General features: G+C 32.8%; 6 protein-coding genes across 8 annotated transcripts; all 6 read left to right on the forward strand.

Moving 5' to 3' along the window:
• Positions 1-9,781: 9,781 nt before the first annotated feature.
• LOC123921289 (ethylene-responsive transcription factor 3-like) lies at positions 9,782-11,074 on the forward strand. The gene has a single exon (XM_045973774.1). It carries the CDS (start codon positions 10,035-10,037, stop codon positions 10,755-10,757), a length of 723 nt encoding a protein of 240 aa, XP_045829730.1. The 5' UTR covers positions 9,782-10,034; the 3' UTR covers positions 10,758-11,074.
• A 5,746-nt stretch (positions 11,075-16,820) lies between these two features.
• Positions 16,821-18,012, forward strand: LOC123921290 (probable E3 ubiquitin-protein ligase RHY1A). Its single transcript, XM_045973775.1, has 3 exons — positions 16,821-17,134; positions 17,377-17,495; positions 17,631-18,012. Exons 1-3 carry the CDS (start codon positions 16,961-16,963, stop codon positions 17,920-17,922), a joined length of 585 nt encoding a protein of 194 aa, XP_045829731.1. The 5' UTR covers positions 16,821-16,960; the 3' UTR covers positions 17,923-18,012.
• A 2,014-nt stretch (positions 18,013-20,026) lies between these two features.
• On the forward strand, positions 20,027-37,534 carry LOC123921291 (E3 ubiquitin-protein ligase BRE1-like 2). Of its 3 annotated transcripts, none has more exons than XM_045973777.1 (20): positions 20,027-20,238; positions 20,367-20,484; positions 21,452-21,613; positions 21,808-21,895; positions 21,972-22,202; positions 22,357-22,524; positions 28,745-28,938; positions 29,021-29,104; positions 29,217-29,336; positions 29,423-29,609; positions 29,693-29,853; positions 30,517-30,588; positions 30,762-30,838; positions 31,678-31,869; positions 34,108-34,180; positions 34,292-34,378; positions 35,209-35,346; positions 35,443-35,645; positions 36,335-36,497; positions 36,925-37,534. In XM_045973777.1, the coding sequence occupies exons 2-20, from the start codon at positions 20,374-20,376 to the stop codon at positions 37,054-37,056; spliced, it is 2,643 nt and encodes an 880-aa protein (XP_045829733.1). In that variant the 5' UTR covers positions 20,027-20,238; positions 20,367-20,373; the 3' UTR covers positions 37,057-37,534. The 3 variants fall into 3 exon arrangements, with proteins under 3 accessions (XP_045829733.1, XP_045829734.1, XP_045829732.1); XM_045973778.1 differs by having other exon boundaries at positions 20,053-20,214; XM_045973776.1 differs by having other exon boundaries at positions 20,125-20,197; positions 20,364-20,484.
• A 1,458-nt stretch (positions 37,535-38,992) lies between these two features.
• LOC123921292 lies at positions 38,993-43,047 on the forward strand. Its single transcript, XM_045973779.1, has 4 exons — positions 38,993-39,270; positions 39,361-39,425; positions 39,970-40,082; positions 42,533-43,047. The coding sequence occupies exons 1-4, from the start codon at positions 39,084-39,086 to the stop codon at positions 42,768-42,770; spliced, it is 603 nt and encodes a 200-aa protein (XP_045829735.1). The 5' UTR covers positions 38,993-39,083; the 3' UTR covers positions 42,771-43,047.
• A 5,352-nt stretch (positions 43,048-48,399) lies between these two features.
• On the forward strand, positions 48,400-51,811 carry LOC123921293 (triacylglycerol lipase 2-like). The gene is made up of 9 exons (XM_045973781.1): positions 48,400-48,639; positions 48,758-48,862; positions 49,189-49,329; positions 49,710-49,820; positions 49,915-50,058; positions 50,171-50,211; positions 50,549-50,628; positions 50,725-50,820; positions 51,335-51,811. The coding sequence occupies exons 1-9, from the start codon at positions 48,466-48,468 to the stop codon at positions 51,652-51,654; spliced, it is 1,212 nt and encodes a 403-aa protein (XP_045829737.1). The 5' UTR covers positions 48,400-48,465; the 3' UTR covers positions 51,655-51,811.
• Positions 51,812-53,647: 1,836 nt separating this feature from the next.
• LOC123921294 (protein disulfide isomerase-like 2-3) lies at positions 53,648-58,841 on the forward strand. Its single transcript, XM_045973782.1, has 9 exons — positions 53,648-53,824; positions 54,953-55,111; positions 56,285-56,398; positions 56,603-56,766; positions 56,897-56,996; positions 57,365-57,541; positions 57,629-57,774; positions 58,120-58,266; positions 58,357-58,841. The coding sequence occupies exons 1-9, from the start codon at positions 53,696-53,698 to the stop codon at positions 58,529-58,531; spliced, it is 1,311 nt and encodes a 436-aa protein (XP_045829738.1). The 5' UTR covers positions 53,648-53,695; the 3' UTR covers positions 58,532-58,841.
• The last annotated feature ends 2,100 nt before the right edge of the window (positions 58,842-60,941 follow it).

The raw sequence follows: 60,941 nt of genomic DNA on the forward strand, positions 1-60,941 counted from the left end.
TAAGGTCAACTGTAATGTTTCAAAAATGAGCGATATTTAGGTTGTTGTACACATATTAAAGGCATGACACTTTTTTACTAAACTAACCTTATTAACTTTTGGTGTCTATCTCATCTCTCATTTTAAATGCAAAGTAGAATATAATATAATATTTTGAGAGTAATAACCTACTTGAGTTGGTCAGGTAGCAGGGGCTTGAGACCTGAGAGTGTGTTCCTCCTTAAAATCTCAGATTCAATTCTCTTTGATACCAATTTGAGTAGGCTAATTTAGCTTCTTCAAAAAAATAACCAGAAGAAATCACCCCAAAATGCAAAGAGACTTTCGAGGCCAGATTCAAGTTGGTCCGAGGAGAGGCGGGCTAAGTGAAAGAAAAAAAAGGATATAAATATAAGAGTTTAATTGTTGTGCACCGTCGGTGTAAATCTTTTTTACACATACATTCAATGACGCGTTGCCACATCATTTAATGAATGTGACACATCATGTGTTTTTAATGACCATACATGATGTGTCGGTATATTATTGAACACATGTGCAAAATAACTTTACACTGACGATGCATATAAATTAAATTCTAAATATAAATGGAGCTATGTCGTCTTCATTCTCTCTCTAAAACGCATTCTACAATAGTCCTTCACCTTCTTACGTTCGTTTGTCTTTTTGAAGATGAAATCGGTCGTCTTCCTTCACTTGCTAATTTGGGTTTTGGAAAATGAATCCTGAATTTTGCACATATATGACACATCAATTTGTGTGATTCTTATCAAATGCACCACATTAGTAACCACATATACACAATTAATATTTTTTGATAAAATCTAATAGAATGGACCAATATGATAAACAAAAGTAATGTTAATAGACTAATTTGTAACGTTAATTAATTAGTGGATTAAATGAAAGTAATAAATAAGTTAAGAGATCAATGACCCGTTTGGTGCGCATGATAGGATAGTGACAGGATAAGATATACAACAGGATAATGATAGGATAAGATATCAGCAGGATAACAGTTATCATCAGTTATCATATCTTGTGTTTGGTGCACACAGGATAACAAACATGATAACTATTATATCATATTTTTAATACATACTTGCTCATAACAATATGATAAGATACATAACATATTTAAATGACAAAAATAGCCTTGTAAAACAATTGTTATTTTTTTAAAATTATATTGCAATACTTTGAATTTTATAAATAAAAATATAAATAAGTAATCAAATAACTTTATAAAATTTTAAATTTTTTTTTTTTTTGTGAACTAAGAGCATAATGACATCAAAAGATTCAGAAGAACTCCCAACTAGGTTAGTACTTCCTGTTGGCCTTCAACCTATCTCAAGTGCTCATAATAATATATATAAAAAAAGGAAAATGAGTAGCTACAAGATGGGGGCATAACCAAACCCATCAAAAGAAAACACACAAAAACAACAACAAAAATGGGAAAAATAAAATAAAAATCATGAGAAAATAAACAAATTAAATTTTTTATATGGATCATGATCAAATAAATAACTCTATTATACATGTTAGATAAGCTAAATAAATATATGATATATCTCATATGTAAATAATAAAATTACCATTGAAAAAGAATTATATTTAATTTGTTATAAAATTTAAATTAATATCCCTATTTTGCAATTTTTTAGTAATTATTTTATTAATTTTCAGTTTCTTATTTTAAAATATATTTTATAGAATAAATCAGAAAAAAAAAAATTTTATCCTATCTTGCTGATAACCCAACTTAAATTCAGGATAAGAATTTTAACTAGAGAGACATGATATGATAAGCTTCAGGATTAACTTATCATATCTTGTTGTGTCACCAAATACCGGATTGAGACAGGATATGATACAATTATCATATATCATGTCTCTTATCCTATGCACCAAACGGACCCCAAATATCAAATATAAGTTTATAAACTAATAAAAAAAGTTAATTGATTTGTAGCGTTAAATTAATAAATAGACTAAATAAAACTAATAAATAAGTTAATTGACTAAATGTATGTACACAAAAAAAGGTTAAGAGACCGGTGGTAGTGTGATTTGTATTGGCCAACAATCTACATTTAATCACTATCATATTTTCAAGGCAGATTGTACTTAATGAACTTCATAGTGACGAGACTATGATTCTTGGAAATATAAGCATTTGAGCATTATAAAGGAATCAAAATTTGAAATTCAAATTAAGAGAGAGAAAATGGTGGATTCCAACCTGGACTATTTTCAACAAAGACTATCTTTTGAAATGAAGCGAACTGTATTACATTTATTATTGACTAGCGGTCAGATGGGGCGCGTTTCGCATCTGTCTGTCTGTGTCTATTATGCAAACTTATGTAAAAAAAACATGTCTTATGTTATGTTGAGTTTGTTAATAAACGATTTTTGGTGCTAAAAAAAAAGACATGCCTTATGTGATTGTGAGTTTGTTAATAAAAGATTTTTGTTGCTAATCTAGGATATTGTTGGTATTATGAATAGTTCACAACAAATTTTTTTTTATACTCTTTATATATATGTATAGATGGCCAACAATCTACATTTAATCACTATCATATTTTCAAGGCAGATTGCACTTAATTACATGCTTATTTTCAAGGTAGACTATCTTTAAAATGAAATGAGGGTTATTGCATTTATCATTGATTACTAATACCAATTACCAAGAACTTCATAGTGACGAGACTATGATTCTTGGAAATATAAGCATTTGAGCATTATAAAGGAATCAAAATTTGAAATTCAAATTAAGAGAGAGAAAATGGTGGATTCCAACCTGGACTATTTTCAACAAAGACTATCTTTTGAAATGAAGCGAACTGTATTACATTTATTACTGACTAGCGGTCAGACGGGGTGCGTTTCGCATCTGTCTGTGTCTATTATGCAAACTTATGTAAAAAAAACATGTCTTATGTTATGTTGAGTTTGTTAATAAAAGATTTTTGGTGCTAAAAAAAAGACATGTCTTATGTGATTGTGAGTTTGTTAATAAAAGATTTTTGTTGTTAAAAAAAAATCTAGGATATTGTTGTTATTATGAAAAGTTCACACCAAATTTTTTTTTTTATCCTCTTTATATATATGTATAGATTACTAATGCCAATTACCAAGGGTTTCATAGTGACGGTTAGGGTTCTTGGAAATATATATGGAGAGCATTTAAAGAGCATTATCTAGGAATCAAATTTGACATTCAAGTTAGGACACAAAAAGGGTGAATTATATATATAGATATTATGGTTAAATAAGTTTTTGATCCCAGTAAATATCTCAAATTGGTTTTTATCCATATAAAAAATTTCAATAAATTTTTTGTCCTCAAATATTTTTTGCCACAACTTTTGTGTACTTTCACTTTTTTTATGGTTTTTTGTATTATAAGAACCTCTCTCATAAAAATTTAGAATTTTTAAACATAAGATTAATTATTTATGATAATTCTTTATTTTTTATATTTTTAAAAGGAAATAATTTGTTATATCAATAAATAAATAAATGATATATAAAATAAGAAATATTTCTTTATAGTTAAAAATTAAATACAATAGTAAAGTTTTTTTTTTTTTTTTTGGCTACAAGGTAAAATGAATTTGGCTTAAAATTGAACTAAATTCATTTTACATTTAGATTTAAGGCTCGAGAAATTATTAAATAATAATTCTTTAAACTCACTTGGGGTTGGTCTGGTGGTGTTGAATTTAGTCCTTGGAGTATGCTCCTCTCAAAGTTTCAGGTTCGATTCCCCCTGGTGCCAATTTCGGTGGGCTATAAGTTCATACAGAGCAAAAAAAAACTCTGACTTTAAATGGGGCCCCTTGAATTAATCACTCCTAAAATTAGATACCAAGTTTTAAAAAAACTAATAATTCATTGAACTATTTATCTACTGACCAATTATAAGAATACAGTTATTATAAAAGAAATAAAAATTATACGGATACAATGCCTAGAAGAAGTCATTATTTTCTCTATAAAAAATAAAGATAATACATGACAGGACAAAACTGTACCGGAGAAATATAAAATGATAATATTTTTATATTCGAAAATAAAATGGGTATTTTTGTATTTTTTTATAGTTGTACCGTGGACAAAAAATTGTATTGTGGTCCGGTGAAGGACAAAAATTCTTGTTTTTGTCATGTTCCTTGATGCTACCTCCATAACCAGTTTCAAATCAAATAAGGTACAACAAAAGTTGTCAGTCCAATTCTGTGTTTTTTAGCAGATCAAATGCACCCTATGTGCAGGAACCCGGGTTCGAACTCGGGACACTCCACTTATTCACCTTTAAGACGGATTTTCTAACTATTGTGCCATGCAATTGTGTAAAGAAAATTATACTTTACTGTACAACCAATCAAACAGAACAAAAATTTATGTTAAAGTATCTTAAATAAGTGTATAACAAGAAAATTTTATAGACTAATAATATAATATATACCTTATTTCTTTTATCATTAAAGTTTCATGACATGTCATAGAAGATATCACAATTGATGATACAATACTTTATTTAAAGTACCATATCATCAATTTGTCATTAAAAAAAATTCATGTTGAATCTTTGTAAATAAACTTTGCTCCGACAATACTTATCCATCTCTTAATCTTTTATTTTTATTAAAAATATAAATGCAAAGGACAATAATTTAAAAATGTAAATTCAGAATTTTAAATACCAATTATACCCTTCTCCTCACAATACATATATCTTAATCTTTGTTTTTATATAAAAACAGAGACAGACAAATAAGGTAAAAAAATTCATAATTATTAAATACTAATTATAACCTTTAAGACACGCAATACACATCTCTAATTTACTTAATTTATAAAAAATAAAAAAAAAAAAAAAAAAAAAAAGGAAAAACAGAAGTAAAAAAAAATCATAAATCTGAAATACCAAGCATACCCTTTCTCCGCTCCAAGTTGATGCTAGGCTATATAAGCCATATGGTGGATGCTGAAATCAATGAATCAAAACATCTGTTTGTAAAATAAGCTAGAGAAAGACCTAGAAAAGAGGAGAAAAAAATATATGTAAGTTGGTTTTTATATTTATATTTTGTTTGAAGGAGAAAGAGGAAGAAGAAGAAGAAATGAGATAAAAATCTCTATTTCTTGTTTGTTTTTTTTTTTTGCTTGAGAAGATTATTAATATTTTTCAATTCTCAAAAAGGCTAACCTTATATATATATATATATATATATATATATCTTTTTTTTTGTAGTAGCATCAATGGCTCGAGTGAGGACAACCCCACATCCGAGGTCGTTAGTTCCTCCAAAACGAACGGTACGAAAATCCGTTCGTCCTCTAAATAACAAAACTTGCACTCCACCAAAGAATGATATTTGCACTGCAGAGAGTTCAGGGAAGGAAATCCACTATCGCGGGGTTAGAAAGCGACCACGGGGCCGATTTGGTGCAGAAATCAGAGACCCATTAACTAAAAAACGTCTTTGGTTAGGTACGTTTAAAACGGCCGAAGAAGCGGCTCGTGCATATGACTTAAAAGCTATTTCATTCCATGGGGAAAGGGCTGTAACAAATTTCCCAGTTGTCGAAGACATCCTTGATAATGATGCTCAGATTCCTCCTGATGCTGTTTCTCCAACTCAGATTCTTCCATCTGTTGTTGTTCCTCTAGTCAACATGATAGAAGACTAGTGAATGTCATTCCTCATGTTATTAGAGAAGATTTTTTAGGAATAGACTTGCTCTTCCCTATTTTCAGATTTTGTTAATCTTTTTAAGATTTTATTAATCTTTTTTGGAGTTTTTGGTTTTGTTCACCCTCTTGTACTTGCACTCTTTTATTTATTGAAATTGGTGTTTGTCTTGTTTTAAAAAAATTATTCATCTATAAGTCATTTGCATATAGTCTAAATCTTATAGTAATTTATATAAATATATATATATAGGGATATGCTAGAATACACCCACCAACAATTGTGAAGGTGTATTCTAGCAAGGAGCACCTTTTTGTTTGGACCAAATAACCCATCCTTTGTAGAAAGCTGTTAAATATATAGGTTTAATTGTAATTTATAAATTATACTTTTTAATTCTTAATTTTTTTTATTACTTTCTCTCTTGCCGGTTCGGTTTCCATTTCTGCAACTAATTGCTTCTCCCTGCTCTCTTCGCGAGCAACCTCATCATTTTAGTCAAATGAAAACAAATTAAACAATCTCATGTTTTTTTTTTTAATTAAAAACTTATAAAAAGAAATATAAAGAAACAAACCAAAATAGGATAAAATTGTTAAGCTCATAAAGCCAATAGCTAGCTGCAACTTCACTTTTTTTTGCGTTGCCATAAGCGAGGAATTCTTACTTGGGCACAAACCCAAGAAAAAATCTTTTAGGCACACATACATGAGTAAAAAATTTTAAAGAAGAAATGACTAGATGATGTGACAATATTAATTTTGTTTTAACTTTATTATATTTGTGAGTGTGTGCCTTAGGTTTGTGCCCAAGTTAGAATTTCTCTGCCATAAGCTATCTAATTGGCCAATGTCAGTGATGGGCAGTCGTCTCTCATCACTTTGGTAATGGCGTAATGTAGGGGGGAGCTGAGAAAAAAAAAACTATAAAACTAATTAATTTTGAATTACGTAACTATCCTTCAACTTGGCTTGGTCCAAATAAAAAGGTGCTCGTTGCTATAGAATACACCTTCACAATTGTTGGTGGGTGTCTTCTAGCATATCCCTATATATATATATATATATATATATTCAATACTTCTGGTAATCTCACTTCTATGTATTCGGGTCATTCAATGACTGACTTTGATATTCTACAAGCTTTTAATGTACATAATCTCCTCCTAAAACCCCAATCATTACTGGAATATTTGGCAACTTCCACCTCTCAGTTGGATAAAGTATAACTTAGATGGTACTTCAAAGGGTAACTCTGACCCTTCTGCTTGTGGAGGTAATGATATAAGTTGCTTTGCTTTTGAAAAACAACATGGATTATCAACAATACCTCAACATTGAACAAAATAGAGGTAATGATATTGTTACACACTTTGTTTTACACAATACATACATAGGGATAATTTTGCCAACAAAAAATAGGACAATTTTGTCAAACCAAAAACTATTATCTTTCCCTATTATGTTTCTTTTACATCAGTCCACCACCACCTGTAACAACACCTCTAACCACCACCACCAAATCTACAAAAGAACCTCCAACCACCACAACATTGTGCATCCTTGTTCCTCCACCGACACCACCGCCAGATCTGTAACTCTGACCACCATAACATAGTTTTGTGGTAGTAATCTTGACCACCAGATCTGCAACAGCCGAAAAACACAATGTTGAGTTCACGAAAGAGATAAGGTGGTCGTGGTTAAGATGATGCAGTGGCGACGATTGATGTTTCGTCGGTTCTCATCGATGAATATTGAACGTAGGAGTTACATAGGACGATCAGAGACAGAGGTCCGATGAGTGAAACAGAAACGAAGGTCGGAGAAGAAATAGAGGGCGGCCAGAGAAGACATAGAGGTTGTCGGAGAAGAAATCCAATGTGTTATTTGTGCTTGTGAAGTGAAGAAAGTGAACCGACGACGAGTGTGACTTTAGTCCCTTCAGAGTGTGACTTTAGATTATTCGGCGGTTCAACAAGTACTTCTCATCAATTATTGGATAAGATCAAGTTGTTTTCCTATAGGTGGTTGAAAACGACGAGTGTGACTTTAGTCTTAAACTACCATAGCTGGTGGTCTGATCCTTTCCTTTGTTTGGGCCTTGTATGATTTTTTTATGGTTCTTTTCGTGACTCTTTGTAAATATTTTTAGTCGTTCTCAGTATACCTTGTACTGGGAAGACTGTTTATTAATATATATCTTATTTTAGCTTGTTCAAAAAATAAAATAACTCTGAAGTATGTGACTATGTGAGTAAACTATGTGTATGGAAATTTGTGTTATAATAATACAATTGTATCTTGAAAGGGTTCTCATAATTTTGAGGAACAACAACAACGACAAAATATCCAAATCTTCAAATCCCTAAATCTCAAATCTTTAAACCTAGATTCTTAACTTGAACAAAATAGAAGAAATATTTTTTTGGATTTGTTTAAAGATTTGAGTTTGGAAGATGAAGAAGAAGATTTAGGTTGAAGATATGAGTTTCATTTTAATTTTTTAGGTTGAAGTGTTTGAAGATATGATTTTTTGGGTTTGTTTGAAAGAGTTGATGAAGATTAAGATTAAGAAGAATGGAAGAAAGAAAATGAAGAAATGAGGAAAAAGTCTATTGGTGATAACTGATAATGCATTGTTAGATATGGTAGACGGACAAAATTTAATGTTTTTTTTTCTTTTCAAAAAGATCAAAGGATTAAAATTAAAAAATGTATTGAAGTATATGCTGGACCACCTACAATTTTGGTCCACCTAATTACAGTTGATCAATGTGACAAACATAAATATCTTTTAAGAGTCCAAAGCGGCTTGTTTATTGATTGAGGGACCAATATGAAGCCAATTTTTTGAGGGACCACCTACAATTATTTTGACAAGCAAACATGGTTGCTCATACGTTAGCTAGGGCGGCCATCTTTTGGTCTAGTTGTTATGTCTATGATGTATTACCTATTTGTATTACCTCATTATTGAATAATGAAATGATATAAGTTTTTGTTTGTAAAAAAAAAAAAACTAATTAAGCCTATTAAATAATATTGTTTAACTGTCCCGTGAGCTTAGCTTAGTTGACATGAACTTTGCATTATATATGCAGGGACCGAGGTTCGAACCTGGTCATTCTACTTATATATCCATTTTAACGATGGAATTTATAGTCCTTGGACTACTTGACAAAAAAAAAAAATAATACTGTATAAACCTATTTTAGAGTGTTAAATGCTTTTTTTGTTATTAATAATATTTCAAATGATATGTCCCCGTGAGCTTAGTTCAGTTGGTAGGGACATCACATTATATATGCGAGAGCTGGAGTTCGAACCCCGAACAATCCACTTATTCACCTTTAAGGTGAAATTTATAGCCACTAGACAATTAGACAAAAAAAATGATATTAAGTACCCAAAAAAATTCAAATGATACTCGCTTTTTCTTTTTTGATATAAAAATGATACTCACTTTAGTTTTAAATATAAGTAAAATGTATCTGACTGAAAATTAAACTAAATTCATTTGACATTTTATTTGTAATTAATGTTCTAGAAATTATTAAATTTATAATATATTAGACTTTCTAATATAATTTTTAAAGTTTTAAACTTATCTTTTAACTTTGTAACAAATTACTCCGTTACCCTTTTTTTTTTGAATGCTCCGTTACCCTTTTAATGTATAGTTATCTATCTCTTAATCTTTTATTTTTATTAAAAAATTTGACAAACAAATGAGATAAAAAAAATCATAAATATTAAATACCAATTATACCATTCCCCTCACAATACACATCTCTTAATGTTTTATTTTTATATAAAAAAAAGACAAACAAATAAGGTAAAAAAATAAATTAATAAATTGCAAAAAATAAATAAATAAATAAATTGAAAATATCAATTATACCCTTCTCCTCACAATATATATCTCTTAGTCTTTTATTGTATTAAAAAGAATATATAAAAAAGATAGAAAATAAGGTAAAAATATAATTACATAAATATTAAATACCAATCATACCCTTGATCAAGATTATATAAGTCCTTTGCCTTCATGTTGAAATCATATCAAACAAAATTATTGGGTCCCCAAAAAACAAACTCTCTGTAAAATAAGAGAAAGAAAAATAAACAAAGTAAGTTGTTTATTATTTTTATATTTCAGAGAGAGAGAGAGAGAGGATGAAAGAAACGCGATTATTAAAAATCTGTTTCTAGTCTTTTTTTCGTTGAGAAGTGATTAATCACTTTTTCAATTCTCCAAACAAAAAAACTTAACCATCATTTTTTTTTCTCTTTCAGATTTTTTGGTAACGGCATCTCGATGGCTCGCCAGAGGTTAACGCGAGAACCACGATTGCCACTGCCAAGACTGGTGCTTCGAGCACCGATTCCCGCTCCGGCGAACGTAAATCAAGCTCCGGAGGAGGAGAACGTTGTTCTCATTCCGCCGCACGTAAATCCAACTCCGGACACGGAAATCCGGTACAGAGGCGTTCGGAAGCGACCGTGGGGACGGTACGCTGCGGAAATCCGAGATCCCTCAAAAAAGGCCAGGGTCTGGTTAGGAACCTTTAACACCGCTTTAGAAGCGGCTAGAGCTTATGATGATAAAGCTATTATGTTCCGCGGAGCGAAGGCAAAGACCAATTTTCCAATTCCGGAACATATCTTGGCTGCTGCTGAGATTCCTGCTGCCGCTGCTCCTGCTGCTCATCGGGTTAATGATAGAATTGAGCTTTTGAATTTTGAGATTCCGGTGAATAGGCCGACTTCGAGCGGAATGAGCAGTACGGTTGAGTCATTCAGCGGACCTAGGGCTGTTGTTGTTGGTTCGTCGTCAACAACAGCTGTTTCTAGGGTCCCTGTTGGTCCGGATCATAGTGATTGTGATTCGTCTTCATCCGTTGTTGATGATGATGATGATGAAGATTGCGTTGTTGTTGCTTCTTCATCATCATCAGTCAAGAAGCCACTGGAGATCGATCTGAATTTCCCTGCGCCAATGAATGATGAAGAGATCCGTGCTACGGCCTTGCATCTTTGACTTGTTGTTGTTGTTGCTGCTGGTGCCGATGCTGCTGAATTATCTTTTTTATCTTTTAATTTTATGAATGTAGTTTTTGAGTCTTGGAAAAAAAGAGGGAAAAATAAGAATTTTACTTTGTTAGATTGTTATGAGTATGATGATTGTTGTAGAGTATTGAAATAGGACATGGCCATCCATCTATGTAATGTTATGTGATAAGTGAAGGTTTATTTCAACTTGGATGGTTATGTCTATGTTGTTGTAAGTTATTTGGATCCTGTCATGTAACATTGGAATGGCATTGGATATGAATTTCATTTCATCTTTTTAGAGTTCTTCTTTTGTTCTCTCTCAACTCTTTTTTTCTTGTGTATAAAAATAATGTTAATCAGATGATAGAATAAATCTACATTTTGCTTATACTTTGGTTGTTGATCTTACCATTTGTTCAATCTGCATAGCATTGTCATTGAGTGTTGCAATTCAATTATGATATCTTGTGGGATTTTGAGGTAAGATAGAGTAATGATTGGTAGTATCTTATGATGGATCGATACATGTTTAACCTCGATTTCGAACAAAACTGGATTCAATTGCTGTGAATTGTTGTGCGCGTTTTGGAAATGGATCACAAACTTGAATCTCGATTTTATTGCACTATGTATCATACGATTTATAATAAGATTGGATTTAAGATTTGGAGGATATGTCATCAATCATGTTTTGAATCTGGATTCGCGATCTACTTAGTCGATTAATCTTTTAGATTTGGTTATTTTCCTGCAAAATCTTTGATGTTGTATAAAGGGTTTGAACTTTGGAGCTTGATCACTTCTTAGTGGATACTTCTTAAGATATGATATTATATTTAAATCTAGTAAAGCTTTGTTTATTGTTAGTCTCGAATGACACAATTGCTGGCAACAGAGAAACTGGATTGAGGTTAGTTGAATAGGATTAGGGGACACTCTCCCTCAAGTCAAGTTATGAAGAAGAATTTTTCTTTTTAAAATTTAATGGTCTAATGGATGCTGAATATGTCATGTCCAAATACATTGACATTAGTTCTCATCTTTGGTAAAATATCGTGCAAATCCTTCATTTCCTTAACAATATTATTTTTTGGGAAAATTTTAACAATACAGGAAATATTAATATTTTTCTTTTTTTTTTTGACTAAATTAATATTTTTCATTTAAAAAACATGTGTTTGGTCAAAATATCTTCGTAACGGTAATAAAATGTGTAATACTTTGGGTTTGGGAGCTATTATCATGCTTCTTTTTTTTAAGGTAATTTTTCATGCTTCCTCTTCTCTTAATCAAAATGTAAAATGTATTTAGTTTAAATTTGTACTAAATACATTTGATTTTTTATTTATATTTAAGACTAAAATGAGTTTTCTCGTAAATAGAGAGTAGAAAGAGTAATTATTTATTTGCGTGAATTTTGCTCGGTTAGTAGGGACATCATAATATATGCAGAGTTGAAGATCATACTTCGAACTTCGAAGTGTAATTTTTAGTCACTAGGCTACATCACCAAAAACAAAAAAGAAAAGAAAGAGTAATTACTCCCTCCGGTCTTTTTTATAAGAAACAAAAGTAAAAAAAAATTGGTCTTTTATATAAGAAACTTTGACCAATATTTAAATGTATTAGATGCTAAATTTCATTTGTACCCTTATTTATCATGTGAGAGAATCTTAAAAGTAACTAAGTTTGTGGAATTAGAGTGATTAAATAGGGATATTCAAGGAATACATTTAAATTTATAAGAGTATTAAATGAAGATAACTATTTACAATGTATTTTTCTGGTCTGTGTAATTTTTTCAAAGTGTTCCTTATAAAAATGACCGGATGAGGTATTTCACATGAGGGAAACAAACCAACTAATTGGTTAGCTAATTTTAGTTTAACTTTGAACTCAAGATTTGTATATTTCAAGGATTCCTCCGAGAGATCTTTAAAATCTTCTTTTTGATGATATTTCCAGAGCTTGAATGCCACAAAATGTTCTCTTTGGTTTCTTTTTCTTTTTTGGGGCTCTGCGTTATTTTAATACAAAAAAAGCACTTATTGTCGAATTAAAAAAAAAAGCACTTATTCGTGAATATAGTTTAATTGGTATGAATATTATGCTATACAAGGATTGAGATTTAAACTTAGATTGTCCACTTATTCACCTTAATGGTGAAATTTTGGCCACTAGGTTAGTTGATAAAAAAGAGAGTAAGTTATACGTCCCTTAAATACGGATTAGGATTCTCTAAAGTCACAATTTCCTACATTTCCTACATTTAAGCAAAAGTTTAGAGTATTTTGGTCTTTACAACATACATAAATATGCCACGTTTTCTCTTTCTTAGTTAAAATTTGCTTGAATGCGGGTGAATTTAGGACATTTGAATTTAGAGAATCCAAATCCAATATTTAGAGAATCCAAATCCCTTAAATACAACTCAGCTGTTAGCTGCAACCTGCAGCAATGCTGCTTTGTATGGGTCTGGGATCGAATCCATGATTTTGTACTTCAAATTTATTGTGTGCAAGTTTACCATTAGACTACTTGATAACAAAAGAGTAATAAATACGATTGGTTTCAGTAAAAACTTTAGAGTGAGAGAATGATGTTGCAGGTTAAAGTAACGAAAATCTTAGAACTAAAAAATGACTAACAAAAGAATATATATTTGTCTCCTTCCAATACACTAACAAGTCATAAACCCAGAGTTTCCTAATCAAAGACTTGTCTATTTATTTACTACTACTACATCAAAGTCAAACCCTCAATGTTAAGACATATGTTTAGTTGCGACAAAAATGTAATCATCACCAAATAGGACGGATTTTGGGAGAATCCGGGTTCGATTCCTGGGTGGAACAATTTCTTGGCCAGATTTTACTTACCTCGCGACCGAACTCTGGACTACTAGGACCCCTTTCCCCTAGGAACCAGAGGATTATAAAAAAAAAAGTGATCATCACATGTTTTGAGACCCAACCTTTTCCACATGGTATACTAATTTACGTTTTAGATTCTGATATCTTCATAGTAACAACCTATTGATATGAGTAGGAATGACAATGTATATCAACGGATACACATAGTAGTATTTCTCTCTAAGCCACTTTTTCTTCATTGTCTGTTTTAACCATCAACTATAGTTGCAACAAGTGGCATGAAAGTAATTGGGTCGACGAAAGGTTCAATCCATACCTGGTGTTGAAAGTCTTTTTGATAATGGTGATCAAGTGGCATATTGCTTTGAGTGTTATAACAACAGTGCAAATGTATGTGGATAAACAAAAAATTGATTAACAAGGAGCATAATAAATAGAATTAACTCACATTTGAGGGGGATATTATTGTGTAGCAAGTGTAAGGTTGGAAGTTTCACATTTGAGCAACATATATGCGAAAGGGCCCATAAACTTATTACCTTAGGTTTTGGGTAATGTGGTGTCTAATTCACTTGTGTGGTTGCTGTTGTTCCAATGTGAATGATCTTTGAGACCCTTCTCATAACCCAACGGTGCTTGCTTGTCCTCAACAGAGCATCCATATACTTTCTTTTGTTTATGAGTGATAAAATGGATCCTAAGAAGTCTAGCAACTATATAAATTTAAGTCTAGGTTTTTCAGTAGTACAATAGAAAAAGGATCCTAAGAAGTCTAAAAGTACAGGTATAAGACTAGGCTATTGGACAATGGATCTACGCAAAAAGAAGGGGTTAATCAACAAGATATTTTCTCCAATGATAAAACATATTTCTATTAGGGTGCTATTAAGTTTTGTTGCTCATGGTGATTTTGAGCTAGAACTTCTTGATGTGAAGACAAGCTTCGTAAACGATGATTTGAACAAGGAAATCCTCCATATGTATCAAACTGATGATCAAACTGATGGATACAAGGTTGATGGTAAAGAGAGACAAATGTGTCGCTTGAGGAAATCACTTAAATGGATTGAACCAATTTGCTTGCTAGTGGTATAAGTGATTTAACTAATTTATGTTAAAGCAATATTTTTCTGAAAGTGATAACGATTGCTGTGTATATATTCGTAAGCTTCATGAAAGTGATTATATTTATCTTCTATTGTATGTGGAAGACATATTTATTGCTTCAGAAAGCAAGGTGAAGATTGAGGATAGATAAGTTAAAATGCAACTTGGTGAAGAGTTCTTCAAGACAAAAAGACTAGGGAGTTGCCAATAAAATACTAGGTATGTCGATCAGAAGAGAAAGATTAAATTAAAAGTGTTCTTGAGTCAAAAAGGCTACATTGAACATGTTATTGAAAGGTTTGGGATGAAAGGTGCTAAGTCAATAATGACTCTATTGAATCCACATTTTAAGCTCTATAGGCTATAGTGAACAATCTTCCACTACAATGAAAGATAAGACATGCATAAAATGTGTTCCTTATGCTAGTACATTTGGCAGTTCAATGTACGCAACGGTTTACAAGGGGTTAGTGTTGTTAGTAGATTCATGGCGAATCTGGGAAAGGAACACTAGCAAGCGGTGAAATGAGTTTTAAGGTACATAAAATGTACCATTGACACATGTTTGTGCTTTGGTGAAGATTCTGATTATTTTTGTATGGTTTAAATGGGTCAGATTATTTTTCCCCAATTTTTTTATAATATCTTTTATTTTTATTTTAATCTCTTCAGGGGTGTTCGACACTCCTTTTGCTTAAAAAAATAAAATAAAATTTGAGCTCTCCTCACAAAAATCATAAAATGGTGTGTTACTTGCATTTTATATGATGTCATTATTATCTCAAGATGCTTTTTAATAGTGATGCAATGTTGTACTCACAAATATAATTAAGTTAGTAGAGACATTGCATGTAATATATAGTGATTGAGGTTCATTTTTTTTTGGTTTATAACCCTCTGGTTCCTAGGGGAAATGGGCCGTAGTAGTCCAGAGTTCGGTCGCGAGAAAAAATAATAATGTGATGCAGTTTTGACAAATACTTCTTTTTGGTTTATAACCCTCTTATATGTATTTAGGGTAGACTGAAAATGAGTTTAGTCGAATCGGACTCAATTGAGCTCAACTCAATAAAAATAAATTCAGCTCAAAACTCGTCTCGAGTTCAATATAAACCTTTTTTCGAGTGTGAATTTCACTCATTTAAAATTAATGAACAACTCGACTAGCCTCATTAGGTTTAATTCTTTTGTTCAATTTTTTCAATTTTTATAAATGTCAAATTTTCAGATCTTTGACCGTTTAATTTTTATAAATGAACAATGTTCGTTTTCCGGAATGTGTTGAAGTTATTTTGATCATTCCAAGGGGTACGCGAGAAATAGTGGGGGCGAGAAAAGAAAAACTCTATAAAAAAATATATACATATATAATTGGACTTAAAAAATTATGCAAGAAAAAATCTTGCAAACCAACCCATGGTCCAATTTTGTCCACCGCCTCACTTATAAAGGGATAGTATTTTTTTTTTGTAAAAGATTACAAAGTAATTAAGCTAGGAGTATAACTCCCGCAACATCAGCTAAGAAAAGTAAACTAAGAGAAGTTGGACAAAACTCGTGATAAATCAAAGACTTCCCGATTTACATCCTATATTAACTAACTCATCAACACATTAGCTTCACGGTAGGAATGTTCAATCTTAATCTCTCATTCATGCTCCAGAAGCTGTCGAATTCGACGCACCAAGCTTCAACGAGACGAACTAGTTGTACCATCTTCTTGAATCATTTTTGAGAATCAATATGTAATTCCACAAATTTGAATCCAATATTTTAACCCTTCCAAAACACCTCGAAATTCCGCAACACAAATACCACAACTCTATACAAACTTGGAAAAACCTCCTAACAATTCACCATCACTGCCACAAATAAGACCACCACATGTCAAACTATTTTTACTCATAACCATTGGTATTCAATCTTACCCAATTCACCTGTGGAGGATGCCGACTAATAAGAGTGTCTGTCCTTGTAGTAATTTTTCGGTTTAGACAGAATCAACACAATCTACTTTCTATAATTAATTAATCCACCTAAATAATCACTTTTTATCTTTAAAAATTGTGGCAACGCACTAACATAGTAACTTTTCACCAAAGCACTTCTAAATCTAATCATTCACATGTTAGTCACCAAAACATTATCAAAAACAGGACAAAACATAAAAACACAAGATTTAATTGTGGTTTGTTGAAACATAGAAAAAATGGCAGGAATGCTTCCAGGAGTTGAATCTGCTAGAAGGAGACATGTCCATAAAGGAGGTGGATTTTCTGATTCACCATCTTTGACTTCTCATAACACCTCAAGACGCTCTGGTTTCTGTTTGTATGCAAGTAACCATGAATCTCGTCCTTCCTCTTTGTCTTCCTCTTCAATGGTTTGTTCTTTTCAACTTTCATTACACCTTAACAATTAGTCTCTCCTGTCTTTTTTATAAGAAACAACTAATTTTTTAGATTTATTAAATAATTAATGTATCTGGTGATCATCAGAGACATCATTTATTCAACGAACTTGTTTCTTATAAATTCGACATGAGGTAAAAACTAATTTGTTTACTTTTTGCTTCTATGCTTGAACTTGTTAATTAATTTTATTTATGGATTTTAATTTCAACAGCAAAGAAATACAATATTTTATCAGACACACCAAGATGAGAATATGGTTGGAGCAGCTAGAGAAGCCAAACAGAGATTAGATGACAAATTCAGATCACAAAGGGTATCAGAAAACACAAGGTATTTTTTATTGGTGTTCCACTATATACGACATCTTTGTTTTGTAGTTCCTCTTTTATCCGTCTCTATTCGTATTTGATTGATTATCTAAATTGAGGAATGATGTTAATTTTGGAAACTTGTTATTAATTACAGTACTAGGCAAAATAACATAAAGTGTGTGGAGGGTAGAAAAGAAAGCATAGAAGAGTTACAAATTGAGGTATGTGGATCAAGGAAAAGTGGTCCAAGGAAGTTCAGTTGGAGCAAATTGAGCTGGAAAACATCAGAAGAAGATGATTGTGCTGTGTGTTTGGAATCATTTAAGATTGGTGAGAAATTGATTCCTCTCCCTTGTGCACACAAATTCCATTCCAAATGTTTGAAACCTTGGTTACAAAATAATTCACACTGTCCATGCTGTAGAACTACCATTCTTTCCCTCTAGCTAGATTTTACTACTTTTTTTCTTATATATATTGTCTAAAATTTGTTGTACACTTGTTCAATTATTAATAAATTAAGGTATTTTGGACTATGATTTGAATTATTGTTGCTCTGTAATCGTAGACACATGCATAATTAACTGAATTTCATTAACGTTGTGGGTTCATTTGCTGCATTTATGGTTTCATTAACCTAATTATTGTTCCAACAAAAACCTATATGCTATATATGTTTCTGGTAAGTTGGTCCGGTGGTGATCAAAGTTGGACTTGGTACGAAACCACGGTTCGATATCCGCAACTGCAATCAAGAGATGGCTACGACCACTTGGTGCCAGAACTGACCCTCGAATCAGATTAGACTGTACATTGGGTCGGATATTGGTGGTAAATTTTTTTTTATGATTTTTCTAAATACTAGTTTAAAGACTCGTGCATTCGCAAGGTCAATTGATTTTTATTCGATATTTAATTTTGTCCTTCTTATGACATTTTATTATTAAGACTTTACAATATCATTTATTTTATTTTATTTTATTTATAAATTAAAAGTGTCTGAATCACCACCACGTAACGAAGTTGGTAACGACTCCAACCACTCCAAATTGTTATAAGCATGCTTGAGGTTAGCAATTTCATCGGCGCACGAATTATCCTCGTGATAAATGTGTGACCATTGCAAAGTAAGTTCAAAAGCTAAACAATTTAACCACCGAACTAACTTTTGTTAATTTATCTATAATTTCAAATTAAAGATTAAATTTGTTAGGCGTGTGGCTGACGACTTAGAGGAGGGTGAATAAGTCGTAGTTTCAACTTTGCAAGTTTTTCGGAAAATGAGTTATGTTGCGGAAGCACCAGAGTTCGAGATGTCTATCCCCGAACTTATTGGACAATAAGATAATGTGAGTAAATAAGAAATTATGAATTCGTTAACGAAAAGATAAGTTAAAGTGTTCAATTGATTAAATTTGAGGTAAAATTAATCAATTGATAGATCAATGAGTTAATCGAGTTATATAAGTGACGATAGTTTTCAACCAAGTGTAAATAAAATAGAGAAAACTAGTTTAGAAAATTTATCGAACACCTAGTGTATATGGTTCCTTAGTTTGCTAAGGGATACAAGGTTGATAGTAAAGAGAGTCGGGCATGTCCTACAAGAAATCACTTTATTGGAAGTAAATGTACACCATATTGTTTAAACGTCCAGCTATTTCACAAGTGGTTAGTACTTAGTGTTGTTTGTAGATTCATGGCGAATCGGGGAAAGAAATAATAAGTTTTTTTTTTTAAGAAAATAAATAGGAATTTGAATTATATGAACCGTCATAATAAAATAATTTTACACATGCATCTAATAATATACCAACACATCATATATGATATTTAAAAATATATGATGGGTCACATTTATTAAAGGAGGTGGCAACACATCATTGAATGCATGGGTAAAGAATCTGTACACCGATAGTGCACAACAATTAAACTAAAAATTTATATATAAGTGAAAACTAAAAGAATTTCTTAAAAAAAATGTTTAATGCATATGCACCGACAATATAAAATATTTGGCTTAAATGCACTTTTGGTCCCCCTATTTTTAAAAAAATGAAGTTTTGCTCCCCTATTTTAAAAATCAGTTTTTTAGTCCCCCTATTTTTTTTTATTTTTTTTTTAGTTTTGATCCCCATCCCATTTTGGGGTTAATTTTGTTGATGTAGTCTTGTAACTAATGATGTGGCAACATTCATGTGGACAAATTTAATATCCATGTCATTATTATATATTTTTAAATTCAATAATTTTAATAATTAAAATATTTTTTGATTGATTTCTATTTAAAAAATACTATAATTTTAATAATTAAAATATTTTATAAAATAAGTTTTATTGAATTAAAAATAAATAATGACATTGGATATTAAATCTGTCCACGTGGACGGTGATATGCATTAATGACAATGTCACATTAACAAAATTAGCCCTAAAATGAGATGGGGATCAAAACTCAAAAAAAGTTAAAATTGAGGGACTAAAAAATTGATTTTTAAAATAGGGGACCAAAACTTCATTCTTTTGAAAATAGACATCAAAAATACATTTAAGCCAAAATATATTTTTACACAATCATCCGATCCGATGAACAACAACTTGTTATTTTGTTATGTCATCTATAACATATCATTAAAGGGGGTAAACATTAAAGGGGGTAAACTAAAGTGATATGAATGAAAATCTGGTTAAAAAAAAACCGGAAAAAACAAGAGTGTTTATCACACGCTAAATTTAGAGTAAGATTTTTATTTTCTTTTCAAGTGAGTTTTTTTTTTTTTTTTTCCTGCAATTTTTCATTCTCCATTTTCGTTCTTAAGAATTCAAAAGAGTTGAACAATTTTTCATCTTCATAATGCTTCGTTTGGTTTCGTTTTCTTCAAAATTGCAGAATCGAAATGGAAAATTCAGACAACGACGAACCGGAGAAGAAGAGACTTCATCTTCTCACACCTGTTTCTTCCCGCGTTTCACGAAATTCAACAAACCATTCTCCTAATAGCAAAACTGTAATCTCTAACTTTTTTCTCTCTTTTTTTGTAATTAATTGTTGTTTAATCATGTTTATATATGGTATTTTTGTTTCTGCTATTGATAATGAATTTTGATCATTTATGTTATGTTGATAATGATGGTATTGTTTTGAATTTTGGTGTTTGAATTTAATTGAGTGTGTAATTGGATTCATAGAGATGGTTAGTATTGTGGAAATATACTGAATTTGAGTTTTTAGTTCATACGGAGTGGAATTTTGGGTAAAGTTTTGATTTTTAAAACAAGGGGGTGTGGTGTGGTAAATGTTTGATTTTGCTTAGTTATGTGAAGATTAGCAAGGATGTATTTCATGTTATGTGTTTCTTTTCTTTACGTGTTGGCCTTGTTTGGATAAAAAAATTAATTAAGTGCTTATAGCATAAGTGCTTGTTATTCTATAAGTTATTTGTATAAGAAAAGATAAAATATAGTTGAATTGTTTTTGTGTAAGTTAAGTTGTTTTCATAAGCTATTGAGGAGAGCTTGTGGAAATAAGCTAAAACAGCTTATGGATATGTCATAAGTTGTTTCTGTAAGCTTTCCTGAGAAGTCTCACAAGTGCTTATGATAGTAGTAAATAAACTTAAGTAAGTCGATCCAAAAAGGACCTATGTTATGTATGTTAGATTTGTGTGGTATAATTTTGGGGGTTAGAGCTTCTTGTTGTGTGCTTAATATTTTTGAAAGGGGGTGTTTTTTTTTCATGTTGTTGAGAATCCTTCATTTTGAAAAAGTGGTGTATGTTTTTTTTGAGATGGAAAAAAAGTATATACGAGTAAGGTTTTTTAGGGGCATTGAAGTGATTGGTATGAGTTCTAGAGGTTAAAGAAAATACTGTTTATTGTCACAAACAAACTTTCCATGTGTGTGGCTGGCAACAAGTTATAACAATGATTTGTTTATATGTTTTACTTGCGTAATAACTCAAGATGCTTCCTCCAGGCTGATGCGGGTGTCTTACAGCTCCAGAATCAGCAGCTTGTTCAGGAGACAGAAATCCAGAAACAGGCTTTACACGAAATTGAAGATAAAACTAGAGAATTGAAAGAAAGACAAAAGGCTTATGATGACATATTAATCACATTCAACCAACACTGGGATCAGGTTATTCTTTATTGTCATGTTCCAGTTTCTGTCACTTCTGCTCTCTATTCAGTTTATTATTTCCTCTTTCAAAAGTAACACTATCATAAGTAGCGCATGTTCTAGTTGCCTTGTTGGGTCATAGGTGGAAGGATAGGTACTTTTTTCATATTCTTGTTGGATGTGCCATTGGTTTAACTTATTTGCTTTTCTAGTTAGTTGATGATATGGCTCTTCTCGGGATACAAGCTGGGAGAGGCAAAGATTCTTTGCAAACTTTGGATTACCTTGATAATCCTCAAGGTACTTTCACACGCACATCAAGTTCTTTCATGAAATATTAAGAAAAACAAAGATACTGAATTTACTTTCTTTCTAGGTTCACTTCCTTCGTGTCCTCCGGATGATCTATTTCTCTGTAGATTAATCCAGAAAGATTGTATTGAAGGAAGAAGTAATAATGAGATAATTAATTATGTTGAGGAAGCCCTTGCTTTGCGTCGGTTATCTACTACGGAGTTGTTGAAACTCATCCAAGATACCGTTGATGATCAGATGGAAAGAATTGAGGATATAGGTCAGGTTTTACACGGAGATTTATCTACCGAAGGTATAATATATTTGATACTATGCAATGGTTGAACTGTATAGATTTTGTTAAAGATTTAATTGATAGTTGTCTGCCATATATCATTGATGCTGGATTGTTTAAGGAAATATGTATAATTGATCTTTTTTGGTTTTACTTATACTTGGGTTTGCAGATGCTGTCATCCAAATGTCTAAGATTGACAATATGACGAAAAAGGAGGTAGACAATTTTCATGAAGTGATTGATACTCTCCATGCAAAACACAAAGAGTATACTGTTGGTATTCAGAATTATATAGAAGAGTGCTTAAGAGATCAATCTGTCATAAAAAGCCTTACAGGTATTTGAAATGTTTTTTTTTTCCCCTTTATGTTATTATGAAGACTAGAACAACGAAGTATGAATTTAAATGATCTTGATTACCATATAATGTGGTTTTTAAATAGCTAGCAGCATGGTTTAATAAAAGGTCCCTGCAGTAACTTTTGTCAAAAATATCATTTGAGGACCAAATTTATGTAATAATCTTTTGAGGGACGGATTGAATCTTTTGAAAATCTTTCAAGTATCAAAGTGGGGTTTATCATAAATTTTACCAGGGTATCTCTGGCTGCTATAATTGTACACCTAATAGCTTTCGACAATTCCTTATATTTCATGGATTTTTTCTTCATTTAATCAGGACTGACAGTCCAGTTCAAGTATAAATAGGGATTAGTATTTTGTTTCTTGTAGTATCTCATATCAAATGAATATGAATTTTAGGGCATTTTGTCTCTATTATCTCCTTTTTTTCTTTGTTTGGATGAAGGAAGAGGGACAATTAGAGGGATTTGGATCCTGTCATTCTCTTTTGGTGCTGCCCTCTCTCCTTTTCCTCATCTAAGGGTGATGATTCATAAAGAAGGAAAAAATAATAGTTTAGTAGAGAGAGAAAAAATGAATGAATGGTTGAGATTAGTGCTGAATGGAAGCATGAGAGAAAGAGCATGAGAGGATCCAAATCCCAATTAGAGAAGCTAATTTGTTAGAATCTATTCAATTAGGATTTAGGGACCATTATAAAAAGTTAGTTGATTGGAAAGCATATCAATTAGATAAATTGGGGAAATAAGGATGGAAGAGTTCATTCAAGGAATTTGACTTTTGTGTAAAAGGGGAAACTTTTGGAGGAGAATTCTCTCCTTTTATGTTCAGATTTCATTTATTAATAATCAATCTATGTTGTCTAACTCAGATAGCGGCGCGTAGCGCTGAACCCCAAAAATGCTATAGCGGTATAGTGGGCGCGGGATGACTGCTATCGTGAAGAATAAAAAACCATGTAGAAAGGTGAACATAAATTCTGATCCTCTCCAGACATGGGATCTGGGTGATAGGCTGTAATGGGTTTTTGGTTTAGGACCGTTGGTGATTGTACCCCGTTGTGAAGGAGGGATTGATACTTGCTCACAGGGGCGGAGCCACATACCTTTGAGGGTATGCAAGTGCACCTCCTGAACCTTTAACATTTACACCAATTATCCTCTTTTATTACTATTTGAACCCCCTGAGTTTGTTGTGTTGCACCCAACTCAAAGATATTTTATCTCATTAACATGGCTCAATGTCATGAATTTGCTTACTTCGTTGTTTGACCCATTTCTATTTTACTTTTTCTCCACATATAATAATAAATATTAAAAATATTTATTACTAGTATTATTTAAATGGGCTCCTGCAAGTGGACGGTGAGATTGGTCCCCTTGAATTAGTCGGTCATAGGGCCGGATACCAAGTTTTAAAAAAAAAAAATTGTATTATTTAAAATTATTTTTACACTTCTACCAGAATTTTTTTTTTGCACCCCCTGTCCTAGGGTCCTGGCTCCACCACTGCTTGCTCACACCCCGACGATCAAGTCAATAGGCGCCAAAGGTGAGAGGTATTTAGGGCTAGATAAGACATATCTGACCTAGCCCATATAGAAGGTTTATATAGGAAGAGAATTAAGGTTTAGGGGAAATTATTTTGTTTGAATTCCTTTCTTTCTGTCTGAGTTCTTCTTTCTTGGTTCGTATTTGTTTTTGTTCTGCTTCTATTTGAGCAAATTATTTTGTTTACTTTTAGAACTTGATTTTGATGGAATGTTATTATGATTACATCTAGAACTTGATTGTGATGGGATGTCATTTTGATTACATTTAGAACTTATTTTGATGGGTAATGACAAAGTTGATTATAATTACTAAGTTTGATTGTCCCTTTGATTTTGATGGGATGTTATTATGATTACATCTATAGAATTTTTGAGGTTTGCCGCTACGCACCGCTATCGGAGATTGACATCATAACAAACATCACAAGAGTTTTCATCACTGCCATAAAAAAAGCAACACATGGAAGATTTAGAGGGATAGGATTTTCAATGAGCGGTTTTGTTCTTGGGAAAGGATGGTATAAAATTGCCTGATTTCATTGGATTAGATGTAGGTAAATAGAGAAACAAAACTAGAACCAGATTGGCCGTTGGAGAAGGTGTTGTAAAATCAAGAAACAAAATGAGAACCAAATGACACAACAAAAACAGAGGAAGCCATAGCAGACATGGAGACCGAGGTGGAACTTAATGGTTCATGCGCAATTTGGTCTTAGTATTTGGAATGATATTCATAGAGAATGAGATGGGACATTGCAAAGCTAAATGAGGTAGTCTTTTGACTAATGGGCCTAGCACATGTCTGTGAGAAACCAAACTGCCATTTAAAAATAGGGCATTATTTCTATTCAGTCGCTATAGCCTATGGATGTAATTCGTGGCTTGTGTCAGCTCCCAATGCGGCTCCGCAATCACCATGTTTGTCATGCCTCCAAGCAGAATAGGGCTGCAAAAAGGTTATTTAGGAGGATGTTATCTCTAGTTTATTTCAAATTTAAGACAAAGGTTGAGCAAATCATCCCATGTCATTTAACAACAAAAATTAAGACATCTTATAAAACTTGCACTTCAACCACTATACTATGTAAAAGTAACTATGCAAATAGGATGACAGACTCAAATTTGAGTCTGTGATGTTCTTTGCATATGTACTTCTACATAGTATAGTGGTTGGAAGTGCAAGTCTTATAAGCTGTCTAAATTTTTGTTGTTAAATGTCAAAGGATGATTCAATCAATTGCTAGCAGTTTTGGATTGTTTTAGATCCTAGGCAATCTTTTCAAGATTGTTTTCATATTTTCTTTACGTTTCATGATGATTTATTTTCTTACTTATTAGGTTTAAGAGTCTGATGTGTGTGAAAATATATTTTCTACTTCATGCACAATGTCACATACCCCATCAATTTAGCCAGCCAATGTTGTTGATTCTTGATTTTCACTCTCTGCTCCAAGAGAAACTTTAAGCTACATTGATCAGTACACATGGTAACTTTACTGCCAATTATGGCTTCCAATGTTGCATTGCCGATACTAATGTCAGTATGTAAGGGCTTTTCTAGAATAAGAAATTGATTGCCTCCCCTGACTTAACACAGCTCCTACTCCCTTCCCGAAGCATCACATTCAATGAAATGACTTTTCAAAATCCGGCGGAGCTAAAAGGGCTTCAGTTACTGCTTTTGCAGTTTCCATAAAGCTCTTTTAGCATCTGAGTTCCAAGAGAAAGACCTTATGTTAAGCAAATCTGTCAAAAGTTTGGCAATCTTCCCATAATCCTCGGAAAACCTTCAATAATAATGAATCCTCTTACTTGGAAATGCCAGTTCAGAATAAATACAACCTTGTGAGGGTGTGTGCATGGATACCCCTCCCCTGAAAATGATGTGTCCAAAGTAGTCAATTCTTCTCCTTCCAACACAACATTTTTTATTATCATAGTATCAGGGACTTTTGGGGTGCTAAGAACCAACTCAAAATATTAAGTGCTCTTGCCAAGTCTTTCTTTATCCCGAGTATGCCATAAAACATACCCAAGACAAACTTGTGAAGATAATAAAGCTGTAATGTTGAGTTCAATGCGCACTAAAAAGTAGCAGGGGCATTGCTTAGCCAAAGGGGATAATGATAAATTCATAGTAGCCTTGGTGAGTTTGAAAGTTGTCTTTGGAACATCAACATTGCACACTGAAATGTAGCAGGGTCATTGGTTAACCCAACCATAATATGACTACTTCAACCAGCTTATTGGATTGGGCATGCAAGAAATCAATTGCAATTTGGTCTGACTAAGCCAATTATTCTTGAAAAACTGGTGACCTGACTGTTCACAATGAGCGGTTAGGTCATACTTACAATGCTTTCTAATACATATCGAAAAAATGAAGCATAGATTCACTCGTACTGGTCTAAGTAACCCACAAATCGGTGAAAGCAACTTTGGGAAAGAGAATTATCTTGAACGGGAAAGAATGAAAACTTGTGAAAGAATGTGAAGTAGAAAGAAAGTGGGGGGCGAGGAGGAAATCGTGTCAAGTGAGAGAAGGTGGGGTCTTGTGTGAAAGGAGAAATTTTAAATGGGTAATAGGAAGAAGGGAGAGTGATGTGACATTGGGAAGTGTAAAGCCAACTGATTCTGCACATGGGTCAGTGTGAAAGGCTTCCCTGTGAGAGATTCCCATTCTGTTACGTATAAAATGGGAATAATGGGATTTAACCACAAGAGTTAGTTCATGTTAAAAAACACATGAACCACTATGCAATAAAGTTTTCTTAAGTACATTTTTGCAAGATTTATACCAGTTTTCATCACTCTTAATGAGTCGAGCACCCATCCGAGCTTGATAACACTGATTTTAGGATAGAATATTTCATTATTTTCTTTCTTCTGTACATATCACCGTAATAGTGTGTAATTATTACGATACATTTTACCTTCTTTTTTCCTAATTATAATTTTGATTAGGATGTCATTAATATCGAGGCCTAACTCATCCTTACAAAACCGGCTTGTAAGGTGAGGATTGTCTCCTCTTTATAAACTCTTCTCAAGAATCATATCTATCCGATGTGGGACTAAATCCCACCGAGTGTTGGCCGCTAACACACCCCCTCACGCTTCAGCCCGGCCCAATGGGCCTGAAGCGTGAACGATGTAGGAAGCCCAACGATAGACCCGATAGGCTCTGATACCATGTCATTAATATCGAGGCCTAACTCATCCTTATAAAACCGGCTTGTAAGGTGAGGATTGTCTCCTCTTTATAAACTCTTCTCAAGAATCCTATCTATCCGATGTGGGACTAAATCCCACTGAGTGTTGGCCGCTAATATAGGATTTGTGTACATTGGATTTGGTCTCTTATACTTTCAAATCATCAGAAACAATATTCAATTTTTCTCCATAGTTTTAACTTCCTTGTGTCCCCGTTGTTACAACCTAGTGGTTTGATTGTGGGAGATTTTATGTGGAATCCCGGGTTCGAACCTGGGTCACCAAATCTCTGCTCCCCGTGTGTGTTACCCACTAGGCCAATAGCAAAATAAATAAAAAATTTAAAATAAATTATATGTATTTATAATTTTATTTTTCATTTGGATATTTTGTGAATCAACTTCATTTGGAAAATTATGATATAGGAACTGACTCGATTTTAAAATCCTTTAGATTTTAGCTGTTTTTAAATAAAAGTCAACGCAAATTTGGTTGATTTGATTTTATCTTTAAATATTGGAATTGGGACTGATTATTCACCCTCAATTAGTTAAGTCATTTAGCCTATTCTAATTTTGACTTAAATAAATTACTAATTACTAATTAAAAATCAATTCAGTGTCTTCCTTCAAACATAAGATTTGATTTTTGAAATATTTTTTTTATGATGAGTTCCAAACATGACAATTAATTTTTGGACAAAATCATATTAATTACAATTTTAAATTATTCCAACCAAAACTTAGTAGTAATCTGAAAATTTAGACAAATGGGCTATTGCACAATCTAAATTCTTTCTATGATTTTTATCTCGTTTTTTATGAATGGAATCATAATGAAAGCTATTGTGAAATTTAAAATAATGCAAACGTAGCAATCGCCGCAGTATGCAGTTCTTCAGGCTTATGTCGAGTAGGGAGATAGTTGTAATTATGCTGCTGAAACTTTAAGTAATTAAGTGAATTATCATGAGGAATTACAGGGAGTAAAATTACTGTGGTTAATTAGGAATATCAATGTTTTAAAAACCAGACTGACCCGACCAGTTCAATCAATTGAACTGACAATCAGACAATTTGGTGGTTAGTTTGCTGTTTGATTGATCCGAGGTTGGTTCAACTAATTTTTTTTTCCTTTTCATCTTTTCATTTTGTATGTGCTTTATTAATTTTTTTAATTAATTTATTTATCATCCGGTTCAACTGTGGTAAACCGATTGAACCAAGTGAACCGTGACTTGGATATCTCATCGGTTCAATCTCCAGTCCGGTTTTTAAAACATTTGAATAGATATGACCAGAGTCAATGCACTGATATTTATGCAGATTTTTTTCTACGACTCAGGAGATCTTATTGGCTCTTATAAACTTTGCTGATGGCTTTAAAATAATTGTGTCTTGATTGTTTGTTTTTTTTTTAATACTTAAAGGAGAGCTTGACGAGATCGTGGCTGAACTTGAAGAGAGTAGAAGAAAACTAGTCAGTCTGAAAATGCAAAAAGATGCAGCCATGGGAATGAATTCCTCCAATGCAGATGCAGTGAATGGAAACTTGTCTCCGGAGAAGCCTGCAGACAGGGCTATGGGTTTGTCTGAGTTGAAGAATTCAATTGAGGAAGCCAAGGTTTTTGTTGTGAGATTTTCTTTCCTTCTGTCATTCATTTGTCTATTCTTTGTCTAAGATATATGCTTGGCTGATGTTATAGATAGTGGATGCTGATCGTCTTTCTGAGCTTCAAGATTCACGGGAAAGAAATCAAATCTTGACTAAGCAATTCCAAGAACTCCAGGTTTGTAAATTTGGGTTATCTGCAATGATTTTGTCATAATTTCTTGAGTAATTGAGATGCATTCACTCTAGGATTCCATTTAAAAGTTACTTTCATGTATGTTTATTTCCAGAATGAATTGAATGATGATAAGTATGTACGCTCTTCCCGAATATACTCTTTGGCAAATGATCAACTTCAACATTGGATTGCTGAATTGGATCGATATAAGTCATTGGCGGAGTCTCTGCAGGTTAACAATGCTTTATTTTTTTTCTTTTATAATTGATTTTTTTTGTTGCTTCTCCTTTGACATATTCGTTTTAAATACAATTTTAGGCTGGAAGGGCTAATGTCATAAAACGGGAGAAGGAACTGAAGCTGAAATTGGAGTCTACTGATAATGCAAGGCATATTCTTGACAGTTCTGACTCGGGGACTGATGAGCTCGAGCTTCAGTTGCAGAAATGTATTATTGAACGAAATGATCTGGAACTTACATTGGAAGAGGCCAAACAGGATACTGGTCTGCACATCACATTTTCTGTATTTATATTTGTAGTGTGTATGTTTGAATCTCTTAGTTTCTTACAATCTTTCATGTTTCAGGGAGAAAAGATATCAAAGTTGAGTTTCGTGTGATGGCCTCAGCTTTATCTAAAGAAATGGGGATGATGGAAGCGCAATTGAAGCGATGGAAGGATGTAGCTCTTGAAGCTGTATCATTGCGTGACAAAGCACATTCACTTAGAGCAACATTGAGTGGCAAGGTTATTCTCACAAAGTCCCTTTCATTTTCTTTCTCACCTACTTTGTGATAGGTCTTCAACCGAAATTTATCTTGATAATTTGAGTCTGTGATGGTCTCTGCTTAGTCAATTTTACGTAGTATAATGGTTGGAAGTGCAAGTCGTATAAGCCATCTTAATTTTGTTGTTAAATGTCATGGAATGATTCTCTCAAATGCTAGTGGTTGGGAAAAAGGCATGAGAATGACTGACTTAAAGTGTGGACAAAGTAGAACTACCCAAAGCTTTGTATCAAAGCCCATATAAGATCTGTTGGGGCCCTTACTATCAAGCCATTCTGGTCATGCTCCAGATGTCCCGTTGTGGGTGTGTAGAGAATCTCACATTGAATGAGATATGGTTTGAAACCATGTTTATAATTGGTGGGAAGTCATCACTCATCACCTTACAAGTCGGTATTGTAAGGGTTGAGTTAAGACCAACCCAAATTTTCAGAGTTACCATGTACCTACTAAACTGGGATATCTTTTGTTGACTCACATCTCTTTGAATTTAATGACTTCACAAATCATGTTAGTTGGAATATACTGCAAGATATTATAGGCGGGTTATTGTCCTTGAATTAATTCCATACAATACATACTTTCTAAGCATTAAGGGATTGATTCCTTTGTTTTGAAGCAGACAAGCGATCTCAAGAACCTTGCAAACAAATGTGCTGAGCAGGTTTTGGAAATTAAGTCTTCAAAAGCATTGGTAAGTCTACATTTGCTTTTACCTTAGTGTTTTTCTTTATCTGTAGGTATGCATCTGCAGCACCCAGATTTTCCATGATTCTCAAACATTATCTGCATTATGATTTTAGATTAGATGCCTTCAAGATTGTCTATAACTAATCTACAACAACGCATTAAAATGTTTTGTTATAGATTGGAAAGTTACAGCAGGAGAATCAGGAGTTAGAATTTGTTTTGGGTATGTATGGCTCGGAGGATTATCAGAAAAGGTATGTTGATCTAAGGTTGTTCAGTCTCGGCAGAGTTTTGTCTAATTAATGTAATTTTTTGACATGTTATTATATGTTGTGTTTGGGATGATAACCCGAATTAATTTGTTTGACAAAGTAATGGAAAGAAACCTGCATATGGCTGTTGTGCATGCCAATTTTTTTGTTAGATGTTAATAAAACACCTCTTTCTCTTTGCTACAAGATGTTAAGTTTTTCTTCTTATTAACAAAATGGAGATAATGCCATACTAGTTCCGGTCACCAGAATGTTTGTTTGATTTCCCTTTTTTTTTCCTTGCCCATGTTTAAAAGCTGCTGATTGTCCCTGACCTGTATTCAAGTTTAGGTGGATTCTCGGTGGAGGAACGTTCTTCGTTTATTATCTTCATTGCTTTGCCTTACTGTTTTATGTACTACTTGCTGATTTTAATGAAGTGCATGGGTTGGTTGCCTTACTGATTTTAAAATCGATTTATTTTTTGAAGAACTTTAATTATAGAAAACCTCAAATTTTGTCCACTAATGGTTCTAACACATTCACTTTCTTTTACAAATCTTTTTTTCAAATTCTAATCAATTCTCCCTTGGAAGATGGAAAATACTTGCTTGAAATAGTTTGATTCTTGAACAAGAAAAGTATCGAGGGAGAATTATTTCTCTGGATATTTTTATTCATGGTGCCCAACTTAAGATTTAACTATTAAATTGAACTTATGGTAAATGTTTTATTGCAATTGGTAATTGACTGGAGGTTTTGTTTCACATTCAAAACAAAATTTTGTTCCTTTCTGTCTACTTGGATGATTCATTCTGAATATGCTAAAAACTTGATTTCAGCTTGCCAGAAGTTAGAGAATCTGAAAGTAAAGCTCGCTCTCAAGCTGAAATGTTGAAAAATGCTTATGATGAACATGGTCTAGAGTTGAGAATAAGAGCTGCTAATGAAGCTGAAGCTGCCTGTGAACAAAGGCTTTCTGCTGCAGAAGCTGAAATAGAAGAGTTAAAGGCCCAGCTTGATAAAACGGAAAGGTTTGTGTTTATGCATACTACTACACTGATTATGGACAAACTGGTTGAGAACATGTACTTTATTTTCTTCCCTTTTAGTTCCATGTTTGTGGTTTTTTATTTGGGAGGGAAGTTTCTAGTGATGAGGAGTGAAAGGTAGATGAGTTAAAAGTTTAAGTAGAGTTCGAGGACTTTGTCCTTTGGCCGATATATTATGCTGATTTAGATAGTGTATGCCTTGGGATGTTGGTAAAAGCTGCATTTGTGTTTTTATCACTGAATGGCTTTGTCCTTCTGGGTCATTTGCCTGTCAAGAACCAATTATTTCTAATGCCTAAGTTATTAGATATTTATTGAGTATGTAAATTCTGTGTGTGTTAACTCATATCACACACTGTATTTTATAATGTAGAAACAATAAATACACGGAAGTTGGTAGTGACTAGGACTATTAACAACTAATCTAGGAAGATTTTAAAGTACATAGAATATCTACATATTTTCTTGATTCTAACACTCCTCCTTAAGCTGGAGCATACATGTCATATGCACCAAGCTTGTTACAAATAGATTCAACCCGAGGTCCTCTAAGGGACTCAGTAAATATGTCAGTTAATTGATCATTTGAACCAACAAAATCAGTTCAATTTCTCCTGAAAGAACTTTATCTCGCACAAAGTGACAATCGATCTCTATATGTTTAGTTCTTTCATGAAAAACCGGGTTGGAGGCAATATGTAGTGCAGTTTGGTTGTCACAAATTAACTTCATTGTTTTGACATCTCCTAATTTGAGTTGTTGGAATAATTGTCTTAGCCATGTAAGTTCACAAGCTGTTGCTGCCACATCACGATATTCTGCTTCTGCACTCAACCTTGCAACTATGTTTTGTTTCTTGCTCCGCCATGAGATCAGATTTCCTCCAATGAGGACACAATACCCTGAAGTGGATCTTCTATCTGCTGGTGAACCTGCCCAATCTGCATCATAATAGCCCACAACTTGGGTGTTGCCCTTGTTTTCATAAATAATCCCTTACCCGGTGCACTCTTTATATACTTGAGAATGCGAATCACAGCGTTCCAATGGTCATCACATGGAGCATTTAGAAATTGGTTAACCACACTGACAGCAAAAGTAATGTCCGGTTTTGTCACTGTGAGGTAATTAAGTTTCCCAACTAGACGTCGATATCTACCAGCATCTTTCAATGGCGCTCCCCCTGACCTGGTAGTAGCTTAACGTTGGGATCCATAGGAGTGCCACTAGGTCGGCAATCAAGCAATCCAGTTTCCTCCAGTATATCAAGAGCATATTCTCGCTGAGTAATAGCCACACCAGTTTTGGACTGAGCAACTTCAATCCCCAAAAAATATTTCAGCGGTCCCAAATCTTTAGTCTTAAAGTGTAAAGACAAATGTTGTTTCAACCGTTGGATGCCAACCTCATCATTACCGGTGATGATGATGTCGTCGACATAGACAAGCAGATAGAGGCAAGTGGTTTGGGGAAGAATGCAAGAAGAAGACAGAGTAATCAGCTTCACGTCTAGTCATGCCATACTCTTGGAGTACATTGCTAAACCTTCCAAACCAAGCTCGAGGAGATTGTTTCAAGCCATAAAGTGATCGACGAAGCCGACAAAAGCGGTGAGATGCACCACTAACAGTGAATCCCGGTGGTTGTGCCATGTACACCTCCTCTTGTAGTTCACCATGTAGGAAGGCATTTTTGATGTCCAATTGATGGGATTGCCCTTGATGCATAGCAGCTATGGCAAGAAAAAGGCGGACAGATGCAATCTTGACAACTGGAGAAAAAGTATCTCCATAGTCAAGGCCGATGGTTTGTGTCTATCGTTCGGACACGGGGCGAGCTTTTAAGCGGTCAATCTTTCCATTTGGCCCAACTTTAACTGTATAGACCCATCGACAACCCAATATTGAATGGTTTTATATCTTTAACATATACAGGCTTGTTGAAACTCAGAAAATTGATTCCGAAACATCGTGATTTGAATGACAAGAACGTCTTCACCATTCTTTTTATTTGTTTTCAACAGTTGTTTGATGCAGCGATCTCAGCACACTTGCTAATATTGCTTTGTCTGATAGAAGCAATGTTTTTCTGTTTTTAGCATTATGTTTCTTTTTTGAAATTGAATGTTTTTAAATGAATGGAATAGATGATTGTACTAACTGCCTCCGTTATCAATCTGTTGATGCATTCCTTGACCATGTTTTATCTGCCACTATTCAGAAACAAATTGGAGATGACTGAGGCTATTAAAGTTAAAGAGGCTGAGGCAGAGATCTATATCTCTGAAATTGAGGTTTCCTTTATGACTACACTTTTCTTCGTACTAGATCTAGATGAACCACAGTTAGTGATGGGTTTGCTCTAACTATCTTTTCTTGTATGACAATTAATTGGTTTCCTGTAGACTATTGGTCAAGCATATGAAGATATGCAGACACAGCACCAACATCTGTTGCAGCAGGTGGCTGAGAGGGATGACTTTAATCTTAAGGTATGTCTTCTTATCGCTAGTAATTGTAAACGCTACCTTGCTGGGGTCTCATTATTTTTCGGTGCACAACTCCTTGAATGTTTAGGTTATTGTCTAGGCTTTTGCTAACCCGGTTGATAAAAAAATTAATTCTTCATCTTTGTAAATTGTAACTAATATATTAATTTTTGCATTTGATTTCTTAGATAAGAAATATATTTCAATATTTAAAAACATATGTTAATATGTTAAAGAACTGTTTTTTTGTAAAATTATTATTAATAACGGTGGCACTAACTGGCCATTTTACAACTGTCCCAGGTGATATTTGAACTTTGTGATAACATTTTTTATTCGGGCCTATTTACTTTGCGAAAACATTTTTTATTTTCGTTTTCAATTACAAAATTGTTATCTTGTTTTTACTTTAATTTTTGTTTTCAAAGGTTTTTATAGGAAATTTTGAAAACAATAAAAAGTTATTTGCATGGTTTCCAATGCAAAACCTCAAAAACGGAGTACAAAGTGAGAATAAGGGAAATTTTAAATAGCTTATTAAAAAAAAGGTAAATATTAATGAACTGATGGCCAACATCTGCTAGAATCAAATTTGGACCAACCTAGCTGATTTTATTTTGGCAAGGTACCTTGACAAAACAATTTTCTCAGTCCTGGTGGATTTTTTACTGTTGGAATTGAGTTTGGAAAGGATAATTCTCGTTCGAAATATAAACTTAATATGCTTATAAAATCATTCATTTTTCTAAAAATTGATTACATCCTCGCTACATAAATAATTTCACTACTTGTTAGTTAGACCTTGTTTTCATCATATTGCAAACTTTATACAGCTTGTATCAGAAAGCGTGAAGGCAAAACAATTACATAGCTCATTACTGTCTGAAAAGCAAGCCTTAGCAGATCAACTTAAACAGATTAATTCTTTGATAGAAAATTCAAAGGCGAAGATTGCAAGTAGTGAACAACAGGTCCTGTTTCCCTTGCTGCCTAGCCACCTACTCATATATTTTGCTAAACAATTTTGCTGCTGCTCACCGTTGTAAACAATTATTTGAACCCAACAGATTGAACGTATTCTATCAGAAGCTGCGAAATGTACTCAGGATGAAAAACACCTTGCAGCCGCCTTAGAGTTTACCAAGTGGGAATTGGCTGATGCTGAGAAGGAGTTGAGGTTGCTCAAGTCTGTTGCTTCATCTTCAGAGAAAGAATACGACCAAATTCAGAAAGATATTGAAGCTATTGAAAAGGAATTGGATAGTGAAAGGTATGTTTCTCTCTTAGTCGTTCAATCAAGTCTGAATCCTGGACATATTTTTAAATAGAAGTCATTACATCGGAGTTCAAACTACCCTCCATTAAGTGAGGTTTTGTGTGTTTATACAGCTTTAGTTCTAATGGTGATCCTAGAGCCTCCATAAGTTTGTGTAACCGATGATTAGTGATATTGGTGCAGGCTTGAGTAAACTGGGGGGGGGGGGGGGAGGGATCAGAAATAGTCTTCGAGCTCTAGAATTATGGCATATGGTTCAATTCTGATGTCGCCTTATTTTCCCATGGTTGCTTAGTTAGTGTAAAATCATATTCTATGAAATGCAACTGCTATAGTATGAATGTGCCATGTCTTGTGCTGTGTCTGGATTCTGGAAAGTTTTGTGCAAAATTTGCACTACATGAGATCTGTGTGTTAATGTCATGCATCGATGATCTGGTTGGCTTTGGAAAATGATTATCTCATACTAGCGGGTTATGTCCAAAAAAAAAATATGTGCCTTAATGTTTTGAGGAGTTTGTTCATAAAAGATTTTTGTTGCTACTAAAAAAAATCAAGGGTATTGTTGGTATTATGAAAAGTCCACACCAAAACTCATGTATTCTCTTTATATATAGTTATATAGTATAGATAAAATACCCTCTCAATTGTCTGAAACGTAGTCATCCAATTATGTCATGCAGGAATTCACGGAAGAAGCTTGAGGAAGAACTAATGGAAGTGAACAGCCAAATTGCTGAGCTGAAGGCTGAAACTGGAGAAACCGCAGTACAACAACTTGAAGAAGAAATAAGAGTTTGCAAGAACATGATCAAGTGTACTGTCTGTTCTGACCGCCCAAAGGAGGTAATGACAGGCCAACATATCCAATTACAGTTCTTGCTTTTATGGTAGTTAAATTTACTTGGAAGTGTTTAGAAGATCTTATTTTAACTTATACTGTAAGTATTTTTATATTTGTATTTGGATGCATTCTTAAAAATAACTTATGACCTATTCAAAATGTTTTCAGCTTATTTAAATAAACTCTTTATTTTAGCTTATGAACAAGCCCCCTGGTATACTTTATTGAACATATTTGTTGGACTTAGTATAACACTAATTGGTATTAATAATGTTCTGAAATGGATAAATTACAAAACTGATTCAGCATATTTGTTGGACTTGCATTCATGCCAACTAATGTTTTTGAGCTTTGAAGAATGTGCTAAGAATGTGCTAAATAAAATTTATTGCAACAGCATTAACTAAGAGTTTAATCTGTATTTGGCAGGTTGTGATTGTGAAGTGCTATCATCTGTTCTGCAATCCATGCATACAAAGAAATCTTGAGCTCCGTCACCGCAAATGTCCTGCCTGTGGAACAGCATTTGGACAGAGCGATGTTCGTTTTGTTAAAATATGAGACTGACTCGTCAGACGTGGTGTTGTTCAATAGCGGCTATAGTGGCGTTATAGCATAGCGGAATTTGAACGAATAGCTATTGTTCCACGATACGCTATTTAGTGCAAATTGTTGTGAAATAGTAGCTAGGCAGAATAGCAGTGTTGTGTAGTGGAATTAGAGTAAACCACTAGTTCCTGCAATATGCAATCGACAACACTGGACTCATGTAATGATACCTTGTGTTGTTTAATGTTTTGGATCCGTTGTCGTTGTTGTTTGTCCTTGTTATCTTGATAGTACTTTTAGACAAGCATTCGTATCCAATAGTAAGCAATACATTTTCAGATTATAGACATTTGTATTCGTATTTTCTTGCACTTGTTTTGTACAAGCTATTGGTAGCATCAGTTAGCATAGTAAGTGCTACATCCTGACGCACCATGGTTTTACCTTCTACAACATGGTATTTTAATTTAAGATTTCTTTTGTAGATAAATGTTTGTTGTTACTAGTTACTAGTATATTATGTTAGTATCCAGAATTTAAATCTTATGTCTCTTTCTCTAACTCATTCGAGCAGCTCTCGACCACTTCATGAGGCTAGGTTTAGTAGTATATGGTCTGAGACTGCAGCCGACTGTGATCCCTCCATTGGCATGGGCAGGAAGTGTTTGTTGCTCTATGAAGCCAACACCACACCCATGATTATTCATGTTCACAAACTCTCATTCACAGATTCTCCCTACCTACAAATCAGAGACACCATGCCCTTTCAAAAAGATACTCAAAATCACTTTTTAGTTACCTTGCAGCCTCATTATCTCAGGTGAGGGTACCCCATCAAACATAAATCATGTATTCGTTAGTACTCTCTCATCAAATTTGAAAAGAGTTTAAAGGATATGCGGTACCGATATAATTAATTTTACACTGACAACTGGTAAAAATGATTCAAATGGACACTATTATTTTACGGTGTCGGTATTTATTATTTTTCTCATTTCAATATGAATAACTTGTTAACATATTATTTGACAATTTAATTATTAAATAATAATTTATTTTCCACAAAATATTACTATAATGATTAATCTTTATTAATGACGTTGCTGGATGGATATTACTCATTACTGATAACATGATAACAGTGGAAACATTTTACCGATATTATGGTAAAAAGAATAAAATGAGACTATTTTTTAGTTTAATTTATGTGCTCCGTCGGTGTAAAGTTTTTTTTACGCATGTATCCAATGATGTGTTGTCACATTATTTAATAAGAGGAGGGATCTGTTGACTCCAGGAGTAAGTCTCCATTGACTTACTCCGCTTAATAACTCGATATCGGCATTATATTTCTTCAATCCAACCGTTGAATTCAAAGATCTTATTGAGTAGATCAACTCTACAAATTTTTATAAAAATTCAAAACCGTTTGATAGTTTTTCTGATACTTCAATTGAACGTACGACAAACTTTTAAAAAAAACCGTTTAATTTCAATAGTTCGAATACATAACTACATTTTTTGAATTTTTATAAAAATTTGTGGAGTTGATCTACTCAATGAGATCTTTGAATTCAACGGTTGGATTGAATAAATATAATGTCGATATCGAGTTATTAAGCAGAGTAAGTTAATAGAGACCTACTCTTTGAGTCAACGAATCCCTCCTCATTTAATAAATACTCCTCTATCCTTAATTATAAGCAAAAGTTTATCTTTAGATTTATTGAATAATTTATGAATCTGGTCTATAATACAATCCAGATTCATCAGTTATTGAATGAATCTAAAAAATAACTTTGGATTATAATTAAAGACGGAGGAGTATGACACATCATGTTTTAGTAAGAAAATGAGACTTTTTCACGTTGGTGTAATTTTTTATTTATTTTTAAATTTTTTTAAATAAACATATAATAACAAAAAATGACTACTTGTAAGCCCTGATAGTCGATGATTGGGCAAGAAGTAACAAACTCAAGAAAAAGCTTTGGTTCTTCAAACAAACGCTAAACAGTAAATAGTATAATGCATTCATAATGCAGCGACTAAGAAATTTGAGATCAATCTCAAATTCAATTTCCGCTGCAAACCTTAAACGCAAATCACGAAATTCAATTGCTGCTATTCAAGAAACCTTTCACTCCACCAAAGATACCTTCGAACGACATCGTATTGTTTTCACTGTCGGAACTTCCATCGCTTCCGTCGCAACTGCTTTCATCGGTTTGTTTCAATTCTCCCACCACCAACACAACCTAATTTCATTATTATTATTTTTTTATTTTTTATTTATTTTTTGAAATTTTATTTTAGGTTATTCGTTGCGTCATTTACATGATACCAGAGTTGATGAAAGACTTCAATCCATTGAACGTGCTGTATGTATATATTTATTATTATTCTTTTTGCTGTTTTTGGTTTTATTTAAGAATTTAAAGATAGGCACCTTAGTTGTAAATTAATTTTATATTGACATCCAATAAAAATGGTTTAATCTTCCATTTCATATAAAAAAAAAGTAGGGAAGTAGGGCGACAGTGTAAAATTATTTTATAATGGCGATGCATAGTGTACCCGGGAGCTTTGTTCAATTGGTAGGGACATTATTTTATATGTTCGAACCCAGACACTCCACTTATTCACCTTAAGGTTGAATTATAGCCACTAAGCTACTTGACAAAAAAATTAAAAGAGTTTAATGTGCATGTACTGATAGTGTAAACTAGTGTTATACACTAGTTTTACACGGTCATCCAATAAGAAACTATTAATCTGCTATGTCATATGACTAATTTCAAAATAATTGTGTGAGTTGGGGAAATACAAGATGCTCATTGGATGTCGGTGTAAAACTATTTTATACTGGTGGTGCATAATCTATCTTCTCTTGTTTAAATATGATTTGTTTCTGTTTATTGGTAGATGAAAAGCAATGTAAATCTTCAACATTCTGAAATTAAAGATATTGTTGGTCGTCCTGGAAGTTGTAGTATTCCTGCTTGTGTAGCTACTGCCGGAACCACGTTACTTATCGGGTTTGTTTTGATTCCCTTGACTGTTTCCTATGATGCTTAACTCTGAATTGGTCCTTTTTATTTTATCGCCAAAAAATTGTTGGTTTTTAATTTGTTACTGAGAGGGGGATTTAAAAGAAGGCCTAAGCCCAGAAGAGAAAGACTATAAAGGAATCAAACGAGGAGACAAAACTCCAATGCTATTATAGTTGAAAGTTCTACCTTGAGTGACTGATTTTCTTGATTTGTTATTCAAATCATTTGGAATCTTTTATCTTACATTTGGGTTGGATTAGATCAGATTAGGTTGCTTGATACATATGATAATTCCTACCATTGTTTAATACAAATACCGGCATATTAGCAAGGGACTAAACTCATAAGTCATACTATGTAGTCTTGGAAGAGAGTAATTGAGCAGAGATGAAGCATGATCTACACATTACAGAAAATCAGTTTAGTTTTATATTCTGTAGGTAGACTAATTATGGATGCAATGTACTTTCCCCAAATGCTGTTAGAAAGATATCAGAAGAATCATAAAAACCCACACATGGTTTTTAATTGATTTAGAGAAGACATATGATATAGAGTACCTAGAGAAATTTTGTGGAAAGTTTTAGAAAAGGAAGAAGATTACATTGCTTATGTTTGAGCAATCAAAAGTATGTATTAAGGGATCATGATGACTAGTGTGAGAAGAGAATACAAGTAGATTTCCCTGTATCTATAAGTTTGCACTGAAGGTCAATTTTAAGCCACTATCTTTTCATCTTGGCTACAAGACATGTTTAATAAGTGTATAAAAGAGACAATGCCACAGTGCATATTTTTTTTGCAGATAATCTAGGAGTCGAGTGAAGAAATGAATGGAAGGTTAAGGAATACAGAGATAGATAGGCCGTAGGAATACACAAATTTTGCTCAAGTCAGAGGCAACATATATGAAAAGTATAGTTGGAAATAAACAACAAATATTATAACTTACAGTTAAAAATTGGATAACGTGCAATATCACTATCTTACGTTCTCATGTACCTGAGGTCTGATATACAAAATGAAAGGAGATAGAGATGCTATCAATAGGATTCAAGTAGGGTGGATGAAATGGAGCAATGTTTTGCAAGTTTGATTCGTGATTAAAAAAATGTAGCAATAAGGTTAAAAGAAAATTTGCTATATATCTATAAGACATGCAATACTCTGTGAGACTTGGTGTTTAGTTATAAAGAGCTAACAACAGAGTAAACTCAGTGTTATATAGATGAAAATGTTAAGATGGATAAGGGGTCAAATGAGACAACATAAGATTAGGAATACAATCATTAGGAAGAAAGTTGGGCCGCTTCAATTATATAAAAGATAGTAGAATCTCGTCTTAGCTGATATGGGCATATATAGAAAAGGTTCATACAAGCACTGGTAAGAATGGTTAACTAATCACCAAATAGGGAATAGTCCAATAATTATTAATTACGGATTGCGGGAGACCAAAAGAAACTTTAAACCAAAATATTAAGAGAGATTTGTAAGTAAACTTCCTATCTTTGAACTTAATATTTTCTGATCTATGCAGTCAAACTCACCTCATAGGATAAAGTTTGGTTATATTTGTTATACTTACGATAGCTTAGTATATGGCTTGCCTTGCTGGCTAATGATTTGGTTCAAATATCCAACCACTACCACTCACTGGGAAAATGAAAAACAGAGATAATAAGAAAAATTAATTTTGAAAGTTGGAAACAGATTAAACCATTACTTAAAAATTAAAACATGATTCTTCGTAAACTAAATTTTAGTAGGGAAATTTGTGATCTGATTTAATATACTATTCTGGCAAAACATTCAACTGCTTCAAGTAAGTCTGCTGAACCCTAATTTTTGGGTTCTTTTACACACCTAAAATCGAATATCGACCACAGTCATAGCTGAGGATGTTCTGCTGAACCTTTTTAATATTCAATATGTAGTGAAGATTTATTTTGGTATAGTTTTCCTAATATAGAAACTCCTTCAAACGCCTCAGTCCATTTCTTTACTTTGCTTCCTGTCAGCTTCTATTTTTTATTAATGGGAATTCTGGGTATCGGTTTATATGGTTCTAATGAACCAACATTAAATTTTGATTACTTGGACATATACATTCAATAGTCAGTCTTGCTTCTGAATTTGATATATAGTACTGGTATGGTGTGAAGCTTATTCATTATTGGGTTGGTGTACACAAGATCCTCTGTTAATGTTTTAGTGGTTTCATAACTGAAGCACACAAAATTCAATAATCAGTAGAAGGAAATATTTTCAAAATTATATTATATCATGTTGACTACATATTAGAGTAGTCATAGTTAGGAGTATTGCATTTGCGTGTTCGACTGGATTGATTATCGAGTGTTTTACAATCAATTAATTCAAACGTTTTAATTTCCTTCTAGTCTTACTTTTTAACTTTAATAACTCATATTCAGGTATGGCTTGGGATGGAGAGGTGGAAGCTGGTACACAACAAAGAAGTTCAGAAAGGAGCAGATGAAACTACTGGGACAGATTAAACCTAGAAGATGGCAAATGCTTGGGAACATAAAACCTAAAGGGTGGCAATTCAAGTTCCCTAGAAGATCCAAAGTGCCAGATGCTGCAGTGAAAACATCTGAAACAATAATAAAGGATGCATTTTCCACACATATTGCTGGAAAAACCGCTTAGAGTTAATTCATGAATTAGTCTTCCAATCAGATAAACAGAGGAGCAGTATAGTTATTACCAACGAGTCAGATTTTCACTGGTATTATATTATTTTGGCCTGCAGTTCCTCTCCCTTTAGCTTCACATTCTTCATCCTTCATGTTGCTACTAGAAAAACATTCTTCATCTGGCATGTGATGAGTGTCTAAGATACTTGTGTTTTATTTTGATTATTAACTTTATAACGGAGAAAATACACACTTAATTTTAAAGGCTGAACTCACTTTCGGTCTTGCAAGTATCGCAATTGTGCAATTTTAGTCTCTTTTTTTGTCCGAGCAATTTTGGTCTCCTAAGTATTTCTTCTTTCTAATTTGATAGTCCCCTCAAATTTGTGACGAGGTGGTGCAATTTACCAGCATGACACCCAACTTACGGTGATATTATGTTTTTTTTTTTTTTTAAATTAAAAAATGCTAATAAAGAAATGACATGTGGCCCTAGGCCTTTTTTCTTCGTTTTTTAATCTAGTTTTGCTTATAAAAAAAAGCAAAGAAATAGATGATAATCTAGTTTTTTAATTTAGTTCCTTTGTGTAAACTTTCACTTTTTTTTTTTTTTGACAATCTTAAGAGTCGCATCTTAAATTATTATTATTTTTTTTTTTTGATAAATCGCATCTTAAAACTTTTACAATGAAGAAAACAAATTTAAATGTTTACTGTAGTAACATTTATTAGTTTAAACAAAACTCTTTTCTGCAACTTATACGTTTGCAAGGTCTTTGAACTTTGAAGAGACGTACAAGTTTATTGTCACTGGATTCATTAAATACATAGAAGATGAAAGGAAGAAAAGAACATGCATTATTGGTCAATGCAAAGACACACGATAAACTAAGAATAAATGGCTTTGGAAATATGACACCATAATTAATTATCAACTCAGAATACAAAGCGACACATTGTTTGGCTCTCAACTTAGCTTATAAAACAACCCACAAACCTTAGCACTCAGTAAGATAATTGAATTGCTGGTATACTTGAGAGATCAAAATGTCTAATCTTGATTTGAATGTGTGGGAAAATGGAATAATGGGCATAGGTGAGAGAAATATTATTCAAGGTTTGATGATGCCAGACAAGTTCACTCTTCCTGGAATGGATTGTACCTTTGATTTGAAGTCATCTTGTTTGGCGAAGCAGAAAGATAAACCGCTTGAGAAAGAAAGTCTTAGCCACGAGTTTATTACGACCGAAAGTTTCTTAATGAAATGCCCCATTGAGTTGAAGGCTACGTGTTTGCTCTTCTCAGATTCGTCACGCGACATGAGACATGTATTCCTCAAGGGATATCTCATGGTTATGAGTTATATAGCCTTGCAGTTACATCTAATTTGATAGGGTATCTATACCATGATATCGCTTGTGGGAAGGTTAAACACAAGAGCCTTTTTGATGAGATGGACTACATGTCGAAGAGTATAGTTGCTGTTGATTCTTGTCAATTTACCACTGAAGAAATGTGGGTGCTGATTGAAATGTGTGATATGTATCCAAAAAGGCGTTTCGGCCAAGCCAACATTTACAACAATCTGATTTTGGCTAAGGATGATCTTGTCATCTTTACAGACGAAGAGAATGTGGATTTCGTTTCACCACCACATATGTGTGGCAACCCCAAAAGGTTGTAGAATAACATAATTAATATAGCCATCAAAATGGATGCTGTTGATGATTTGGCTGAGGTTGTTTCTGGAATGAGGGGTTTGCCTTATTTTTTGCGTGAAACAAACCAGCTCACTGGAGCAGATTGTTTCATTGTAGACGTACCATTGAGTTACTCGATCACCCTTGGTTTGGAGGGTATACACAGACCAAGAATTGTTAGGCATAGTGGATACCATGCTACTAGCAAATCCTTGGTTGCTGATCTTCAGCTGGGACAGATGATGTTGATGAGCGTGTTTAACGTCGTTGAGCAACTAGGTGCGTTTGGCATTATCGGTGTTCCTAGTGGAAATGTGAGAACTGACCCCTATTTTAACACTAATGTAATGGGTTTCGGGCTCAAGAGTGAAAATGAAAGTAATAATAGTCTTCTTCATGAATGGAAAGAATTCAGGGGTGTACCCTTTTTCCTTGGTATGTCCGGTAATCTAAAAGATGTCGCTGTTGCATTGGCGGGTGAGATGCGAGATGGGGTGTACACCCGTTTGAGGCCACAGCTTTTGCACGCCATATCGTTCTCTAGGTATCATGATACAACTTGGGGTACCATAAGAGGATACAAGAGGCCAGAACTTGAGTTTTCTATACTAGATGCCTTGGCTTGGGTGATGGGTGTGACCAAGAAAGTGCCCAAAGTAGGGTTAAATGCTGTTGGCCAACATTTCAATGGGAGTGTGAGCACTGAAGAGTTGAAATTCATGGTTTTGGCGGCAAATAGAACGTACGATTTGTGTATGGTAACACACAAATTAAATGGTCGAGTGTTGAAAGTTAAGAATTTTTACTAGGGATGTGAAATTTTACAAAACAGAAAAGTACTATATAGGAATTTCAATTAGTAACAATATCCTTTGTATGCTTACATTCTGAAACATGAATTTCTTTGACATTGAAATTGAAACAAAGTAATTTAAATTTTATTTTTTTTAAGGTGTACTATATATTTCTCTATAATATCATTGAAACTAATTAAAGAAAGATATCAGAGGTTCATAATATACATTTGGACCCATCACATAATCTGCATGTGCATAATCATTTTTATAACAAGCTTATCTGCATCATGATCTTGATGACTTTCTAGCAGAAGTTGCACATCTTTAACACTAGTATTCTTGTGTTCGTGCGGAATGACCAATAGATCTATCAAGTTTCATTAATGTTTTGGATTGGGCCAAGTCCCAATCCAGTCTACTCGGCCCAAGACACTCATCAGCCCAATCCACGGCCACCTCCTCAACGGTCACAAGTAGCGCCGCTTTTGTAACGGCTGACATTGAAATCATTGTCCTTCGATGTAAATTATGGCATTGAGACAAGATTCCGACATCATCAATGACGAGTTTGTCTCATCCGCCTTCACATTGATGGTTGTGGCTCTGTGTAAGTACCCCTTTTCATGCAAATGGCTTAGATATTTTATCTCTCATTTTTAACCTCTCACTTCACGCTTGTATTGACTTGAGCGTCAAAATATCTCGAAATTACACCCATCTCAAATAACCAAATGGACGCGGCGTTTCACACCGGTCATAACCTTCCGATCAAGTAGGAACAATTAATTTTAAAATTGTTTTTAAAGTATTCGTGTTCGTGCAGAATAACCAAATGGTCAAGAGTGTAATATGGGTAATAATGTTTAATTTAAACTACAAAGAAGTGGAGAATCCGAATTTGAACTTCAGTCTCTCTGAAAATATCCTAGTAGCTAGCAACTCAACTACTCATTTTATTAGTACATAAAGGTGAAATGTTTATTTTAGAAGAGCATGATGGAATGCTACCAATGAGATTATTTTGAATAATTTTTAGGGTAAAATATATTTTTTGTTACCGAAATTGATTTTCGTATAAATAAAATAAATCCAAATTTGTAAAAATTACATATAAAAGATCAAAATTCGCTAATTTCACCCAACCACCAAAGTCTTATTCGTTTATATGTGATTTGATCTAACATTGTCATGTGTAACTTTGGTTTGGTTATGTTTGCCACCATTATATGTTATATTTTAGGTAAAAAGATCAAGGAGATGTATAAAAGTTTTTTTTTGTCAAGAAGGAGATGTATAAAGTTAATCATAGGAAAATATATTTTTTTTGAGTATTGGGTCTAACTCATCCTTACAAAATGAGCTTGTAAAGTGATGATTGCCTCTAGTTTATAAACACTTAGTCATGCCATATCGCAACCGATGTGGGATTTCTTAGCAGAAATATTATTGATTCCGGTTTTATTTTATCTCAAAATTCAAACCCAATTCTCATAAACACCCATAAACAAAACACTTGCTTAAGAATTAAAACAAGAAAAATAAAACAAAATTTACCATTAGTCAGGAATACGTGATCTAAAAGTAAAAAATTGTTCAACAATATTTGTTGATTAATAACACTTTCTTAATAATGGGTACCAATTGCATAACATTTGGAATTTATTTGTTAACCTTAAGCCAGGGTACATCTATATACATTTCATGCTTCAATGATAAGAAAAACTTATAGTCTTAAGTTTCCAACGCCTTATTTGGATGCAAGGCATTGTTTGGTTTGTGAAACAAAAAAAGGAATTACACACAACATTTTCTTCAAGGAATATGTTTTGGCTTTTTATATGCACAACATTGGTCTGGTCATGGGTCACCTCTATTTCATGTTAAGCTAAGGAATCATATGTCAATAAAATCCAAAACTCTAAATAATAATTTAACAGAAATACTTCAAAAGCACGCTTCTCAACATACTTATTTGGACCTATACAATTTAGTGAGATCATATTAAAAATTTTAAATAAATATTCCAATCCTCAAAATTTTAAAAGTCTTGCAATTTAGTTACTAAAATTTACAAATTAATAAATTAGTTCCTTAAATTAAAAACATAGATAAATTTAGACCCTGGATAAAAAAAATTGGCTTTCAGCACCATTTTAATCTGGTTCGAGGGTCAGTTCTGTTATTAAATGGTTCCAACCCCCTCCCCAATCGAAGTTGCGGGGATCGAATTGCGGTCCTCCCTATCAAGTTCAACGTCAATCACCACTGAATCAATTAACTATTGCTAAAAATTTATTTGTAGTAAAGATCGACAAAAACTAATGAAAGACTTATATATTAAATTGAGCAATTTTTTGCTGCATCAAAATGAGTATAAAACATTTATAATTGTGATATTAAATTTGAAAATATAAAATACTAAATTTATCGATATTGTTTAATAAAAAAACTAAATTGTTACTCCTTCTTACCACAACTACCCGCCGCATTTGGTCATTTCGCACAAATTATAAAAATAAATGATAAATGAAAGAGAAAAAAAATAATAATTTTATGAAATTATTCATCTTAACAATTAATGTATTTCAAATGTCATAACGTGAAAACTTTTTAAACCAAAATTTTATTAAAAAAATCCAACAACGTTTAGATGAAATAACACTTGTCTCTTTTAACTAAACTAAGATCCTGAGTTTGATCCATGACTTATGTATGCAATATTGTTAAAACTTCTAAGGAGAACTTATCATCCATTTAAATCCCACAAGATTTGAGGGATTAGTCTATGCAGTTTCGCGCAAGAGATATCTGATTACGACAAAAACAAATTATTCAAAAAAATATGACAAATATCATAAAATAGATGGACTATTTCCTAAATTTAAACGAATAAATTGACTGACTTTTACAATTTGAAGTACTAAAATACTGATTTACTTTAAAAAAAAAATTGTGTATATACTATTTTGCTAGTAGTAATACTCATTATAATAATATAAGTATAATAATATGCAATGTGGACCCCACAAGAGCATATTTTTAACCACTAGCTCCAATCTATTGACAAAAAGGTTGTTCAGAAGCCCTCATGTGAATAACTTTTTTTATATTTAACTTTTTTTTTCTTCTTATGTTTTTATTCTGTTTTCTGTTTCTATAAATAATCTCTCAATTAGGAACATTAATGCATCATCATCACAAATTAGAAAAATGGCAAAGATTTCACTCTCAATTACTCTTATGATTCTCTTCTGTAGTTTAACTCTTGCATCAAGAACAAAAATCTCATCCTTAAACACTATTACTGCATTGGCACCATCATCTAATGATGGTGTTTGTTCATCATTAGTGAAGACACAAGGCTATGCTTGTGAAGAACATTTGGTACTATTACTATGTAACATTGTTTGTCATATGTTATGTTTTTTATTCGAAATTAGTAACATTTAGAACAACTAAGTAGTTTCTAACTAGTTTTTATGCATGTGTAATTGTTTTTTAGGTGACAACACAAGATGGTTATGTTCTTAACATGCAAAGAATTCTACCAAGAGGGAGAAGAATTGGAAATAGTGTACCTGTTGTGTTACAGCATGGATTATTCATGGTTAGTGCTACTATTCGCGCTGTTTAGATTGGTTTATTTGAGTTTATACACTGACATAAGCACTTGGTGATACTGATTGAGAGAATTAGCTCTTTAGGATAGTTTATGAAAACAACTTATAGCTTATATGAAAACAATTTGAATTTATTTATCTTTTGTTAGAAAAATTGTTTGTACATAAGTACTTATATGATATAGTGTTTATGCTATAAGAGCTCAATTAAGCTGTTTATCCAAACAAGGTCTAAAAGAAACTAAGTTTTTTCATGACTTTTGTTGTTTTTGATGATGTTGGAAATTAATATAATGTTGGTGTGTTTGTGTAGGATGGTGTGACTTGGTTGTTGCTACCTCCAAGACAATCTCTTGTATTTCTTTTGGCAGATAATGGATTTGATGTTTGGATTGCTAACACGCGCGGAACAAAATATAGTCATCAACATACAACATTTTCTAGTAACAGCTCGGTTAGTTTTTTTTTTACTATATTGCATTGTTTTAGATTGCGGTTACGCTGCAAAATTTTATACTAGGAAAAATGTGGCCGATGAGGTCGAAATTGCAATCGTGATGCTATTGCGCAGACCTCAAAATCCTTCATATTAATGGTTGCAATTGCATTTCAAACCGCAATTTTAAACTGCGTGTTTCTCTGATCAGAAATTTGGTTCAGTTGAATCACAAAAAGCGTCCCTGAAATTGTAAGATGCTATCAACTTAATTGCAGAAACTTTTAAAACTTTTCATAATAGTCCTTGAAATCGAAAAAAAAAAACCTTCGATTACATTAGTACTTTTAGGTAAGCCAATTTGATTACATTGCTTATATCATGTTTCCAATGTTTAGGATTATTGGAATTGGTCATGGGATGAATTAGTTGCATATGATCTTCCAGCAACATTCAAGTATGTGCATGATCAAACTGGACAAAAACTACACTATGTTGGTCACTCGCAGGTGATTAATTGCTGAATTTTTTACATGTTTTCGCCTCTCCATATATATAATTCAATGTGATTATAAGACTTAAGATTGTTGAATTGTTTTGTAGGGAACTTTGGTTGCATTGGCTGCTTTTTCCAAAGATCAACAACTGGACAAGTTGAGATCAGCTGCTTTGCTTTGTCCAATTGCTTATGTTGGTCAGATGACCTCACCAGTAGCGAAAAATGCCGCTGATCATTTCATTGCAGAGGTAACACTTGTCGATAAAATAAAGTTACTTTTTCACGAAACGAAAGAAATTTGATAACATTGTTGCTCAAAGTTCAAAATATTAACATCGAAGATATGTTTTTTCTTAACAGTCTCTATACAAATTGGGAATTTTTGAATTTAGCCTTAAAGGGTAAGTAATTCTTATTATCTTTTTTGTAATTGTAACCATTTGGATTTGGATAGACTGCAGTCAAAATCTCACGCAATCGGCACATCGGTAGTTGTTAGGTCAAGATTAGACAAGTTAGATTTCAATTCACATTCCGAGCTTGAAATCTGGAACGGCCAATCTTGATCTAATAGTCACCGATATGCTGACTGCATGAGATTACTGGCATGCAGGCAATCCACATCCCATTTTTCTCTTATTGTAAGACGATAGATGGAATTTGTCAAATGTTTAGGATATATCAATCATGAGTTCAAGATTGGCTTAACTTCATCTTCTGTGTCTCGTGTTCCAATAGGGGAGCTGCTGTGAAGTTTCTTAAGGACATGTGCAAGAGCACATCCATTGACTGCACCAACTTGTTTACATCTTTTACAGGTTTTTTTGCATGTTCTGATTTAGCAATAATCGTGCCTGAAAAGGTCTACATTGTTACACTTATCACCTACATTGATATCATTATCGTACTTTCAGGTCCAAATTGCTGCGTAAACCCTTCGATAATGAATACTTTTTTGGACCATGAACCTCAGCCAACAGCAACAAAGAACATGATGCATCTATCTCAGAGTAAGTAGTCCTATTTTCGTAATTCAAATATCATGCACGACAATAGTTTATATCTTATAGTTCGTGTTTAAAAGGAAGTGCTGATATTGAAAATCAAAGTGAAATCTATTGTTAATAATTGAAGAATGAGTTTAATTTCGATACAGTGTTTGTGCAAAAAGTTTTACACTGTCAACAAGTTACAACCACTGATATGTGTGACTTCATAAGTAACTATTTTTAAAGTCAAATGTTTTTAATAATTTGACGATTGTGATTGATTGACAATATATATGAATTAAGTTTGAATTCATTTACTATTCCGAGAAAAAGGAATATACACTGACAATGTAAAATAATTTTACACTGTCAACCAATAACAACCATGTTTTTTGCCACATCACCCCACTTCACCCTCTACTTTTTTATATGACATGGCAACTTGATAGTTCTCTATTGGATGATCGTCTAAAATTATTTTACACTGTCAGTGCATCTCCATTAAACTCTTTGTTTCCTATGAATATTATGACAGTGATAAGGCAAGGAACAATATCAATGTTTGATTATGAGGACAAAGATGAGAATATTAGACACTATGGACAATCAAGTCCACCAATATATGACATGACAAGACTTCCAAGTGAACTTCCATTGTTCCTAAGTTATGGCGGTGCTGATGCTCTTGCTGATGTTAAAGATGTGAACCTTCTACTACAAAGTCTTCAAGATCATGATGCAGATAAGCTTGTAGTGCAGTATAGAAATGATTATGCACATGCAGATTATGTTATGGGACAAAATGCTAAACAAGATGTATATGAACCTCTTATATCTTTCTTTAAGCTTCAATGATATATATTTCAACAATATACTATAGTATACCTTATAGAATTTTTTGAAAATACTTTGTTTCCATGCATGTCAAAGAAATTAATAGTACAGAAATTTAATTCAGCTTGTAAGCATACAGAAGATATATTGATTGTTAATAAATGAAATTTCTATATACTTTTCTTTTTGTGTGTGGACATTTTCAGTAGAATTTCAATTCCCTTTATTCTTAATATGCAGCTTCCGAATCGGATCTACTCAATTTGACGGTTTGAGTTAGGTAACTGAGTACTAGTAGTTTGCAAAATCGGTAATCAAATACGGGTAATTGGTATACCCAGACCCAACCCACGTAAAAAAAACTAAACCACTAAGAATTTGTCCGTTCACCAAGCAACTAACAATTCAAGTAAAGTCCAACTATCAATATAAATTCATCAAGTAACTTAAATCTAAATTATTTAATTGGCTTAATCTAATCTCTATCAGCTCATCTTGACAAAAAATAGAAGATTAGAACGCTAGCTCTTGACAGAAAATGGAAGCTCTAGTAGTGGCAGAAGGTATATATATATATGTTGGAAATAGAATACTTTACTACAATTTTACTTCAAAAATAGTTGTATGGGTTGCTAATAACTATGAAGCACCGACACATACACGATACTAATAATTTGATAATCAACGTATTTGTTCAAAAGAAAAGTTTCCTACATTTCCATTAAGTAATGTAAAAGTAGTGATCAGGAAAATTTGTTGGAACTAGTGAAATGTCTTCACCAATATCTTACTAGTTGTCATATTTCACCATGAGAGAATCCCCCAAACAACCCTGTTCCCTTTCTGAATGTATCACTATATAGCAACACAAGGTTGTTTCTGAAGGTTGTTCCCCCATCTCATATCCTGGCAGCAGCACTTGTTCATCCTGAAGAACACGTACTGTCTTAAAAAAGGAATGAGATGTCGCATGTAAGTCTATCAAGTGTATTTTTAATTAAAAAGTCTCACAAAATTCATTAACCCGCTAAAATCTATACCCTAATCCAATACACATAGGAAATTTTCTTTAAGAACCAATTACTAATTAATACTCCTTAGTTTTCTTAAAAGTGTCAGGTTAAAATGATAACACCAAATTAAGAAGATGGATTTTTGCACCATATCTTCGTATTATACCTTGATCTTAATTCACCAATAAATTCTTATTTTTTTTGCACCTAGTACTCATCTTATAGGTAACAAAATTTGTTTAAATCTGAATATAACAAGGAAGCAACAAACTTTTCTATCTTAAAAAAAAAGTAAAAAATTTTCTTTTTTTAAAAAAAAAAGCTTTAGTTTTTCAAATATATAAAAAAAAACATATATTGAAAAAGATAACAATAATTGACAAATGATATAATAATTAACACTTGCTGTCAATTACCTACGCGTCATGCAATTTACGATGGTGCTATATAACTACAACTCTATAATTAGCTTAACAAGAGGAACTTTTTTACTATGTTATGTATTTGGGAGATTGGTGTTTAGACAAATCGTATCCTTAAAACATAAACTGGACAAATTCATTAGAAACGCTAAATATGATAGAACCAGACACTTTTAAAGAATGAAGGGAGTGCCAAAAATAAAAATTATCTTCTTTAGTCTTAGAAAATTTAAAATAACCTAACTAAAACATTAAATTTAAGTAGTTAACGAATTCACCCTAACTAAATTTTGTTTATCTTTTGGCCGGATTACTTAACTCCTTATCCTGATAATAGGGTTTAAAAAAAAACTAGAATAAACCTAAAAATGTAATTTTCAAAATGAGTGATGATGTGGAAACCTATTATTGGATAACACACGTTATTTTTACAACATCAGATCACAAAGTTTTCATCCATAAAAAAAAAAACAAAATCATAAAGTTTTGAATTTTTATAAAACAAGTGATGACGTGGGAACCTATGATTGGACATTACACGTTGCAATAATTCCTTCATTCTTCATACAAAGATGGGTTTTTCATTCTTCCGCAGATTCAACATCAAACTGCGTCATCTCTGTCAATATGGCAAAGCTTTCATTCATTGCTCTAACTATTTTCCTTTCTATCTTCAACAATCTTCTCTCTTCTTACGCACTCTATGGTTCTTCTTCACCCGTTCTTCAACTCACTCCTTCAAACTTCAAGTCCAAGGTAAATTTTCGTTTTTTATTTCTTTTTCACTGACCCAGTTCGTGATCTCACTCTATTAGCTACTTTTTTCAAATGGGTATTGCGTTAAATTGCTAAATTTTGTATCTTTTTACTTAAAATCTATCTGGGTATTTTGAATATTTTGCATTTGAATTGATGATCTTAGTGTATTATCAATTCTGGGTTTTGTGGAGATATAATTCTGATTTATGTGATATATATAACAAATCTGTTAATTCATACTTGTGTTAGTATAGTATGTGTTAATGTTGGTGTTTTATGTTGTCAATTAATTATAATCGTATCGTTAAAAATGTTTGATTTTGATTATAACTAGTTCTAAAATTGCATTTATGATTGAGTGTGAATTATATATATGATTGGTTGTGATTTATTGTTGGTGTAAAAAATTTAGACGAGCAATGTATCAAAATGAAACTCAAATTAAGGCCTGTTTGGATTGTCTTATTTGAGGTTATTTATTAGCATAAGCACTTTTGAGACTGTTTGAGAGGACTTATGCAATCACCTTATGACATGTGCATAAAGCTTCCCATTGTAACTTATGGAAACATTTTATAAACAGATTTATTTTAGGCAAATGCTAACTTAGGGTACATGATAAACAACTTAATATAGAAATATTTCTCTCGAAAGTTGTGAATTCAACTTTTTAAAAGTTAAATTGTTGTATTTTTCAATGCAATACCCTAAGTTAGGTTCCTTAACATGTGCCCTTTGACACACATTAGCAAGACCCTTTATTTTATACTCCCTTCGTCTAAATTTATAAACACTTTGACTTTATTTTATATTTTGTTATTAAAATAACTTATACTCCAAATAATCTTTCAATATTATTGTTGTTTATCAAAATAGTTATTTATGCTATAACTTATACTCCATGTAGTACATAAATACTTGTTTGATTAGTGTTTATGCTATAAGCACTTAATTAAGTTTATCCAAATAGTCTTTTAATATTGTCATAACAGGATTGGATTTGATATGATGAATACCAGCCCTCACCCAAGAAAATATGAATAATTTTTATGAATTAGCTTTCTCTGTGCTTTATCTAGTTTGTAATGTATCAGGTTTTTATGGGTGCTATCTGAATAATGACAGGTTCTGAACTCAAATGGAGTCGTTCTTGTTGAATTCTTTGCACCATGGTGTGGACACTGTAAAGCTCTTACTCCTATATGGGAGAAGGCAGCTACTGTATTAAAGGGTGTCGTTACCGTGGCAGCCCTTGATGCTGACGCTCACCAGGCTCTAGCTCAGGTTTTCCACTGTTCATTTCATCATTCCTCAGATTTATATTTAAATTTTACTGAAATCTGTTAATGGAAAACTATGCTGCACATGTTGTTTTCTTCTTGCATTTAGCATTTCTGATTATGAAGATGTGTTATTACTTCCTTCTGTACATGGCACACTAGAAATATCTTTTATGGACCAAACATGATATTGAGCCTGTTTGGATCGACATATTTGAGCTAACTACTGACCTACGTATTTGTGACTTGTGTGAGGCTATTTGAGAGAGTAATGGAAACTGCATATGACATATCCATAGGCTGTTTAAAAAATTTTCTTAAGTTATCCATAAGCTGCTGCTGCGAATCTACTGTCCTCTATGCTTCTGTTTTGGTCGTTGCAAATTGCAACTACTAGCTTGGATGCTCTAGTGTCAAGCTAGGTGGTCTTTTGTTTTTGGTCCTTAGTAGCGTATTTGTTTTTTATCTCCAATTCTTTAGTTTTTGTTTTGGTTTTGCACCACTATTGTTTAGCTTTTGGTGGGTTTTGATGTTTTATTTTCTAGATGTAAGTTTGTTGGTTGTCTGTGTTGTTGGGTAGTAGTAACCGAGTGTGTGGCTCTTTGTTGGTGGGTTGGAGTTGTGTGACTTATCATTTGTTATAGAAATAACTTATACATGAGCATTCATATGATAAACACTTATGCTATAAGCACTTAATTAAGTTGTTTATTCAAAGAGGTTCCTCGTCATAGATTACCAATGTCATTCTGGAACTGTTTTAAATAGTAGGAATTTGATTAATTGAGCATGTCATTTTGAATATAAAATTGTTTCTTGTTTTAAGGCACATCCAAGATCCAACCACTCTAGACATATTGTATATCACTATATGTAAAAAATTTCCTTCCTTTCATTCCGAATCTTACCTTTCTATTCTATGTAAAGCAACCCAACCATATATTACGTAGATAAATAAATTAGAATATATATGTTGAGATTATTTATTTTCCTGTCTCTTATATGAGATTTGTTATTATTTACATGATGAAATATTTATGTATGTACTTCTTGTAAGTTTCTTCAATTATGATTTCCATATGCAGCTATTTTCTTCATTTTTAAAAAATATAACCGTATATTGCAAACTTCGATAAAACATTTATATTTTGGTTTGTCATTTCTTAATTCCCTGCAGGAATATAATATTAGAGGATTTCCAACTATAAAGGTGTTTGTACCTGGAAAACCACCGGTTGATTACCAAGGAGCCAGAGATGTCAAGCCAATCGCAGAATTTGCACTTCAGCAGGTTTGTTGGAATCTCTTATGGAGTAATCTAACTTTTTACTCAAAAGTTCCAGTCAAATGTTTCTAACATGTATAATAAGTGTTACATATTTAGATATAGTGCATAGATGTCTTCTTTTTTTTTTTTTTTGTGGAAAACAAAACATTTATTGTGCATCTATGAAAAATTGAATGACTACAAATAAATGAGAATCTGTATGTATAGGTGAAGGCTCTTTTGAAGGAACGATTAAGTGGAAAAGCAACAGGGGGATCAAATGAAAAAAAACAATCCACTGCTTCTGCTTCGGTAGAATTAAACTCTAGTAACTTTGATGAATTGGTTATCAAAAGCAAAGAACTTTGGATTGTAGAGTTTTTCGCACCTTGGTGAGTTCTTCCTATATTTCAAGAGTTAAATTTGGATATATCATTGTATATTACCCGACTGAACTTGAAATTTTTCTTTCATATTTGCAATTCTAAATCTAATATCTTGTGTCCTTTTTGTTTCTCAAAGGTGCGGCCATTGTAAAAATTTAGCTCCTGAGTGGAAAAAGGCGTCCAATAATTTGAAAGGGAAAGTTAAACTGGGTCATGTTGACTGTGATGCTGATAAGGTAAGCTTATATATCTCATAGTTGATATGAATTATTATCAGTATTGTCAAATAGTGGCTATAGCACTATAGCGTAGCGGAATTTTAGCAAACCGTTATTGTTCTGTGATACACAATTTAGTACAAAATGTTGTCAAATAGAGGCTAAAGCACTGGCAGCGCACAACACTGTAGCGTAGTAGAATTTGAACAAACCGCTATTTTTTTGCGATCCTCCATTGAAAACACCAATTAGTACTAAATTCCATTGGCTGGTCAAGATGATCTCTGCCTGTATTTTTAAGGATAAAACACTTAAATGCAGTGTTAATTATAAATTTTTTAATCTTCCTTTCAATTTATTTTATTCTGACAGGATTTTTTTGTCAGTCTTTAATGAGCAGGTTCAACGTTCAAGGATTCCCTACAATCTTGGTATTTGGAGCCGATAAAGATACTCCAATTCCTTATGAAGGTGCTAGAACTGCTTCAGCCATCGAATCATTCGCATTAGAGCAGCTTGAAACAAATGTTGCTCCTCCAGAAGTGACGGAGCTACATAGTGCAGTAAGTGTTTGGTCTCCTTCAAACTTACTTGATTGTACACTAATTTGAAAGAGAGAATATAAGATATAACCTAAGTGTTGTCTATAGGATGTTCTTGAAGAGAAGTGCGGTTCTGCCGCTATCTGTTTTGTTGCCTTCCTTCCCAACATTTTGGATTCCAAGGCTGAGGGAAGAAACAAATACCTTCAGCAGTTATTAACAGTTGCAGAGAAGTTCAAAAGGAGTCCTTACAGGCAAGTAAAAAGAATATTTGTGCTTACAGTTTTTAGTTCATACTTTAACATCACTTTGCGACTGAGTTAATCTTTCATATTTAACTTTTTTTTGTTTATGCTATTTGATTTTGTAAATGCTTTATCAAAATCTAGACAAAGGGGAGTATGCAATGTCAGTGTAAATTAGTTTTGCACTGACATCCAGTGAGAATACTGCATTTTGTGTTTGTTATTAAATTTCGGTTACAAAGTGTGTTTATGTGACAATATCATGAATTCTCATTGCATCTCCATTATACTAATAAATCAATCTTTGTCGACGAATTCTTAACAGTTTCTTATCGATTTTTGTGTCTTGAACAGCTACTTATGGGTAGCTGCCGGTAAGCAGCCAGATCTTGAGAAGAATGTTGGTGTTGGTGGGTATGGTTATCCAGCTTTAGTAGCATTGAACATTAAGAAAGCTGTTTATGCTCCTCTCAAAAGTGCTTTTGAACTTGACCATCTTATGTAAGTTTTTCTTCTAATGTTTTGCTAAATAGTACCTAACACTTCATTGAATGAATAAGTGCTTGAATATTAATAATTTGTTTTCTTCAGAGAATTCGTGAAAGAAGCTGGACGTGGCGGTAAAGGTAACTTGCCCCTAGCAGGCACTCCTACCATTGTAAAGACAGAACCATGGGATGGAAAAGATGGAGAAATAATTGAGGAAGATGAATTTTCTCTTGAAGAACTCATGGGAGAAGATGCCCCAAGCAAAGATGAACTATAATTAATTAATTTGAAAGGAAATGATACGAAATTAGTGGTCAAGTTATCACCAATTTTATGCTATAGGAAATTGTAGTATGTAGAATATTAAAGGGAAATGTTTTCATGTGCTCGCTGTTTTTCGAGTTTTTATTTTTTCCATGTTCGGAGTTAAAGACTAGTGTAGCGATGAGTGATCTTTCAAGGAGCATCATGTTATTCAGTAGTACAAGATATCTCAGGAAAATGTAAGCATGTTGCTATTTTCTTTTTTCCCATTAATGAACAATTGAACATCAGTTAACAAAGTACAACCTTCAGAACTTAGAACATTGATATGTCTTTTGTAAATTATTAGTAGGGTGATTCCGCCGAGGCCTGGTTCTTTTGGGTTGTGCACATTGATCATAGCTGGTTGTGATGAGGTGTTTTCAAGATAGTAGACTCATTTGAATATATACAGGCCTTGCTAAACCTTTGCACTTATGCCATATACGATATCAAATTTTGTTGAGATTTAAATGAAGAGGGAAACAATTTGCAGAGAAATTTAGTACATGTCCAGAAACAAGTTCTTTAAAGAAAACAAATTAATAATATTCAAGTATTTGTTCATTCAATGAAGTGTTTACCGTCTAATATAATAATGAACACTTCATTGAATGAAGTAATTAATAATATTCTCTGAAGAACACAAATTAATAAGTGCATGAAAATAAATTCTCTGAAGAAAACAAATTAATAATATTCAAGCACTTGGATATCAATGAAGTTTTTCTTCTAATGTGTATTCAAAATTTAATTCTAAAGAAGAAATAGATGGTGATTTAAGTGTATGATGAACAAAAACAATAGATATACACTAAGTTAAATTTAACAATCATAATGTGTGTTCAAATTTTAATTGAAATGAAGAAACAGGTCGTGATTCAAGTGTATGATGAACAAAAACAAAAACACTATGTTGAATTTAAAAATTATAATGTGTGTTCAAAGATAAATTTAAATAAACGCATGGTGATTGTATGATGAACAAAACCATATATAGGAGAAGTGACTTATATTGCATGGTTGGTTCCTCCATGCTTTGGATAAAAAATGCAAAAAAAAAATTGTAACCTTCACAAACATAATATTTATCAAATTAAACAACCACATGTAAAATTACGAGTACACTATGTAGAAAATTAATTTATTTTGAAGGTATTATCTTCACAAATTAGCCTGCTCCATGGTCTACGCACATTCTTTATTTTCCCAATACGATAGCATCCTCTACCTTTGTTTGAACCTTCAATTGTTGATGAACATGAGGAAGAGAAATCTCCATGATTGTTGTCTCTCATCGAATACAAATACGTTGATGACGGATAAGATCCACTACAGTTGAAATATCCTGCAGTTCTTGCATTCATGCCTAAGTTGTGGACTTGTGGTGCTTTTTTTTTTAGAAAAAATAATGTCCTCTCTCTTCATTGAAAATAATCACTTTTTCTCTCACAAATCCAATTCATCTTTAGGAAATCCAATTCCATTGATGACGATGATGATGACATTGACGTGGATGATGACCGAGACGATCGATGATGCATGAGTAGTTTTCCTTGGCAAAATACATTGAAAAAATATTGATTTTTTTTTTTGTTAAAATATGGAGGTGGGGGTGTAAGGCAAGGTGTAGAAGTTTTAGACAAAAAGTGTTTAGGAGTACCAGGTTGTGCCTCCCAAAAAAGGGAAATGCAATTGATGTTTTTCCATAATACATAATTCTTGATGAAGTTTTGGCACTAGAAGCTTCCTTGGATTTTAGCCTTGAGAAGAATTTATCATCTTGCTTTATTCTAAAAGATTTGTCAATTGAGAGATGATTGACATCATCATTGATAATTTTTTGGGTTTGAAAAGATTTTGATTTTTGCTTCTTTTTTTTTGTTAGAATTATGATGATGTAAAATATGACTCAAAGGAAAATCGAATTATAGTATAGACATGATTTGAGGATAAACTCTTCTATTTGTTTATCGTCCTCATGACCACTCTTGATAGTGTCTAGTCTTATCGGAAATTATTAGTTTACTTCATAGTAGCTATGTCTACAAGAAGAGTGAGATTAGAAAGCCATTCTCCAAGATAAAGTTCCTGTAAATATGATAGGCTTCCAAGTTGATTAGGAATGGTTCCAACTAGGTAATTAAAACTAGGTAGAGATTTCAAGTAGAGATTTCAAGGTAATTAAAACTGAGATCAAGGTATTGTAAACGATAGAGATTTCAAGTTGATGAGGAACTTCAATGTACATATTTTAAAATGGTCAACTTAACGAGTGCCTTTAACCATAAGAGCACTTGTTAAGAAATCAAAAGAAGAAAACTTTGGGTTGGAAAAATCAATTTTAATATATTTGAATTCTAACAAGTACCCTTAGGATGACG

The sequence above is a fragment of the Trifolium pratense genome, linkage group LG4 (assembly GCF_020283565.1).
Source record: "Trifolium pratense cultivar HEN17-A07 linkage group LG4, ARS_RC_1.1, whole genome shotgun sequence".
NCBI lineage: Eukaryota > Viridiplantae > Streptophyta > Magnoliopsida > Fabales > Fabaceae > Trifolium > Trifolium pratense.

Excerpts from the sequence above, each read along its gene's own strand:
- LOC123921289 (XM_045973774.1), top strand. The coding sequence starts at position 10,035 with ATGGCTCGCCAGAGGTTAACGCGAGAACCACGATTGCCACTGCCAAGA.
- LOC123921290 (XM_045973775.1), top strand. The coding sequence starts at position 16,961 with ATGGCAGGAATGCTTCCAGGAGTTGAATCTGCTAGAAGGAGACATGTC. Across the intron at positions 17,135-17,376 it reads CTTTGTCTTCCTCTTCAATG|CAAAGAAATACAATATTTTA; the intron begins GTTTGTTCTTTT and ends TAATTTCAACAG. Across the intron at positions 17,496-17,630 it reads AGGGTATCAGAAAACACAAG|TACTAGGCAAAATAACATAA; the intron begins GTATTTTTTATT and ends TATTAATTACAG.
- LOC123921291 (XM_045973776.1), top strand. The coding sequence starts at position 20,148 with ATGAATGAAAATCTGGTTAAAAAAAAACCGGAAAAAACAAGAGTGTTT. Across the intron at positions 20,198-20,363 it reads GAAAAAACAAGAGTGTTTAT|CAGAATCGAAATGGAAAATT; the intron begins CACACGCTAAAT and ends TCTTCAAAATTG. Across the intron at positions 35,646-36,334 it reads AAGGAATTGGATAGTGAAAG|GAATTCACGGAAGAAGCTTG; the intron begins GTATGTTTCTCT and ends TATGTCATGCAG.
- LOC123921292 (XM_045973779.1), top strand. The coding sequence starts at position 39,084 with ATGCAGCGACTAAGAAATTTGAGATCAATCTCAAATTCAATTTCCGCT. Across the intron at positions 39,271-39,360 it reads CGTCGCAACTGCTTTCATCG|GTTATTCGTTGCGTCATTTA; the intron begins GTTTGTTTCAAT and ends ATTTTATTTTAG. Across the intron at positions 39,426-39,969 it reads TTCAATCCATTGAACGTGCT|ATGAAAAGCAATGTAAATCT; the intron begins GTATGTATATAT and ends GTTTATTGGTAG.
- LOC123921293 (XM_045973781.1), top strand. The coding sequence starts at position 48,466 with ATGGCAAAGATTTCACTCTCAATTACTCTTATGATTCTCTTCTGTAGT. Across the intron at positions 48,640-48,757 it reads ATGCTTGTGAAGAACATTTG|GTGACAACACAAGATGGTTA; the intron begins GTACTATTACTA and ends ATTGTTTTTTAG. Across the intron at positions 50,629-50,724 it reads CTTGTTTACATCTTTTACAG|GTCCAAATTGCTGCGTAAAC; the intron begins GTTTTTTTGCAT and ends TCGTACTTTCAG.
- LOC123921294 (XM_045973782.1), top strand. The coding sequence starts at position 53,696 with ATGGCAAAGCTTTCATTCATTGCTCTAACTATTTTCCTTTCTATCTTC. Across the intron at positions 53,825-54,952 it reads CTTCAAACTTCAAGTCCAAG|GTTCTGAACTCAAATGGAGT; the intron begins GTAAATTTTCGT and ends GAATAATGACAG. Across the intron at positions 56,399-56,602 it reads CAGAATTTGCACTTCAGCAG|GTGAAGGCTCTTTTGAAGGA; the intron begins GTTTGTTGGAAT and ends CTGTATGTATAG.